General features: G+C 37.1%; 1 protein-coding gene across 1 annotated transcript; it reads left to right on the top strand.

Annotated features, from left to right (window-relative positions):
* The first annotated feature begins 22,546 nt into the window (after positions 1 to 22,546).
* Positions 22,547 to 58,711, top strand: LOC122804368 (C-C motif chemokine 28-like). The gene is made up of 3 exons (XM_044074188.1): positions 22,547 to 22,680; positions 36,770 to 36,893; positions 54,489 to 58,711. The coding sequence occupies exons 1-3, from the start codon at positions 22,617 to 22,619 to the stop codon at positions 54,649 to 54,651; spliced, it is 351 nt and encodes a 116-aa protein (XP_043930123.1). The 5' UTR covers positions 22,547 to 22,616; the 3' UTR covers positions 54,652 to 58,711.
* Positions 58,712 to 72,089: the final 13,378 nt, after the last annotated feature.

Genomic DNA, 72,089 nt, shown 5'->3' with positions numbered 1-72,089 from the left:
AGGTCTCTTATTACATTTTTGCTTTTTAGTGGTCTCTTGTCTATACAGTATGATGAAGGAAGGAGTTGTCTAGCAAAAATGACAGTATTACATCTTTTAGCATTTAGTATGTGCCAGTTTTTAGTACACCAAGAGATTACTAAGGGGAGTTCATTCTGGAGAGTGTGGCTGTCAGAGGGTTTCTTAGCAACAATCAGTCTAAAGTTATCTGCATACTTTCTTAACCAAAGGTCTTGCTTGTTTGCTTGGAGAACTAAGAAGTAAATGCTGAAGAAGACAGGTTTCATCACTGAGCCCTGAAGGTCACTGCTGATCATGTCATACTTTCTGGTGAGGTACCTGCAACTTACTCTGTGTGAGTTTTGTCTTTCAGCCAGAAATGAAGATATGAAGTTAATCATATGAAAAGTGCAAAAGAAGTTTGTTTACCTGTATTGACAGTATGGTTGTGAGTTCTATTCCCATATTAAGCTCTTTTCATACCTCTAGTCACTGCTTCTGAAGGAGAGCCCAGAGAAAATGTCAGGGGGCATCTAGAGGACACCAGAAATTATGACTGTCACCAGACTTCAGACTAGCAATGCCAATATTGCAGCAGTGCAAAGTATTCCACCAACTTAAAAAAGGACAGGATGATATGGTGAGATTGACTAACATGTTTTCTGGCTAAGATATGGTTCAGAGGATCCTGGAAGATTAAGGACCTTGAGAAGAATGTGCTTTAGAGGCATCAGCCATAGTAGGAGGTGCAGTTATAGACTCACATAAGTATGAAGGCAATGAACAAGTCCTAGCTTAATAGCCAGAGTTCTACATAGTCCAACAATTCTCTATTTTTGCTGATTTACTCCTTTATTGCTGACTAAATACCTTTGTTACTTACCATGTTTGGCATTTTGCTCTTTGATTATAAAGGAATGAATCTCCAGTTTGGCTTCATATAATAAATAAAATATTCATAAAATGCAACTTGGATGCAGATCATTGGTAAGTCAGTACATATATTATCAGATGGCATACTGCATTTTTTCACATCTATGGTATCTTGTATATACATGAATCAAAGATTAAGGCGCTTTGTATAATATATACATATATAAGCTAGCTGATATTTCACAGTAACACTTTTAGGGAATTATACTTTGGAGACGTACAAACTTTGAGGTTCCTGGTCCAAGGGCTTAGAAGATTCATTATGTTGAAATAGTATGGGTCACTTTGTCCATGAAAATTCTGGAATTTTTGCATTATTATGTTTTCAGTGGCAGAAAATGCCACTTCTAATAATACATTTTTATGATATTTTTGTCACATTATGCCAGCTCATACAGATACAGAGTGGGAATATATTGCATTTCCCAACCTGAGGAGAAATATGTTCATATAGTCATGATAAATTATTATTATTATGATTATGATTTTTTTTTTATTTTTGAAGATTGTAAAATTATTGTTCTTAAAATGTTTTGTAATAATTTGGAGCTTTTCTCCCCTGGCCTCCACTGAAAATTGACTTTTACCTAGTCGGACTTTGCCAGTAATCAAATGTCAATAAATAAATAAAATTATGAAAGTTTACAGACTGTCACACTGTCAGGTCCATGCAAGCCTGCATTTGGTGTAGACATATATAAGGCAACATCTCAATCACTGTTTGACATTTCCAAGTAAATCTCATACATGGACAGCTATATTTTGAAGTTGTGGGGGGGGGGGTTTGCTTTGTTAGTAATAAGCTTTATGATGTGGCATATTTAGATGATAAAAAATGCCACTGCTATGGGCATTTTTCAAAAAGCAACAATTATACATTGCATCTAGTTATAATGTTATATCATCTCAGTGCAGTTGTGTTCTACATTTATACTGCATTTGCTGCCATGAACACAAAATGAATAATCTCCTGTTACAAAATAACCAACATTATACAACTCTGTAGATGGTTACGTTGTATTATCTTCAGGCTTGCTTTTGGTGCATCCATACATAAGGGAGTATCTCAGACACAATTTGACATTTCTCAGAAATATTTTAGGGAATTATGTCTGGATACATTGGTCTTGTCTACAATTTTATTTATTTATTGACATTTGATTACTGGGAAAGTCCGACTGGGTAGCAATCCATTTTCAGTGGAGGCCTGAGGAGAAAAGCTCCAAATTACTGCAAAACATTTTAATAACAATAATTTTACAATCTTCAAAAATAAAACAAAAACATCTACAGTTTAAATAATTATAACAAATTAGACATAATGTAATTAAGAACTGATACAAGCTATATGACAATTATTTAATATTTAGAGAAATTGTGGACAGTTTGTAGAAAAATGTCTAATACAAATAGGACTTGCAATATGAAGTGAGGGAAAAAACAGGTTTATTGTTTATTTAGAGAGAAAGTCAGGGAAATAATTTGATAAAATTAAGGAAGTAAGCGAAGAGGGGAGTGTAAGGAGTTGTAAGGAAAGAAAAGGTACTTGTTTAAATTTGGGATACAGTTTACCCTGGTTTTGGGAAAGAACAGAGCCAGATTTTAGATAGGAAGTCTTTCAGAGGGGTTTTGAAAGATGGGAGGGAGGGTATTGACCTGATGGATACAGGTAAGGAGTTCCAGGCCTTAGCAACTTTGTACAAGTACAGACAATGCCCAGCAAAATTGATAGGTTTGTAGACAGACAGAAATTTTTGGTCAAAGGATCGCAATGACTGACTGGGAGCATAGTTGTGTAAAATGTTTTTCAGTGGTGGATAGGCAGATGGATGCTGGATAATTTTGTAGGAGGAAAGAAGCTGTGCTTATGTTAGTTGATGAGGCAGTTCTAACCAGTTTAGTCATTTTAGTGTTATACAGTGGTGGGTTCTGAAAGGGGAATTTGCTGCAAATTTTGCAGCTTTGCTATAGTATCATTTAAGTGATGATATAAGGTAGTGCCACATGTGCCAGAAAGAGTAGGACAGTGCATGTGTGACATATGCCTGCATAGCTTGTTGGAGTTTTGTAAAGAATTTTATATCATTTGACTATCACACTTATTTGTACAGATGCTTGTGTTAAAAATGCATCAACAGTGGGTCCTGCTGGACAGAAAAGATATCTACATGTATGTCAGACAGTATTATTATAACTGATTAAATATATATGTTTTAACTGAGAATTATGGAAGAGAAGATTTTAATCCCAGTCCAGCTAATCTGAAAAAATAAGTTGAACATTAAACAGGTTGGTTTCAGCCATAAAGATTTTATCTTACAGGTCTGATTGCAGCCAGAGAAAGATGTCTGGGAAAACCAGGATTAGGAATCTTACTGTATTGTCCTTAGGGGTGAACTAATTGCTACCCTGGAAGGGTGAAAGTTTTTGAAATTGTTTTATAACTTTCAGATGCTGCAACAGATCTTAGCACATCTCTGGGTGTGTATTGTACCAGAGTCAGGTAACCAGATGTGATGTCATTCTATAACCAACACTGAATTTTTTTTTCTTTTTTTAGATATTAGTGACAGATATTCAGGAACACTTGCAGAAAAACTTTGGTACCTGACAGAAAAGATCTCTCACAGATATCTCACACAACAACACACTTCATCTTGCCTTGCTGTAGTAAGCAACTCAGCACTCATCATCTTGCCTTGCTTTAGTAAGTAACCAAGGAACAGTATTTTTTTAGACAGTCAGGAAAATATAGTGAAATTAGTTAAGTATTGTTTTTCTGCATCTGTGTGAATCTATCCAACTATGATTTTTTTCATATGTCCTGTGGCGGAAACTCTGGTGTTTATTGTAACTAGATATTCAGCATCCTCATGTTTTCTATTTTATTATTTATTATTAAATATTTCTATACCTTTCATCATGGCTGTTCCTTTAGAGAATACTTTTAACATCCTGACAGTAATTATGATTATTTTACTGACGCCATGGCCACTCCTGAAAGCCTTACTGCATTGGTCAAACTCTACCATAATTTGTATTAGTATTAATTTTCCTCAGTATAATTGGGTACCCTTGTAAGAGCCTTAGAGTAGCTGACTGGTGGCAGCATAATTACCTCATAGTATAGGCAGAGGGGCACAGATGGTAAATCTGTACCAGCCTTTCCCGGGTTTGTGTGTGTGTGAAAATAAAATATCCAAGAGTGTGTGTGTCAGCTACTAGAAATAGGAACACACTACTTCAAAGTGGTCAGTGTGGAGTCTTGTTTGGGACCTGGAGAGAGAGAGCCCAACCCCAGGTCAAGAATGTGTTTCCTGTGTGGTCTTAAGGAAAATTCTGCTTGGTGCAGAGAGCTGTATCTGAAAATACTGTGTGTATCTATTTTTTGCTCCTTGTGGCCATCCCTCACCTGTGTCAGTGGTGAGGATTGAGGCTCCTTGATTACTGGCCTGGAGTATGGGCTGTCACATGGGTATTTGCTGAAAATTTAGCAGCTTTGCTATAGCATCATTTAAGTTTTAATTTTTGTGAAGCCTGGAGGTTAGTGGGGGGGGGGGCACCATAAAGATGTGTGGGAGGAGATAAGTAAATAAGGTTATGATTACAATTAGATTGTGGTTTCAAGTAAAAATGTTTAAAGGAGCTTTATATTGAAATTGTGTTATTTCCAGTGGCAGAAATTCGAGCTCTGTTAATATGCACATTGACATGCTTAGTTCTGAAGTTATGCCAACTCAGTATGTAGGCATTTTACCAACTCATTGTTTATATTTTTGGAATACAGCTTACTTTTCATACTCAAAAAGATATCAAGCATGCATTACATAAACCAGATATTATGCATCTTGTAGACTGTCATACTATAAGACCTGCAAATATCAGCCATCATCTCCAAAAGTCCTTTCCAGTTTTGCTAATATGTTCAGTGAATTATATTTGAATACTCAGGTATGCATTGTATTAGATAATTATTCCAGACAAAAAATCTAGAAAGCAGTTCTCTCTTGAAGTTGTAAGGACTTTTACTATTGTCAGTACTGGGAGATTTGTGCTGGTATATTTACAGTGGCAGAAAATAAAAGTAGAACAATTTGTCAAATACACTTTATGGGTTCATACATAAGTACTAGACAATCAGTCTGCAGACCATTTCAAGCCTAGCCAAAATACCCTATTCAAAATTTCCCTCTAGCCTCAAGGAAGTCAAGACAAAATATAGTTTCAAGATAATTTGAGGCTGCCCATTCAATTATCTAGGTTTACTTTGAAGGTGGCAAGGGTGCCACTTTGCTTGACATGTAGTTGAAGTTTGTTCCAGAGGAGATGGATATGTTGGGATATGAAGCTATCACACCAACATGTCTTATGTATCTGCTGCTGATGGCTTAGTTCCTTTAACAAAGCACTTGATGAACCATTAGTTCTGCAAAGGAATATGATATCAACTAGGGTTGGATCTTTCATTGCACAAAAGGCTAGACAGATCTCCACGGAGGAGTCTGTAAGAGACTAAGTAAAGAGAAAGGGCTGCTAGTCTCTCCTCACACCTAAGATTTTTGAGGGCACTGATCTTTTTAGTTATGAATGTCTGAGGTCTCTCAAGTTGTGTGATGTGTTTAGACAGATAAATGTCAAAAGGAACATTATATTCAGTAATGAGTCTGATAAGATATGAGTAAATGGGAATTAAGACTTCTGTGGATCTGGTGGAGATGTGTTTGGAAATTAGATGGGCCAGATAAAAGGCTTTCTGAACTATTGTAGAGACATGATGGTCAAATGATAAGGAATTATTATGAGGAATGCCCAGATCCCTTACAACAGTTTCTGACTAGACTGGTGCATCTCCTATATGATAAGTGAAACTGTTTTATTTACAAAAATGAACTATGCTACATTTTTTACATTTAATTTGACACCACTGTCCTTGGCCCAGTTATTAACATGGCTTAAGCCATATTGGAGGAATTATGAGTCAGCTGAAGATTGAATAACAACACCCAATTTGCAGTAATCTGTAAACTTGCTTAACTATAGGCCAGACGTGCTGGCCTGAAGATCTCAGAAATATATGCTAAGTAGTAGAAGGCCAAAAACTGAACCTTTTGGTACACCACTGGTAGCTTTTTTTTCTGCTTTCAGAACTGGCATCTGCTACTCCAACCACATGAATTCTGTCAGGCAACCAGTTAGCTATCCATCACACAATATAAGGATTTATATTCAGATTTACAAGTCTATCAATAATGTCTGTATGGGGGAATAGTGTCAAAGGTCTTGGCCAGGTCTAGCTATGCTTTATGCAGCACATAAGCCCTATCCACTGCTTCAGTTACTTTTTAAAAGAAGTTAATGAAGTCAAAGAGGGAAGACCTTCCCTTGATAAAGCCAAATTGATGAAGGTCCAGGGTTAAGAGATTTTCAATGTCCAGATTAGTGAAATGTGAGATAATGCTTTTCATTAACTTTACATATGAGGCTAGCAAGCGTAATGGGCTTATAGTTACCAGAGTCCATGACTGGGGCACCCTTGTATAAAGGCATTACAATGGCCATTTTCCATGCTTCAGGGATGTAACCAGTGGAGATGCTTAGATTAAAGGTTAAGTAGGGGTTCAGAAAGGCCATATTTGGCACTGATATTTAGGCAACCTGGTATATTGTCAGGGCCTATGGATGAAGTATTCTTAGTTTTGAAAGGGCTAATAGAACTTGTTCCATAGTAATTAAAGTGGCTGGCTGGGATTGTGGAACCCATGGGATAGCTATAACTGTGGGTGGAGCAAAATTAGCACTACATTTGTTAGTTTGGATATTAGCTATTTCCTTTGAATCAGAGTGTAGTATTATTGTGGACTAGCTCCAAACATTTTTAGGTGTCACCACTTAACTTTTTGATATAGTTAAATAATAATTTTCAGTTATTTTTAGTTTTAGTGGCTATTTTAAGTTCATACTCAACTTCAAGCTTCCTAATGATTCCCTTAAACTCCTTGTTATTTTGCTTAAGTGTGCTCTTACTATTTGGTTGGATGCATGATATCTGAACAGGGGTCACTGCATGGGAAGTTTCTGATTATATCTGTAAGCAAAGGTGGGATTCCCTGCACTGGAGTTGCACTGGATTTCTGTAATGAGAAAACATAATTTTATTACTTGGTCATACAGTACTTTGATCACATTTTATACGCTTATAATTCTATGTGACCATTTATTCTTTATATATAGGTAGAGATACATAAAAATATTATATATGCTTTTCAACCCACTGCATCAGAGTTGTTGGGGTTTACCTCCATCGGAAAAGCTAATAAAAAATGTAAATAGTTGTTTTTTAATGTTTGTTTTTGGAATTGTTTCTCCATTTTAAGCTTTGACTATGTAAATATTTCTTTGATATGCGTACTGTATATATGTTTATGTTTCTGAAAATCAATAAAAATTAATTTAGTAAAAGAAACGCTAATAAACTGGTCATTCAGATCTTTGTTCATATTTATGGATTTATAACTTGCTTGGCTGACGTTATAAAAGATAGGTATACACAAAAAATTTCACTTTGTGGACAAATCTACATGATTTTTGTTCTGATGATGTTATCAGTACAGATATTCTCAAGCTATGAACTAGGTTTTCCACCCTGGTTAAATTTCATAGTCACCCACCCCTTGTGATATCAACTATTATGCATGTAAAACCAGGTATTATGCATATTGCAAACTGTAACACTTTATGGACTGTGCAGGTCTGTATTGGGTGCAATTTCCCAAGCAGCTAAATCTCATCATGGCTCTAAAGCGTTTAAGCTTATACAGCACCATAAGAACAACAAGGTAGACATAGTGACTGCTCCTGCCTGGCACTCTTACCCTGCAGAGACCACATTTAATTTTAAATACTAGTGAAGTCGCTTTCTCAGGACATGAGTTAGCAGTCTGTACCTCAGATATTAGAATCTCTCAAACCTTTCTCACTGATGGCAAGCTCTTCTCAGTCACTTAACTAACACTTTGTAATGGAGACACTTTAAAAAATGTCTAACCTACCCTGCTTTTTGTTTCTCTTTTGTACTTCTGTACTTATTTGCCTTTCAGTTGCTATTTCACTTTCACAAATTTGCATCTAGGATTTCATCCCCTGTTATTTTTATAATATGCATCGCCATGTTTGATCACTGCTTATTTGCAAAATGTTATTAAGCTGGCAATTTGCAATGTTTGAAATGTGTTTCTTATGCAGATTTACTTCCCTTATTTAATCTGTAAATTAGGTAAATATTATTTTGGAATACAGTTTGAATGATTTTTTTGTTGTTTTCATCTATTGAAAGCATATTTCTTCCTCAATCCAGGTGTTGGCTGAAAATGTTCAAAAATCTAGACTGACCAACTCTGCTGATTAAATAAATAAACATAAATAGTGTCAAAGTAGCACTGCAACTGCAAATGATTTTGGATCTTCTAGACTTTTTTTCTTGGCACAGATTTTAAATTATTAATCAGACCCCTCCCCTATGGTACTAGTATAACAATTGGGATAAATTGTCATTTTGCATCATGATATATACATTTAGTGACCTAGATGTGAAAAGAAAAATGTTTCACTCAAATAATTTCTTTAAGAGCAAGTAATAGCATATTACAGGTGTATAGATGACCTTTTGTATGCAGTGAAGTATATAAAGTCTTGACTAGGGACACATTGGGCATGCAGTTTACATTTTCATATAGTAAACTATTAAAGATTTATAACTTTAAGGAAATTTTACTTAAATTGACTTTTCATCTAAAACCAAAGAGCAGAAGGCAAATGCTTTGCTCCTTTGCTCATTCTCCCATCCCAAATGCATCATACAAACACACACACACACACACACACACACACACACACACACACATACTGCGCCATGTTCTCTATAATTAGATGAACTGATATAAAGCTTTATTTTATATGTCTGTGATTAACATATTTGTTTGCAAGTTTATAGTTTATGAACTTTGGAAATTATTAATATAATATATAAACATCCTGTGTTGTTTGTAATTTGGCCAGGCAACAGCTACATAGATCCAACAGGATGAGATCACACACACACACACACACACACACACACACACACACACACACACACACACGAAAATTTGATCATCAGTTGCAGCACTTGTATGACCGTACATCTCAGATATCTGGTTGTGATCAAGTAAATGAAAAAATACATAAACATTGTCCCAGTAAAAAAAAAAAAAAAAAAAAGAAAACATTAAACAAACAAATAAATAATATTTTAATAATTGATAGATAATGTGATCAAAAGTCCTTTTGGAGCAAAGTGAAAAGAGAAACAATGTAGTGCAAAGTAAATTGTATAGTGCTATGTAACAGTTGTATAGGTAAATATCTGTGAGGAGCTCACTATATAAAAGGGGTGGTACCAAGTAAAAACATTTTCTTTGGGAGAGAAAGTATAGAATATGTTATAAGACATGTTTGTGGCATGTGCTGTACTGGGGAGATAAGAACAGTTAACAGATTCAAAATACGAGATGATTTGCAAACATAAAAATAAAAAATAAATAACTGCAATACATATTGATGTTACATATAGTAGATGTTATGAAGGCTTGAATTCAGTAGGTATAAACCTGCTCACTCCTGTCCTCCATTCTTAAAGGTGATTTGTCCTCCTTTTAGTTTATCTATAATATGAAACATGGAGCTTTGTTACTTAAAAATGCTATTTATTGAATCATGCACAAAGTTCAGAAAACAGAATCATTTTTATCAAACACATAAGTTAACAGTCCATTGTAACTTCACCTCTCAAGCAAGAGCTTTTCAAAGTACAGCAGATGTTTACACTTAAATACAATGTTCTTTTCTAAGAAGGACTCTGTCAGAGTAGCTTAAAAAATAGCAGCTACAAAGAACTCTAGGCAACAAAGTAGCTCTCTTCCCAGGTCTAGGAAAAGGAAACCACGAAGCAGTCTCACCTTTTATCCAGCAAGCATTAAATTCAGCTGACTTCTCCTGTTAAGGGCCAGGACACTCACACACACACACACACACACACACACACACACACACACACACACACACACACACACACACACACACACACTTGCTCACACTCATGATCACAAGAGCAGATATGAGCACATACCTGCACACACAAACACACATACACACACACACACACACACACACACACACACACACACACACACACACACACACACACACACACACACAAAGATTTGATCATCAGTTGCAGCACTTGTATGACTGTACATCTTAAATATCTGCTTGAGATAAAGTGAGAAAATAAATTCATAAACAATGACCCAGGCATCTATCTTAGCTGACTGCAGATAGAACCATACAGTGCAACCCAATGTGACTCCCATTTACCATGTCAAATTAAGACAAAGACCTCAAATAAAGAGCCGATTTTAGATATTTCTCTCATATACTTAGAAAGTTGCTAGAACAACCCACTTTGCATTAGCAAGCGTTTTCTGAATGACATTGTCTGATACAAAGTCTGAAACTCACAAGGCTGTTATTGTTTAGTGACTGTAATCCACAACAATTTGACAGAAAGCATTTTGCTCAAGAATACTGGAGAAAGCCAAAATTAATGAAGAAGCAAAGCCCCCAAATGTGAACATTTTTAGATATTATTTTTTTATTTTATTTTATTGTATGTTTATTAACTGGGTGAACCCATTGTTCTGGAGTATTGTCTGGTTAAATGACTTGATGAAGGTAAACAGAGGTAGAAGGACTCCAAGCTTGTACTTCTGACTACAGGGAACAGTTTGTTAACAGCTCAAACACTTACATAATTATTTACATCATGTGCTAGACAACTTTAATTCACTTTAATCTTTAACAGAACAACAGGTACTGCATCAACATGAATTTTCTTTAAAATAAAAACTATAAAATATTAATGACTGATATTTCTGACTGTAATACTTAGTGATTGATAAGAAAAGAAGAATCTAACAAGGGATAGGATAAAATATAGGGCAAAAATGAAAGCCATTCTCTGCAATATCTGGAACAAATGAGAGACAGACAACCCTAGTTCACTTGAAAAGTTAACAGAATAAGAAATGTTGCATCTACTACATGTTAATGGTTTAAGAATATGGTTCCAACAGGAGTGGCTCTAACAGGGGGACTGTTAAGATAGGGAGAATCAGTGGGTTACAAACACACACACACACACACACACACACACACACACACACACACTGCTCAGTTTTACCATATCAACATGTAGCAACAACCTCTTCAGCACTGCACGGTACAATTTTTTTTTTACCTGAAGGACAGTGGTTATGCACACTTGTCCACTATTGGCCCATTTTGGGCTGCTAAAAGCTCTCTTTCTCTTTCTCTGTCTCTCTCTCTTTGTCTTTCATTGATTCTACATTTGATTCAATGAAAGAGAAGAAGTCAAAGATGTCTCACAGCAAAGTGGAGCAAACCCAGACTGAAAAGTTAGAATCAGAGTAATTTTTTTGTAAACCTAGGTATCCGGCCATGGTTCCATTCTTTAAATAACCCTTGGTGCAGCTACCCCCATTACCTCTATCATTCCTTAAACAGTCCTTCCACCACTATGCTATATGATCCTTTTAGCTTAGTACACTTAAAGGGACCAACCACCATTATACTACATGGCCCTTCCCAGAGTAGAGCCATCTGCTCAACCATCAGTGGTGACTCAGTATGCTTGGTCTAGATTATCTGCATTCAGACTATGTGGACCAGTTGATATGTTATCTTAAGACTAAAAGGATGAAAGATCAATGCACACAGGGCGAAAGTTGGGTTAAGTGTCCTTGTGCTGGAATAGCCATTGAAGGGTGTCTGTGATCTATGAGCATCAAACACTCTCCAAAAGGCATAACATTTCAGGGTAGTAGGGGCACACTTTATAGCTAAACACTTCTTTGTATCAATGAGTAGCATTTTCCAGCATTACTAATCTTCCAACTAACATGGCAAATGGAATATTCCTCCCCTTTCTACAGCATAAGACAATACTGCATATATGCCTACCTATAAGGCATTTGTATGTATGAGGAACTGTTTTTAAAATGAAAGGATTATCAAGTATAGGCTATAAGTGCTGCATATTCCTTAGCTGTCTAAAAGCTTGCTCCATTGCATTAGTCTGCTTTGCCTTTGTTGGAGCCTTACATCTAGTCAGGTCAGTTGAAGGCAAACAATGCTGGCAAAATCACAAACAGATGTCTGATAATAGATACACAGGCCTCAGAATGCTTTCGCTTGCTTTTTAGTAGATGGTATGCATTACTTTTGCACCTCTTCCACTTGTGTACCCTGTGGATTAACAGCTCCTTTCCTTAGTACATAGTCCTGATAGTAGGCTTCTGCCATCCCTAACTTGCACTTAGCTGGTTAAGCCATCAATCCACCCTGGCAAAGAGTTTTTAAAAATGGCTTGAACTTTGAAGAAATGGGTCTCCCACTCTTCAATGCATATTATACAATGTCGTCTGGGTAGGCTGCTCCATATCAGATGTGGAATCTAATAACTTTGTCCATCAGCCTCTGGAATGTTGCAGTTGTTCCATAGAAACCAAAAGGCAAAACTTTATAATAAAAGAGTCCATCCTGTGTAGAAAAGTATGATTTCCACATAGCATCTGTGGCAAGGGGAATTTCCCAATAGCTTTTGGTTAATACAGATGTAGCTAGAAACCTGTCCTTGCCCAATGTATTAGTCACTTTTTACATTTAGAACATGGGATACTGATCAAATTTAAAAATGCTGTTTAACTTGCTGAAGACACTGCAAATTGTACAGATCAACTTGGCCTGGCTACCAGTACAACAAAACGATTCCACCTTAGCTACCACTACAATGGTGCAATTAAACCTTGCCTATCAATGGGACTATTCTACTCACCCTGGGACTCCCATGTTTAAGCATCTTTCTTAGTTTGTCACTAACTGCTTGGCTTTGGGTCTCTGGTATTTGAAGTACACTTTCTCACCATGTACAGTTTCTATGCTATGCTGAATTAAACTGGTTTTTCCCATACAAGTATGAGAATATGTCCTTATTTCTAAACACAAATCATTTTGTTTCCTGTTTCTGAGACACTATTAATGTTTCTCCTAGTCTAACTTCAGGACATGCTGTGAGAACCTAAGTTCCCCTGCAAACATACTTAACTACAGAAACTTCAATCAAGTGTTGTAGTTTCCTTTGTCATAGTCATCTCATCTTAATTCACTTCACTTATTTTCTATGTTACTTAAAAAGGACTTGCCATTTGGCAAGGAACTTGTTTCTGCAGTGGGTACTAATACAAGTATCTTATTTCCTGCTTTGAACTCTCATATATGAACATTTCTGTTACACATTCTTTGATATGTCTTCTGTGCCCTCATTCTCAGTACTGACAAAGTATCACTGTTCATAACATATCCTACAGGTTCAGAAAATGCCTTATTGCATTTACAAAGGAGTGTTTTCTTCTGTCTCAGGGATTTATAGTATATACCAATTCAAATGGCTTTATAGGGTTGAGGCCTAGAGTAGTTCTCTTAAAGCAAATAAGATATGGCAGTGGTTGGTCTCAGTTTTTTCCCATCTATACCTATAGTCTTCTGCAACATGGACTTGCCCTCTGTGTGAGGATAGCATGAGAGGACCTTAGCTGTTTTAATTTAAAGCACTGTGAGATTTATGCATAATTCTGCACATGAATGGGATGCTTTGGTCATTAAGAAGTCCACAGTGAATTCCTACTCTACTGAAGGATACTACCAGTCCTTTCACTATGGACTTTGTCTTGACTCTTTACAGGCATACTTTCTCGGGAAAGTTTGTTGCACAGTTATTACCAGAATATATTGATGGTCATTGTTTTATTTCCCAAGTGAACCCACAATATCCATTACTATACATTAAAAATGTACTTCTGTAATGGGCAATGGGATCAGGTGGATTCTTAAATCCTGATATGAGTGCTGTCCTTTGGAACTCAGGGTATGGATCACAAACATTCTTTATGTCCTTCATAATACCTGGTTAACAAAATCTATCTAAAATTCTAACCATGGTTATGTCCATTCCTAAATGACCGCACAAAATCTGGCTGTGTGTTTATTTTATTACAAGCATTCCAAAATGTTTTGGTATTAATAATTGAGACAGTGTGTGTTCTTCCTCTATGACTATTCTATATAGCAGGTTATTCTTTTGTTCAAAGAAAGGGTATGCAGTGGGCTTGTTCTGTTCTTTTGGTTCCCATCTACTCTTTGTAATATCTTCCTTCCACTGAGCTTTCTTAAAATAGACATGGCTTATTTAAAGGTCAGCCAATTAATTTTTCCCGGTACCCTAATGTGGACTGCAGGCCATGGCTTCTTATTTCACAAATACAGACACAGGCCTTTCTCCTTCATCTAGTTCCTCCCCCATGAAAGGCAATCCTGGAAATTATTTTCTTCCATCAGAGGTACTCTCTTAGGGTCTTGCTTCTCTTTCTGGTTGGTCTTCTGCTTTTGTAGAAAAGAGAGAAGCTTACGATTCAATTCAGCTTTACTTTTTTAATTTTGTTCAGCATGAGGCCCATTTGCCCTTTCCTCATTTTCTCACCCTTTTTCCCAGTCTTCTTAACTATGAGATTTTCTCTGTTACTATCTACACTATCTTCTGTTATCTCATTAACTGCTGGAGTCCACACTCGTCTTCAACATTTGAAGTGATGTTCTTTTAGTATTTTAGCAGGGATATTTTGAACAACACTGAGAACTGATTTTATTTAAGACTTTCACTACACTCAAATGTTGATTTCTTTTGTGTCTTCTAGCTTTGCAATTTTTATTTACTTCTGGCAGTTCATATGGCTGAACTCTCCTCAGAACTTCCACAGTTCTTTAAACAGAGGAAAATCTTTTTTCAAATTATTACATTTTGAGACAAACAAATATAACAGGATATAAAGCTTTACCTGAGAGAGTCCATATTTCTACTTATGCTACATGGTATTCCATCTTGTTTGCATGTATATGTGGCTGCACTGCCTGCATCATGACTTATGTGCAAATAATATATTAGCATGATATATTAATATCCCGTATTGAGCAGGGTTGATGGTTGTTGATTTTGGTTAAATAAGTTATGTATCTACAACCCATGATTTAATACATTTTTGCTTTGTTTAACTTAACATGTTTTAACCAAAAATTAATTTTATTTTGATGGGAATTGTTACCTGCAGCTAAAGGGTACAGTTATGGGGGCTTCCTTTGCCCCCATTTATGCTGACCTTTTTATGGGATATGTTGAAGAAAACTAACTTATGATTCTAGCCACAATATTTATATAGATGAGATGGATATTTGGCGTCATTATCTTGGCAATTGTTGGCTTGTATGGAACTCTGTCACATATTTAAAATATTTTTTGCAATATTTAAATTATAACAAATGGGGTATACAGTTCACTATTTCTTTTGATATCAAACAGATCTTTTTGGATGTAAAAATTATGAAAAATGATGATGGTACACTTGATACTTCCCTTTATCGGAAAGATTTTCGTTATAATTGTTTTTTGGATGTGAACATTTGTCAGCCATCACATATCAGTAGAAATATCCCAAAATCACAATTTATGCAGGTTAAGAGGATTTGTTTTTCTAAATCAGAGTTAGAAAAACATAATGATGAACTTGTCAACAGGGTCTTAGCGAGGGGCTACAATATGTCTGCTATACGTAAAGCTCAAAATTTGGTTTATTCAATAGATAGAAATTCATTGCTACAATATAAAAGTAAAGAAAAATCTGACACTTGTGTTCATTTTGTTATCAGTTTTGGTAGTGATACCCAATTTTTTGTGATTTAATTAATAAACACTGGGGAATCCTTCAGGGCTGATCATAAGCTAGCTAAACTTTTGCCAGCATGTTGTTACTTTACTTACAGATGAGGCAAAACCATTGGAAATTATATAAATCATTTAAAAAAAACATCTTATGTGGGTCTCAGTAAACAATTTTCTTTGGAAAGTACACTAATATTTGGATGTTTTCCATGTGTTCATTGTACATCTTGTAAACACGCCTTGAAAATTAAACAATTTTTATCTTGCAATACATCTAAGGTGTTTGATATCTTATCTTATAATAATTGTTCTTCTGAATGGGTTATTTATTTGGTGCAATGCAGTTGTTCTGCTTTTTACATTGAATAGACCTCTAGGCAGTTTAAGGCACATATTTAAGAACATTTAAGTGATATTAGAAACAAAAAAGTTGTCTAATGCTTTGTATAAATATACTTTGGAACATTTTACATTGTTTTTAGGTTTACTGCTATACACCATATAGTTTTTAAAGGTCCAAACAAGTTAGGCTGGCATGAATTGCTTAATAAAATGGAGCGTATGTGAATTGTTAAATTAGGTGCACTTTTTTCCTCTGGGTTAAATGCAGTTTTTCAATTGCATTGGTAGAGGGAGGGGGTGTGTGTCTTTATTTATTTTATTTATTTTACATTTGTTTAACAGGAAAGTCCGACTTGGAACAAATCCAATTTTCAGTGGAGGCCCGGGGAGAAACACTCCATAAAACAGGCACAATACAAAAAGATATATTGTTGTGCCTTGTCTACAAAAAGAAAAGGAAGAAAGATAGCAGTAACTAGACACAGTCAGCCCAACATCAAAGGTAAAAAAAAAAAAAAGTTTGTATTCCTTCCTTAAAAAACAGTTAAAAATAGGATAACTTAAACAGGCTTTCAAAGAGCCGGTATTAACTTTTCAACACTGAAGTTTGCATTAGTTGTCATTTCTCTTTTTTACTAAGAAATACTGTATTTAACAACACCTCTACATATGTGTGCGGTGTGTGTATGTATGCATGCATATATATAAAAGTCCCATATGCATATTTGTGTGTATATGTATATGAGTGTGTGTGAGTGTGTATTTATACAGTGTGTTTAATTGTTTTCCTTATATATTGTGATTCATTTTTCTGTTTTTTATGAGGCACTGATGAAGGCATAAGCCTATGTGCAAACTATTTTGATACATTTTGTTATTATTTTATATATTAAATATATTAAACATATTTTAATCACTGGTTGAGTGCTTGCTGTTGTTTTTTTATTTGACTTTATGTGTAAAGGAACCAGGGCCAGATCAAGCACAAGGCCCAGTAGCCAGCTGCCAAGGGCCCAGTGCTAGCTGAGGGGGGCTCATAAACATTGCCATTATGAAAAAAAATGGACTGCAATTCTGCCTTTTCAATCTGTGTCATCCATTCCATTTTGCTGTGTCACATCTTTGGTTTCTTCTTTGGTTTAAAGTAAGAGACAGTGAAAGAGAGTCTTCCAGGAGCTTGTAGCAGTCAAAACAGAGCAGAAGTGGACAAGCCTGAAATATTACGGTTTGTTTAGGAAAAAAAATCATACTGAGTAGTGCTGAAGATGTTTCAACAACATTAATGTGGTAAGTAACTGTGGAGAGCATTTGTTATGTGTGTGCAAATGTGAGTGTATTTAAACCTGTGAGTATGCGGGTCTGTATGTGTGTTTGTGTGTGTGGCTGAAAGCATGAGGGCAAAGCTCTGCTACTCAAATGTCCCTGATTTTGCAGAAATTCTCAGATTTTTGCCTTCCCTCATAAAATGGTAAGTCAATGGAAATTACAAGCAGATAGTCAATGATACCAGTCATTAGAATTCTTTAGCACTAAGTCTTCTTGTGTTATTTCTCCATTTATAGCTGTTTTGCAATGCTATGCATATTTTGGCAAATTGTTTCATTCAGTATGATGCCTTTGTTTAGGACTTTTTATGATTGCCTTTTATTTTTTGCTACAGTTTTTTTCCTACTAAATGTCTATCATCAGTTCATATTTTGTCCTGAATTTTAATACTGAAATGTCTAACTATCCTTTATGTCTGACCCTAAAATATTAAATATGTTTTGGCTCTCCCTGTGATTTCTACAATTTTCTTTAACTTAGGTCTCATGTATTTTAGAGTTGCACTAAACAGTCTGAGGGCCTCAGTAACTTATTTTAGAGGGTGTTTTGCTGTTTTCCTACCTCATTCTAATGCACTAGTACTAGAAAACATTACTATATACTTCTTTCAGACTTCATTTTATTTTGTGACAATATGAACATATGATGTTAAACTATGCACTTAAGCTTTTACTTTGTTTTAATGAATTACTTTGCGGTATGTTGTTCTATGCTACAGAATGGATATTTGAAACAGTTTTCAAGTTAAGTTACTAAAATCTCAAATGTTTTTACCTAACATCAGCTGAATTTTTACTATGACTATATACTCAATTCGTTTAAGAAATACTTGACATTAGCTGTACCCCTAGCAATTTGTTTTGAAATAGCATGTGCACAAATGTTTAGATATGACTAACATGTATGTAGTGTAGACAACCAGGGTACATGTACAGAAAAAGAGCCAGATTGTCATGAAATCAGACAGCTGGTTAGGAAGAGCATGTGAAAACAAGATAAACAGAAATATCTCAGTTTCATCTATAAAGCGGTACCCCTGAAAATAACTCATGAGGACCCAAATCCCAAAGACTGTAGGTGCCATTAGAACCCCAGACAGTGATGATTAGAAGGTATGCTGGAGTGAGTTCCCATCTCCCAGGCCATGCTTCATAGTTTTGCTGCCCCTTGTATAATGTTTGTTTTTCTGGTAAACCATTGAGGATTATGATTTGTGCCGGTCAGTATATTTTCATAGTTATTTTTCAGAAAATGCATGTTGATGCAACACCTGTTCTGTTAATCATTTATGTGAATTAGAGCAGCTTTTGACTACAATGTGGCTTTGAGCAAGTCATTTAAACAGACAGTGCTCAAGAGCCCCCCCTAAGAAAAGACAACTTGACCAGTGGGTTTACCTAGTTAAACAGATAAAATAAGGAAAATAATTGTCCCTTTTTGGTTCACCCTCCAACTTGTATATACTGACTCTAAGACTGTTTTTCCTCAGAGCAAAGTGAATGCTTTGAGGTATCCATACCTCTCAACTATACAGATTTTCGCAGAATCTCCAGATTTTTTTCCTCATATTTTTGGTCTGCTCTTCATAAAATCTGTGGTTTTCCGGTAAAACATTCAAGATTGAAGTCAGTAAATAATATTAAATAATGATAGACATTTGAGTTTCAGACTTTACATCCTTCAGAAAATTCATAATAATGCAAAACCTGTTATTCTAGCTACCTTCTAAGTTTATAGGTGCAGTATTTAAGTTCTGTCCCTATTTGTGCACTTTTGTACCCCCATTCTTTCTGGCTTTGTCCAGATTTCTTGCCCTGAGAGGCTGAGAGAGATGTTGATGTCTCTAAATTAAAAATATCTCAAAAGACTTATTCTGTTTTACAGTTAACACTTATGAGTACAGGCATCATCTGCCTTGTTCCCATCTATTTATTGGGTCTATATTATTTCTTCAACAGTTTAGGTTGTCGAATCGTCAATGATCGACACCTAAGAGTCGAAGTGTCAAAATCGCGAACGGCCATATACATGAATTCTTTCCTCAGGAAAGAATTTGCTTGGCTGTTATTGGGGATTTGCCCTTTCCCCAATGTAGAGCAATCTCGGAGTTGGTATATTTAGTTGGGGGGATACAGCTCCGCACATCAGGGTGTGTGGGGGGTGAAGCCCCCCACTATATTTAGGTTAAAAAGTAATTTTTTTTCCGGACAGCCTAGCAAATTCTTTCCCAAGGAAAGAATTTGCATATATGGCCATTCGCGATTTTGAAACTTCGACAATTAGGTGTCGATCATTAAGCATTCTACAACCTAAGCTGTCAAAGAAATAATCTAGTCCCTATTTATTTATGTTAGTGAAGCAAGCAAGAAGACATAACAAGATAGACTCAGTCTATCATATGAGCATACCCGTGTGTGCTTTAAGAAAAACATAAGAGCCAATCTGCAAACAGAATCAAAAGAAGTATGTTTCATAAACGTAATTCTTACCCACTGCTAATTCTAAATGTCCGTGTTCATTGGTTCATAGTTGGTTAATAGGCTATTGGCCCAAGTGTCATTTTAAGCCTAGTCAAGTTTACCTCACATTTACCAAAATATTGCTATCATGTCAGTAACCCAATGAATTTACAATATAATTTAAAAATGTACACATCTGGCAGTTGAAAAAAATGTAAAGTCAAAAGCAGCATGTGTTGATAGTGTTAAAAACAAAAACAAAATAATTATTAAAGCAATAGTCCCTAGAGGTCTGAAAATGTGGAAAAATCACTAAAGCTTACTCAAGCTATGCTAAAGTCTTCAGTTAGTTATGTGTTACGTATGCAGCTTTATTTTACATTTCTTTGAACCTTTTAGATAGTCATCACTATGCCTGATATAGATGCATTTTTGTTTTCAGTAAGTATCAGGCAGTCCCTGAAGAGCAACCAGAACAGCAAAATGTGCCAAATGTTATTGTTTCTCAGATGGTGTGTTAAGATCCTGCCACTGTTCCATCTCTGCGTAGCTCTGACAGAACTATGTTCACATGGCAGCACTTAGACTCAGTTAGTTTATATATGTGCACTTAGACTCAGTTAGTTTATATATGTGCACTTAGACTCAGTTAGTTTATATACGTGCCATGTGTAATCATTCATTCTATCTGGGGAGTATCTCTTGCACTAACTCTGGCCTGCTCTTCCAGACAGAGAGGGTGTAGACTTACAGACACAAAGTGCAAAACTTGCACACTGTGCTATGGCCTGAACAAACAGAAGGAATGAGTAGTATAAATCCACACGTGACTTTGTCATAAATAGAGCTACTGAATTCACAGTTTAATGTACTGCAGGCTTTGAATGTTTATGGTTTTCTAGTGTGACATTTAAAAAGTAGTATCTGCCTGTAAATATTATATATACAGGGCCTGCCTCAACTATATCTTATGCAAGCTGCCTACCTTTTCAGCTCTAAGTGGCGGATTCTGATGGAGCACATTAGAAGAAAAGAAGATTGCAACAAGCTAATCAAATCGGTTCCCTTTAAAACCAAGTAAGAAGGAAAAACAAATGATTTTATTATTTCCAGCTCTCTGTTTACATTTTCACCAGTGGAACATGCTTTCTACTTGAACACTTTAAGGTAAAGAGTCAGATTTTAAAAGGTGGCTCTCACCACAGTACATGCCCCCCTGAAAATGCCGACTTAGGGTGTATCAGTAACATTCTGAAGGAACCTGCAAAAGCGAATGCAGGCATACTGACAGAACCAGCATTAGAACTTCTCTAATAAGAATTTATATTATGGTAATGGATCCAAGGAACTTTCCCAGCTGGTAGTGACTCTGAAGAAGTTTATTTATTTAACATTTGTTTACCAGGAAAGTCCAACTTGGAACAAAGCCAATTTTCAGCAGAGGTCCAGGGAGAAACACTCCAGATGAATGTCTTTGTAAAGTGGGAGGAAACCAGAATACCCAGAGAAAATCCACACGAACTCAGGGAGGACATGCAGACTCCACACAGAAGGCACTCCAGCCGAGAATCGAGCCAGGGAACCTCTTGTTGTGAGGCAACAATGTTACTGCTGCACCAATGTGCCATCCAAGTGATCCAAATCATCATGGATGTGAAAAAGGTGCAGAATGGAGGGGGTTAAATGATGGGGGACAGCAGTACAGGAACTAGCTGCTTGATCAGTAGGACATGGTGGGCTTTGTAATCTCATGACCTCAGCAACATTGTATGTTCATTTTCTGGAAAAGATTTGCATGAATGTAAGCTGTTAACCTGCATTATAGGCTACTGTGACATCTGACATTCTACCTTGAAATTGCTAACAACACAAGACTACCTCATAAGTTACACAAGTCATTTCAGACAAGGCACCATTGCACTATTGCTTCTACACCCTGCCCTGTCATAAAGTAAGACCCACTCACTAACTAATTCTTCAACTAGATACCATGCTTAACCCCCAAGTAAAAATTGGTGGCTCATGTTTGGAATAAAAAGAGGGGAAGCTAGCAGTAAGGCAGGGACTGTAGCAGGAGGACATTTGCTGCAGATAAACCCATCACATGATTTCCAAAACTCCTTCTCAGAGGAATGCTGTAAATAGAGATTGCATCCAGTGTTATGTCTCAGATGTATTAGTGTCCTACTTATCAGGTCTTGTATCGTGTGCTACAGAAAAAGTTTAAAGAAATTCACAAAAGGAATCAGCTCTTAAAACTACACAGTGTAGGGTATGCAAAGCATAGCTTTTCCAGTTGTAGTCTGCCATTATTGTACACTGACATATTGCCTTGAGTTACTGTTACCCACAGAATGGAAACTTACAAGCTCACACGAGTCAATCAACCATGTTGTTTTACTTGTATAACAAGTTTCTCCAAGAAAGTTTTTTTTTTCACTTTTTGGTAAATAAAAAAAAAATTATCTTAACTATTTTTGAATGATGTCCAAGGTGGAAGGAGGCAGGTTATATCATCTGGAAACTTAGAAGCTTTGCTTGTCCTTAGTAAAATATAAAATACTTCCTTTTGTTTCACCTGTGCAAAAATTAGCCTGGGAGGAGTTTTCCCAGGCTATATATCAGTGCATTTCTTGCATCAAATTACAGAAGCAGAAGCTTTGCCTAAGACAATGGATCTGAAGATGTTATCTCTCCTTACAGCTGCTACAGTTATTCTTGTTTGCAGTGCTGATGGTGAGTTATACTTTTTTCTCTTTATCTTCTGTATTCTGATTTGCATTTTGCTCTGGCATTTCCAGTATTTAATCTTCTTTGATATGTGCTTCATTTCAGTGTGCAACGTCATATGCTTGTAAAGGGTCATAGATAGTTTAGGCAGAGTATGAGCTAGGAGCTTATTTTAAAAGCCAGTGGTGGTCAAAATTTGCATTTTCTTCTCCTTCGGTCCATTGCTGTTTAAGATATTATGCTTAAAATTGTTAGACACACTGTAGCCTACCAGGCAGGGCTACGTGTAAGTGAAGTAGATGAGACTAAAAGCCATGTCTTCAAGTTTGCATTTCAATACCTTAACCAATATACTACAGTAGTACTTTGTCATGAAATCAATTCCAATATAGTTTTTGCACTGAGCAGCTAAGTGGCAAAAACAAATTGGTTTTAGTTTAGCTCACTGTAGCACATGGAAACATTGTACCTGTGCTGTAATGCATTTGGGATTGTACAATGGACCAGTTATGAAATATGTAGCCAGGAAATGAAGTCTGGAAAGCCTATAAGCCATAGGTATGCTGTTTTCTTCTTATCAATGAGTAGGGTACAAAATAAAAGTCCTAAAGTTTGCAATGAGTAGGGTACAAAATAAAAGTCCTAAAGTTTGCAATGAGTAGGGTACAAAATAAAAGTCCTACAGGTTGGGCATCTCTGAGGCTGGCCATGGATCCAGTGTTACATGACTGGGCATTTCTGAAAGCAAGTGCATCTCTCTGCAACAATGATGGATGTTTATAGTATAGAAATGGTCTAATAAACACACATCTTCAGTATCCAAATTGTGATTTACTCCCATTACCACTGAATCACCTCTTTACTCTTGAATGCTTCAGTTAGTTTGAAGAACACTCACTTGAAGACTATCTACCCTGAAAGGGAATGATTCACTGTGTGAGGGAGTTATGCTGAGAGTAGCTGAGTACTGGTGTATATTTGTTATTGTTGGGAGGGGAGGGGGGCAGAACAGACCACAGTGAAGCCTGTGGCTAAGAAAACTTGTGGGTAATAAAAGCATAATTCAGACACAGCATGATGTCAATAGACACTGAGTATCAAGACAGACCTGTTTAACACCACAACTAGCTTATTTTATTTAATGTTCTGATATCTAATAAACCATGTCATGTTACACACATGAAAATAAAAAAAATCCAACAGGATGTTCAACCACCTCCATTTATTCCAGGTAAATCTGGTACCTCGGCCATTTGCCTTTATCCAAGTAGAAGGCGAATGGCTGAAGTACTAGAATTACTTGGAAAATACGGAGGTGGCTAAACAGTCTGATGGACTTTTTTTTAATTTTTTCTTTTGGTGTAATGTGCTGTTGTTTCATCATGTTACACACATGCACAGATAGTGCACACTGTGAACAGTTTTGATAATAGCCCCTGGGGCACTCAATACTTTCATTCATTTGCTCATTCTCCAATTACGTAACCTGGAACTTAACCAATGCTCCCTGATACCTCCTGGCCTACTGCACTCCATTTGGAATCTCCCTGTCCCTCATTTCAGTGCCAGAAGTCAGTAGAGGATTTTCAATGAAAAAAGACAAGAAAAGAAAGAGAGAAGGAAAGGCAGGTTTTTTTATGAACTCCCACAGATGGCATTTACAGTCTTCCATTGGGTTAATGTGTACATACAGTAGGAATAGTCACAACAAATCAGTAAAACATCTTAACATATTTGTGAACACACATATAGATGACATGCAGATTCATAGCTCATATATTTCATTGTCTAAATGACTGATAACATAAATAAAAAATGTGTCAATATTAGCAGCAGGAATTCTGTTGTATATGAGCTTTCTTGCACTATAGCTAAATTTCTTATTAATGAGTATTTAAGAGACATAATAAAGAAGTATGCTGTAAGTGGGTGGAATACCTCCCAGATTCATGAAATAATGTTTTGATAGCACTCCTTAAATGTTTCTTTCTTTCTTTTGTTTTTTCATTTGTTGGTATATTAATGGCTGAAAAAATCTATCTGTATATTAGGCATCTTTTGAGGAGCGACACAAAAGCAGATTTCCAAGCATGCTAACACTGTGGTGATTATACATTGTGGAAGAATGCAGTTTTAGGCATGCCACGGTGCACACAGTTCTGATAATTCAAATCATCATTTTATTGATATAATAAGCAGAACCTTGAACTCATGAATTAATGTAATCAGACAAAAATCTGAATTACAAAGTTCCTCTTCTATGTCTGCCACTAATGCTGTTTTCTTACAGTCCATAGTTAATCCTGTTTGACATGTATCACTTATGATTATAGCTGTGCTTACACATATGTTATAGTGCATGTAACTGTGCTTACTCATATGTTAGAGATAGTGCATGTAACTGTGCTTACATGTATGTTAGATATAGTGCATGTAACTGTGCTTACACATATGTTAGATATAGTGTATGTAACTCTGCTTACATGTATGTTAGATATAGTGCATGTAACTCTGCTTACACATATGTTAGATATAGTGCGTGTAACTGTGCTTACAAGTATGTTAGATATATTGCATGTAACTGCTTACACATATGGTAGATACAGTGCATGTAACTGTGCTTGCATGTATGTTAGATATAGTGCATGTAACTGTGCTTGCATGTATGTTAGATATAGTGCATGTAACTGTGCTTACACGTATGTTAGATACAGTGCATGTAACTGTGGTTACACGTATGTTAGATATAGTGCATGTAACTGTGCTTACACATATGTTAGATATAGTGCATGTAACTATGCTTACATGTATGTTAAATATAGTGCATGTAACTGTACTTACATGTATGTTAAAAACAGTGCATGTAACTGTGCTTACACATATGTTAGATATAGTGCATGTAACCTAAAGAGTAAATGTAGTGAAGCAGTCAGAAGACTTACACATGCACTTCACAAAATAGTGAAACTAAATACACCTTCTGTCTGGCAAATGGAAATAAAACAGACACGATTGCTATCTTACTCCTCAGTGCTTCAGCTTTAGCCTTCTTGAGAAGATATAGTCTTTATTGCCACACAATAAACTATATAAATTGTATTAGAACTCATTGGTAACTAGCTTCTTAAAGACACATATACTTGTATGGTCTTTTGAAACAACGCGTTATATGACAAAAGAGACAGAGCAGCTGTTACTACCTTTTTCAGCAGAAGATATCATAGTGTTGTAATCATATGAAAAATATAAAGACAGATTGTCTACATTCATATCACATGATTTTCTCCCTGTAATTCTGTAGCAAGAAAAAATCTTTGTATCTTATTGTCCTACCTATCTCTATTTAGCTTTTGATAATTGCTTATTCTGCCTTTAAACATTGCTGGTTAATATTAGGAGAAATGTTGTTCTATAAGGTAAATGTTATCAAAGATACCTGTGTGCACTTATGTAGGTATGCAAAAAAATACAGAAAATGCAGTGTGTGTTTTTAGGTTTTGAAAACTTGTACAGTTAATATAAAAGGTAAAAATGTTAAGTTGAACAAGACATATATTTGTAAAAGAATTAGAAGTGTATAGCGTTGTTGCCTCACAGCAAGAGGTTCTCCTGTTCGATTTTCGGCTGGAGTGCAGGGAGTGCCTTCTGTGTAGAGCCTGCATGTCCTCCCCGTGGTTGGGTGGCATTTGAAAGACATGCATAAATGGGTCGTGCCTTCATTGAAGGTTGGACGTCGAGCTGGCACCTCAGCGTTTGTGAAAATCTACTGCCAATCATTAGCAGACCAGAGTTCCGCTGTGGTGACCCCTAACCGGGAAAAGTCAAAAGACAAACAACAACAACATGCTATTAAATGTGCCTGTAATCTGTTTAAATGTTACATAGGGCAAACTAAACAAATGACAAAGGTAAAAATACAAGAGCTTGCTGGAGATGTGAGAATAACATTTTGTGAAGTTTGTATCTTTAAGAATCTAGCTTACCAATGGGTTCTGACAGTATTTATATGGCGTACTGTATGTCACCCTGTGAAGGCAGAAGCCAGAGCATTAAGAGTAAACTATCCATTTTTCTTGTTTCATTTCTAGTTGCATAACAAAAATGTGTATACAAGCTGCAGACTTAAACTGGTTGTTTTTCCTGTCTTATAAGGTTTCTTAATTTATCTGACATCTGGATAGACTGGACATTTTTTGAATGGTAATAATTATTAAAGGAGAACTGTACCCACAGACTCAAAAATCATGTTTATTTCATCATGGTTTGGTGTTTCCTACATTTTAACAACACTCTGGGACTATTTACAGGTTTTTAAATATTTCTATACATAGTTTCTGAGTCTGACCACATGGGGTCTGGCATCTTGAAGTAATTCTGATTGTATAGTCTGCCTCTAGGTATCCCACAATGCAGTGCTTGTCTGTAAAAAAATACATCACGCAGGCCTCTTTCTTCCTAAAACTTCTGTCACTGCATTGATTTTATATGCATACACTGTTGTCTTTCAGTCAGTTTTAAGTAACATTTCACGCTGTTCAGTGACTGTTTAACACAAACAGTGCAAATGCCACAGAACAGGCTTTCAAAGTGCCTTTAACTGCTGCTTCTTTTTAGAATGGCTAAACTGCAGTCTTTTGTGAAGCCTGAATTGTACTGCTTTGACTCATATCCCATCCCTCTTCACACCTAACTTCCACAGCTGTCAAAGTGCTAAGGGTAATTTGAGCTGTTACCTGTTGTGATTTACAGTTCAGAGACTTGACTCATGTACTGTTTCTTTGTTCTAGCCTTTACTTTCTGTATGGGTAGGGGAAGGACCAGGGAGCTGTGACATCACAGCATGGGTGGGTGTTTAGGACAGTAGTGGTGATGTCAGTTTGGGGAGGGAAACTACCAAAAAACTACCTGCATTCTGTGACCTTGATGACATCATTAAATTGGAGACTGGGACAGGGTGGGACAAAAAATTTTAGAAAGTGAAACCACCACAGTACAGTAAGGTACTGTTCTAGTTGTGGGAAACAGTCAATTTAAAATATTTTAAATGCTGTATTGTTTGTTATTCATAGCAGTGACAGTAAACAGGGAGAAAAAAGACAGAGAAGTTGAGCATTTAGTAATAGAACCCCATTGTTGTCCTTTAAGTTGCTTTTCTTCAAAGTGCTGCAAATCTGACAGTTGTGAATGTAGTCTCTTGCAGGCCTCTCCATAGATGGGTATGCACCATGAAATGTTGCATCATTTGTTACCTCATTAATTTTCAATACTATAACTTACTGATGCAACAATGTATGTTCCTGATTGTGTCATATCAGTCTTTTACAGATAATGATCCCTGTAAGGCTTTTTACAGAACTGCTTTCTTGGCTGCACACTATTGAAGAATCTGTCCTTAGTATTTCAGCAGGGGCCACTACAAGATAATTGCCCATGGATGAGCAGAGATGTAGAGGTCAGTACTTCTCATGGCTGTCTTGGTATGCACACAGCCTTCATCCTTGCAATCACATTTTAAAACAGGGAAGTATGAACAATTCTCCCATACTTACTTATGCTAGGACTGCTGCCTTTGCAACTTGTAAAGTGCTTGCTGGATTAGACAGTGACCCAGCCGAAAGAGAAACCTTCACCTTTTCTTCATCCCCATAGCAGTATCACCTTCATGGTAACAGAACACATTTTGCTACCTTTGTAATACACAAAAGACTTTAAATAGGAAGCAACCTAAAAAGGTCTTTACAACAACATAATATTGTTGATAAGGAATGATCATTTTAATTTAATTTGTTGCCATCATCTATCTGTCATAGTACAAAGCAACCATTGTGCAAAACAGTAAATTTAAAGACTGCATATACTGCAGGAAAGAAATTAAATATTGCCTCACAAAAGAAATTAAATCTTGCTTTAATGTTTTTTGTCTGATGTTTGAAAGCATATTGATTAACCAAATAGCTGACAAGAGCTCAAACTCAGATTGCATTCAAAGTAAAGATAAATGCAAGGTACAGTGTCTTATACTAGAGTTAAACACTGTATAAAAAGGCTATGAAGAGGATCATAGGATCATAGGAAGTTACTAGGCTATTGGCCCTGAGGCCCTTGCAAGCCTAGCTAATAATTAAGCCCATGTTAAGACAAGTCAGCACCCGATGTCCCTGTACAGCAGGGACACAGGAGGAATCCTAGGGGTGTATTTTCTTTCCCCATCCAGTTATCCAGGTTGAACTTAAAAAGGGTTAATGAAGTACTCTGCTTGACATGGAGAAGGAGTCTATTCCACAGAAGGGGAGTCTCTGGGACACAAATCTGTCACAACCAAGTCCTATTGATGTCACTGAGGTCACGCATGCAGGTTACTCGAGTGGAGCTTGACTTTCAGATATGCAGCAGTCCCATCAAGGTGGGGCTGAGATAGCTTTGTATGCCAGACAGAGGTCACCTCTGAGGAGTCTATATGAGACTGAGTAGAGGGACAGGCCTTTTAGCCTATCTGTGTAGTGCAGATGTTTGAGGCCCTGAATTCTCCTGGTGAGGAACCTCTGTAGTCTCTTCAGCTGCTACATGTGCTTTGTAATGGTACATGCCAAAAGGGGCATTGTATTCAATAATGGGTCTTATAAGGGATGAATACAGGAATGTTATGACCTCCTTGTCCCTGGATGAGATACACTTCCTAATGAGGTGGGCCACGTAGAAAGCATTCCATACAATGGAGGCAATGCGGTGGTCAAAAGTCAGTTTGCTATCAATCTTGGTGCAGAAGTCCCTCATGACTGATTGCATGCTTATGACTTTGTTATTAATGTAATAATTTGTGGGGATGTCACTCTCAGCAAAGGGGATGATGATGCATTTTTTGGCATTCAGTTTGAGGCCATGTTTCTGGCACCAATCATTTGTCTGGGTAAGACCCTCTTGGAGGATGACCACATCACTAGGGGAATTAATGACAGCACCCAGCTTGCAGTTATCTGCAAACTTCATCAGCCATAGACCACTGGTTTTGGCCTGCACCTCAGAAAAATATATCCCAAACAACAGAGGCTCCAAAACAGACCCTTGGGATACACAACTCATTACAGGTCTACTGCTTGAGGTGGCTTCCCCTATTTTAACTAGGTGGGTTCTATCAGTTAGCCAGTTTTCTACCCATCTGATAACATAAGGATTGATGCCTAGTTCAGAGAGTTTATCTGTTATACCCGAGTGGAGAATAGTATTGAAGGCTTTGGCCAGGTTAATGTAGGTGGTGTGTCTTCCCCTCACCCATGGCTTTGGTGACTGTTTCAAAGAATTCAACCAAATTTAGCAGGCATGATCTCCCCTTCATGAAACCAAACTGTGTGGGATCAAGTGTTGGAGGTTGCTAATGTCTTTGTTAATGAGATCCATGATAATCTGTTCAATGGGCTTGCAGATCATACTAGTTAGGCTGATGGGTCTATAATTTCCTGGATCGGTGAACACTTCACCTTTGTGCAAAGGGATGACAGTGGCTGTCCTCCACTCGACTGGGATGAAGCTGGTACTTAGACTTTGGTCGAATACGGTGCCTAATGATGGTGCAAGTTACTGCCAAAGTTCATGTAGGATGCAGCCTGGGATGTTATCAGGTCCCATGAAGGCTGTATTTTTTGCCTTTGAAAGGGCAGTGAAGGCTTGCTCCTTGGAGATAAGAGGAGGGGGCAGGTGATGGAGATGTCCTGATTTACTGATGGGGGGACAGAGGCAAACTTTGCTACTGATTCTGTTTCTACAAAACCTTGGACTTCTTATTAAAACTGTTTAATCATTTAAGGTGTTTTGGACATTATCTGCAGCATAGAACAGCAATCCTTAACTAAGAGCTGTTGGACATGCTCCACTTAAAGAAATCCCAATCCCTCAGAGCTACATGCTCTAGGGACCTAAACCTTGTCACTACAATAAACAGAACATGCTGGAGGGATAGATTCCTGTCCCAGAGACTTCCCATACTCTGGAACAGACTACCTATCTATGTCAAACAGAGCTCCTCATTAGCACTCTTCAAGAAAAATCTTGATGATTGGATGGGAAATGGGAAATTCACCCTGGGGATCACTTCTGTGGCTCTGCTCAACAGGGGCACAGGAAAATAATTTTCTTGGGTGGCGAAAGTCAGGGTACATTTTTTGGCTAGGCTTGTATGGGCCCTAGGGCCGATAGCCTAGTACCTACCTATGAAACTATGAACCTATATCCTGGCTTAAGAAAATCCAACTAGACAACAAACCACATGTGTTCATACCATAGCAAATGACATTCCACAACAAACTACAAGAAGCTTTTTATGATTTTCTACCTATTAGTTTTTGATGAATATACAGAGTGATAAGATACAACAATACTTTTTAAAATGTGTGTGTGTGTGTGTGTGTGTGTGTGTGTGGTGTGCATGACACTGCCACCCTTCCTAAACCATGGTAGGCTTGAGTAGCAAATTTACACCCCTTACCTTGTAAACATCCATTTTTGCGCTGTCGGTTAATTCAGTTGTCGGTGGAGTCAGTTTCGTTATTTTAAGTTGTCAATGGTTTGATAGGTACCCATATATATATATATATATATATATATATATATATATATATATATACATATACGTATGTATAAAACAAAGGGAAAAAAAGGTACAGAGACAAACCATTCAGTTAGAACTGTTAGAAAAACCCAGCCAAGGTAGAGTGTTCACTGTGCGATACCTTAAACCTCCTGTAATGGAAGCCTATGGGATATATGCAAATGACCCCTTAAAACATCAAGTGTTTCAGCTATACATATAAACATATCTATAACTAATCTGTCTCTTTCTCCATATATATATATATATATATATATATATATATATATATATATATATATATGTAGATAGCTAGACAGATATATCTTTTTTAAGGATACAGTATAGGGATTAAAGCGTAAAACATATATTTACTATGGGTAGAGCAAGTTCTTCATACCTGTCCCCTTTCCAGTTTATTTAATCAATGACAAGTTCACAACTCAATCATACAAGTATGTCTCCTGAGTTCCTGCAAAACATTGGAATGTAAATGTGATTTATGCAATTGATATTTTGGTGGTATCCAGTGATGATTGTATTGTGACAAACTACTTTTACTTCTGCAAAACTCACTTTAATCGTATACCCTATAACTTTTTAATGTCATGAGTGTGTAAGCGAATACAGACAATAGAGAATCACAGAAGGCAGGCAGTTATACAGGTAAATGATTGCAAGACCTTTTTACAGATGCAATAAAACAGACGAGATTACTACAGTGACGGCATCACTTCACCTGCTAAAGGTGGTAATATGTATTACATTCCTCAGCAGTCAAAAGGAAGGAGGCACGTCAAACTGTAATATCATTATTAAAATATTTCATCATTGCATCAAGAAGTAGAGTTTAAAGATGTACAAATAAGCAAAAATAGAATAAAGGAATTTAAGTCATCAGAACATATACCGAAAGGATGATAAAAATCCTAATTAAACTGAAATAAGACTAGTGGAATATATATTGACCAATCATATATATCTCTGTACTCCTTTCACAACCATTGAAATGTATTCTCTTAAAAAAGTCACAAAGAAACTTTCCATTCTATTGACAGTAGTTGAAAATGAACAACAGTCATATATTCAATATTACACACACGCTAGGAAAGTGATTTACTAATGGCATAAAAACTTGCTGCAATAGTAAGTCTCATCAAATACCTGTGTCCCATGCAAATGCAAAATATTGTACACCATGGATCACCATTTAAAGTTCACCATACAGTGATGTCAATTTCTCTGTCTGCCCGTACAGATGATTTTGTTGTGTTTTTTTCTTTTTTTAATATCAAATTCCCCTAGTGTTTATTAAAATAACTGGATTGAGGCATGATTTTCCCATGACCTGACATGGTTATAATGCCTCACGTTTAGCACAATACATCAGTTTTGCTTGTTGTAAGAGTGCAAATGAAACAGTGAATATAAAATGAGCTATAACTGAAGTATAGGATGTTCATCTACAGATAAATATTTAGTGGGATAAGGTATGTTCCCACTTTGGATGTTTTTACAAGTGAGCATTAATCAGTAATATCAGCATATATATGACTTGAGGTATAATATATCCCAGACTCAGAGTAATATTAATGAAAAGAAGGAACTTCATTGCCACCTTTTATATCAGCATTCTTTTAGTCACTATCCAAAGCCTGTGAACAAAGGTTAGGATGGGGGCATTGATCAGTAAGTCAGTGTTTACTAAATGATAACTTCATCCTATTAAACACACAGTCTGGCACAAGATGTGCAGTATGGCCACTGCTGCACCCATCTAATAGTCAGTCCCCTGATCCCTTTGACCCTCACTCATGGTGAACACTACAAGATACTTAGACTCCTCTATTGGGGGTAGCTGCTGCTTTGCCACTTACACACAGGAATCTGGTCTTTTGCAGGAAAGAACCATGACCTCTATCTGATTTGGAGGTTGTGATACTCCACACACTTTGCACTCATTACAAACTGCCTCTACTTGACACCAACAGGACAGCAATATCTGAAAACAAAAAAAAAAGATTCAAGCTTTACTTCACACATGATGCTCTCCAAAGTTTAGCTGCAACTTAATGTCCTGCAAATTAAACTCATGGAGGACAGAAACTGAGGCAAGACCAACCCTCTGTGGAACCCTTAATGCAGCTTAAACATATTTTACTTAAAAGTGAAAACTTCCCTACAAGTGCAAACAGCCATCGTCATGACCCATTATTCCTGGGACTGACTACTATTGTAGCTCTTCATACAAGATATTTCAGAGCGCACTGCCTTATGAATTCTGCAGGTCCACCGAAAGCATGATAACCATACTGATGGACTCCCACAGCTCCTCCAAGTAAATCACTGCTTCTTGGCCAGGTCAGAATCTAGCATGTTTCTCATTAATAAGAGCTTTAATTATTGGGCAAAGTTTCTTTTCCAGCACCCTATCAAAGAATATTCCAGAGAAATCCATCCATCCAACCACTACCTTTCTTTCCACTCCACTAACTACCTTGATTATAGCAAGATCAGATGCTCATAAGCCTAGTAAATATTATACAGCAGGAACTTCTTATTGTAACATTTGTTAATGTCTGTTATGTACTTCACAGATAAAGATTTTAGTTGTCTACTGATGTACTATGTTCTTCATCTGTAAATATGTTGTAAGTAATTGCTATGTTAAATTGTTAATCGTTATGTAATCCAATGTAACTACTGTATGTTTATTTTAACTGTGGAGCTTTTCTCCCCGGGCCTTTGCTGAAAATGGACCTACGTCCAGTCGGACACTCCCGGTCAACAAATATAAATAAATAAATAAATAAATAAATTGATGAGCTTGATCCCTCTGTACCTGAAACACACTCTTTCATCATCTTGTTTTTTTTTTTTTTTTTTTAAATTGGGATCCCCATGCCATTTTGTGGAGATAGTGCCCCTGCCCTTCAGATGGATCTATATTAATGAAGACATTCCAACAATACTCAGTGTCTTCAGAACCTATGACTGGATTTCATACATTGCCACAGTCTTGCTACCTCTATTTTGGTTATTTCTTGCAGTGACCCTATCTATAAAATGAATACAATCCCACTAGTTGCTTGTTGTCATACATGCTCAAAACAGTCCATGTCCACTGGGTTCAGGAGTTCCTCAGATTGATCATTCCACCATTCTGCAATGTCACCAAATGAGGGATCATTTCTCTTATCTTGTTGAAAACAGCATGGGCAGTGTTTCAACTCTACCCTTCCTGAGTCTCAAGATGGTTTTCCAGAATCAGTTTTAAGCTATTTGATAGCCATTCTCCATGGCATTTCCAAACTCTTCACACATCTAGGTCTTCACTTCAGCGACAGTTGCAGCTGTTGATTTCCTGGCCTATTGGCAGATATCAGGTAAATCTGAAACCCTCCTCCCACTAGAATTGTATAGAAGACCTCTAACTTGAACAGAGTCCATCTGGACTCTGTGTCCATGACTTGCCAAGTTTTTTTTGGAAACACTCTTAAAGAAGGCTTAGCTGAACTAATCTCCTGTATAAACATCTGTTAGGCATCCCTAGGCCATCCTCTTGGTCTTGGTCTTCCAGGCAATCCAAATGGTGAGTAGATGACAGCCAAGTATCTCTCTTGACCTAAGTGCCCAGAACATATAGCCTCTTGTCTGAAAACAGAACTACAAAAGCATTTGTCAACCTTTGGCCAAGGTACCATGGTAACAAATACCATACTTTTGGGCATCCTTGTTTTTGAACATGGTGTTCATTATAAATAATGCATGACTAGCACAGAGGTCCAGTAACAATTAAACAGTCTCCCGATAATGCTACCCTAGATATCACGATCATTTCCCATATCAGCAATGGAGTCTCTCACAGAATTAATGTCTGTAGGTGGCACTCTATCAAGCATGACTCCCACAGTCTTCAAGGCTAACCATTCTCCATAAATAGACACAAATAGACAAAAGTTTTCTTGCTGTAAATCATAAGCCCACAGAGGCAACCACCTAATATATTGTCACAAACTCCAGCTTTAAGTCACCCAGCTGGGGGGGGGGGGGTTGCAGTATCCCCACATCTCTCTTGAGGGGCACCTCCAGGGAAATAGAGAGACCACTGGTGACTGAGAAGCCTGGTTAAAGAATCAATGCTCTCCATAAAGGTATAACCAGCTATATCTAATAAATGTTATAAAACATGGAAATGTACTTAATTAAATCAGATATACTGACAGCAAAAGTAAATAATAGCAGTGCTTGTATAATTCATTTATTTAACATTTTCTAACTAGGGAAGTGAATTGGACCAGGGACACATTTCAGCCACAAACCAATCTATAGAGGTAGAGACAACATACAGGCAAGCAAGAGCAATGAAACAACCAAATATATACTTTACAAATCTCATAACAGAAGAAAATGGAATTCAAGTTTAGTAGTAGATTTTATCATAAAGGGAGAAGGAAGTACACATTTGAGAGATCACGCAACAAACAATTGGAGGTCTTAAAATATAATGACAATGGTAAGAATATGTCATTACTTTGTTACAGGTAGATATTGAACATTTAGAGGTAAAGCTATTTAACTATTTACAGGAAAGGGTATATGCAGCAGTAAAAGCAGACTAAATGAAAAAGATGTATAAATAATCCTACTTCTCATCCTATTATCAGAAATAAATCAATAGAGAGCAGATTTGGCACTGACGGTTAAAAAGAATAGGTAGCTGTATGAGAGTCGATTGGTATGGATGTGTCTGCCAGTGTCCCTAAACAATTACATTTGTTTTCACCAATAACATGTGATCTGAGATTATATAAGATGATCTAAAGGTGAGCTTTCAGCATGAGAAAATAGTAATGGTGCTAAGGGAAATCTCTGCGATTCATAAAGGGGGCATCAGCAGAAATATAGAAATGTTACCTTTCAATTGTTTATATAGCTGGTGAGACTAAATCCAATGTATTGCATGCACTTCTGGAGACTGTACATCAGTAAGAACACCAACAGAATGGAAACTGTGTACAGATGGTCAACTAAAATGGTTTAGGAACTGTACCTCAAGAGGCAAGACTTACAAATTGTGACTAAGGAAAGGATGTTTACAGCTTTGAAAAAAGGTAAGCAGAAACACACTGAATTTAATAAAGTCCAAGAGAGTAACTTACTTTAGAGTAAAATGAAGACATACTACTCAAGAAAGACAATCAGAATTGGGCACAGAGATTATGTTAGGAAGAATTGTTTCAGATATATATTTGTAGATGAAGAGAACAGCCTTTCTGAGGAATATGTGAAACCATATCCAGCAGTGCAATTCAAAAATGCAGGAGGCACACATAAAACAGCTGTAATAGAATACAGGAAAAGGTAAGACAATTGGTTAACAAGTCAGTTAGGAGGAAGACTAGGCAAACTAGTTTCCTTACCTTCCAGCACTTTCTGTAATCCTGGGTAAGTCTGCATAACTGAATAAACACGTGATACAAACATCACTTATGCTTCTCTGTTTCCTTCTAGCTGTGAGTGTCAGCACTAACTGTTGTACAGAAGTGTCCAAAGATGCCCCAAAGAAGTTGCTGAGACATGTGAAAGAATATCAGATACAGAAACAAGATGGCATCTGTGAAATAAAAGCTGTTGTGTAAGTGTCTGGATAATGTTGTCTAACCACATTTGAGTTTTGATCATCTAGACATTTTTATAGACAAGAGAATGCTTAAGCAACAGACCATAGGTAGGGCAGGTTATGATGGGTTTTACTCTCAGTGGGCAAACATTGGTCTAAAGTGATGCCCAAGAGTCAAATACTGTTGCTGGGAGGGAATAAATCCCACCACGAGCCCTACACTTACATCATACATTATTGCAATCATTCTATTTGATGTCACAAGTTTCTTTTTACAAAGCATGGAATTAATAAAGACTATGGCTGAAGTTCGACCCACTCATACAAACTCACATACAGCTGAACTTAAATTTTGCTTATTTTTGCCATTATGCATACTTTGTGTTTTTATACACTGTTGGAAACTGCTGGTGTTCTAGTTGGTGTGATTCTCAAACAATCTGGAAATATATTGCTGATTGATAAGTATATTTCTTGGCATTTTAACCTTTCAGAGTTCTGCATTGTCTTAATTTTGCCTGACTGAATTATTGCTTGCCTAACTGAATTATTTTATATATTTTTCTGGCATTGTTTTATGTTTCTCATCTGTCCTGAAACATTTTTCCTCCTATTTCTGAGGTTGAGTTTATAAAACTGGTCTAACAGCTTTTGTATTATCTGATTGCTTCAAGGCTTGCTGATTTAAAAATAGTTTCTGTTTGTAAATTCTTGCATACACTGTTGGAATCTTCTGGCGTTCCAGCTGGTGTGATTCTCCAACAATCTGAAAATATATCACTGATTAATAAGTATATTTCTTGGCATTTTAACCTTTCATCATTCTACATTGTCTTAATTTTGCCCGACTGAATTATTGTTTGCCTGACTGAATTATTTTATATATTTTCTGGCATTGTTTTATGTTTCTCATCTGTCCTGTAACTAGTTTCCCCCCTCCCCCCACCCTATTCTTGTGGTGTTGTTGTAGTTGGTGACTTTGCAGTTGCCCGATCCTACTGTAAATTTGATCTGGGACACCCCTCCCAGTCTGGTGTTCACTCTACTTAATACAGAGAGAACATTTGAGAAGGCCAATCCCTTGAACTTTTTTCTTCTGCTCCTCCTTCCTCTCTCCTTGCACTTTACTAAAAAATAAAAATTGCACTTTATTTTGCTTTTGCCTCTTCTTAAAAGTACTCAATTGTATTTATTCTGCTGCATTTATTACTGCTTGGTAGTAGCCTGATTAAATTGTAACTGTTATTCTAAGCCTTTTGGTTGAAGCACTTAGGCTTCAGACCAGTTGTTTTACGTTAAGGTTTGTGGTCTGCACTGTTGTGGCAGGACAGGTAGCCTACATCCTTCTAAGTTGGGAGTTGCTGATTGAAGGCTTAGCGTCTGTTATTCTAAAAGTGTATTAGTTCTGGTTTAAGCACTTGGGCTTTGGGCCAGTTATTTTACATTAAGAAGGTGTGGTCTGCACTCTTGTGGGAGGAGAGGGTAGATTCTGCCCTTCTGAGCTGGGAGTTTCTGGTTAAAGGCTTATTGTGCCTGTTTATTTGAACTGTTTCTTTCTGAAATTGGTACACCTTGTTTGCTGTAGCATAGACTAAATTCAGACCTGCTGAATCTAGCTTTGCTTGTATAATTTGAGCACTAATCCAGACCATCTTTTTTTGGAGAAGGTTTCCCCTGCACCCTAGTGGCAGGATTGTGCAGTTAGAACTTGTCTGATCGAAGACTGCTGGAACGGGGCTCAGTTTTTAGCTTTTTATTGGTTAATTTGTTTAAATCAGTTTGCTCATTTGCTACTGTTTTATTAAAAAAAATACACTTTATGAATCACTGCTTAGCTAGTGTTAAACTATTCCCGGTGCCATAAAGTCTTCTTTTCAAATTTTCCCTTAAAACTAGCCAGTTTTAGTTTTAGCACTCAAATCTGTTTCTTTGAGCTCAGCACTTGTTCAGAACTCGTTGTAAGCACTAAATAAGCTACAAATTACTACAACACTCAACTTTCCTCACTTGTCTAGAGGAAAACAGTTTTTAGTACTTAATAAATAAGCACCTATCCAGGCATGTCTAAGGGTCAGCCCCCAGTGTTTTCTCCTGTCTACCTGATGAATCTGAGCATCTTGGGGCAATGCAGCAATTGTCTCATGTACACAGACAACCCTCTCCTCCTACCACCCAACACTACAACCTGTGAGAGATGCACTTATATAGCCAAACTGGAAGCAAAGCTCTCTTCACCCAAGACTGGACTAGATAGTCAATAGGAAAAGGTAAACTTGCACCACACCACACTCATCACATAGTCCCTCAAAACCTACACCACCAAAACACACACATAGCAACACAAAACACACACCTACATTCATGGAGGCTCTCAATAAAAATCTGCTGAAGCAACAGAGATCTCCAAAGCAGAAACATATGCAACTTCCACCCCCAAACACAACCCAAATGACACATAGCCCACAAACTCAGTGTGCCACTCAACCACAGCCCATAAGGCATAACAACGTACCCAACACTCTAGTCATAGGTGACTTTATAGTCAGGCACACTGATGTTCCACTCACCAGGCTAAACAAGGAGAAAGTTACTGTCAGCTGCCTGTCGGGTGCCAGGATCTGCCACATAACACACGCAATCAGGTCACGCCACAAGTACAAATATGACTCTGTCATTGTCCATGTTGGTGTGAATGACGTGAGACGTACCTCCCTGGACTACATGAAAAGAGATATGGAGGAGCTCTCTAATCTTATAGTCCAGGCAGGTATGACCCTAGCCCTGAGTAGCATCCTGCCATCACCCAGATTGATACCACAGTACAAGGACAAAATGATCAACTTCAACAATTGGCTAAGCTTCTGGTGTCATTCTAAGGGGATCCAGTATCTGTCTGCCTGGGATGACATGATCGACAAACCACGATGCTTTACCAGAGATGGCCTGCACTAGTCAACCTTGGGATTCCCGATACTGGCTAAGGCTCTTGCCACCCCTATAGTGCCTTTTTTAGGCAAGGTTCAAATGACAAATTCTCCACCATAACAGGTACAAGCAAGCAAAATCTGAGGGTAATGCTACTCAATGATAGAAGTCTAAACTTCAAAATCCATTCACTCAAGGCACTCCTTAAAATGGAGAACATCGACATCTGTGCAGTGACAGAGACATGGTTCAAGGCTCCAGAGAACACTCCTGCATTACCAGGCTATAATTCATACCACACCTTTCGGTCACCTAACCTGGACCGAAACACTAAATGTGGAGGTGTGTCCATATTCATTAAGGATATCCACACCTCCAGGCTATTTGCTCAGCATAATACATCTGAGATTATCCAAGTGCAATTAACTCTGGGCAAGACCGCAATCCAAATTGTAACTTGCTACAGATCCCCCACCATGTCCCAGGTTTTGCACTCCTAATTTCTTGATACACTGGAAAATATTAGGGTACAACCCAACACCCTAATAATGGGCGATTTCAACTACCCCACCATTAACTGGGAAAACTACTCATGTACCAACTCTTTTGCTCAACGTTTTCTGGAATTAATAAATTCCAACGCCTTGGAACAACTTATCCACACCCCCACCAGGGGAAGCAATATCCTAGACCTGATCATTACCAGCATGGGCGACCGGTGTTCCACACCAGAGGTCAATTCCTTTTTGGTCAGAGCTGACCATAAGCTAATCAGCCTAGACATCCACATCCTGCCCTCACCCCCCATTAGGGAAACCACTGTAAAAAATTTCTCCAAAGCCAACTTCATGCTTCTTAAGACAGAAGACAGAAGTGGCAAACTTCACAACACCCATGCAGATGGACAATAGAGATACAACTGCTGAATCCTACACAAATGCACTTTATAAGCACTTACATGAGTGCCTGGATCGTGCTATCCCTAACAGAACCAAGATGCTATCCTCCAAAAAAAGGAAGCCAATCTGGTGGTCCTCTGCCATAAACAAACTCTACAACAAAAGAAAGAAACTGTTGCTAAAAAGAGTAAAATCCCATGACTGGAAGAACTCCCTGGTCAGTAAGAAGCTGAGATCCCTCATAAAATCCTCTGCAGAAATACCTCACAAAGAGGATTACTGGTCTCAAACAGATGCCCTACGCAGGCCGTCTAAAATAACTCCAGCTTTACTCCATCGCATATCACCTACTCAGAGGTGATCTCTGTCTAACATACAAAGCTATGTCAAACCCAGAGCTGGTGGACATGCTTCACTTAAAGAAATCCCAATCCCTCCAGGCTACATGCTCTAGGGACCTAAACATTGTCACCACAATAAACAGAACATGCTGGAGGGATAGATTCCTGCCCTAGATATTTCCCATGCTCTGGAACAAACTACCTATCTATATCAAACAAAGCTCCTCATTAGCACTCTTCAAGATAAATCTTGATGACTGGATGGGAAATAGGAAATTCACCCCTGGGGATCACCTCTGTGGCTTTGCTTGACAGGGGCACAGGAAAATAATTTTCTTGGGTGGCAAAAGCCAGGGTACCTTTTTGGCTAGGCTTGTATTGACCCTAGGACCGATAGCCTAGTACCTACCTATGAACCTATGAACCTAATATTATGTTGTGGGTGGCTAAAGAACATGATGACAGAAAACAATTTTTCAAAACCAAAGCATGATTTCATATTAAATTGTACAACTTCAATTTCACCTATTATTGTACAGAATGAGAAGCGCAAAAAATGATACAGTAAATTTTTTGTCCAAGAATCTGTTATTAGGCAAAGCAAAAGTTTCAGTCATACAGCTTTATGTGAGAGATACTGACTTGTTGCCAGTAAGTATATGAGCACGTGGGCTTTTGACAGCTCCTTCATGAGTCATTGCAATGCTGGCTTTTTTCTTTTCTTTTTATAAGGGATTATTGGGATTTGGGGTAAATGTAATAGTGTGAATTATTACAGAATTTATTTCCAAAGAAGCACACTGTTACTTGATCAGAACTCTTAATTTTTAGTCTGTTACACATTCCATGTTATGGTAACTAAGTTTAATAGTTTAATCTTTGCAATCTACAAGCTGTCTAGACAATCAGCACTGAATTCAAACAGGATATATTTTAAGTTACTTTGTCTGATGTTTCTCACAGGCAGTCTTCAATACTTAGTGATAAATTTGTTTCTGTAATTTGCCCTCTGGCTTGTTGCAATGATGTATAGAGCTAATCATGTTATAACAGAAAAAACAGCATCTTGTGTTCTGTTAGGTGCTAACACATCTATATTGCTGAAATGTTATTTTTATTTACTTTGCACTGTCTTATTCTCTTAAACAGACAAACGAGGCATGACACTTTTTACAAGTCCATCACAAACAGACATAATTTAATTTTAATTTTATCTTGTACATCAGGCATTTCTACCTTCGTAATGAATAGTAGTCATCATTGTTAAGAACAAGAAGCCACCATTTATAAGAAAAGAGAATTGAAGTATTACTGACAGGCTTCTTTATTTTATTCATTTAACCGAGTAAGCCTAATGGCAACAAGTGCCCATTTTCTGACCATACCTCTCAAACTTTTAGTGCAAGAAATGTGGACAAAGCTTAAAATAATCACTTAGAGTCCAACTAGAAAAAATGGGCTATGAAAAAATAACTTGATCCTGGAAACTAGCTCGCCTTCACATCATCCCCGCTGGCCTATCTAAATCACAAATACATACATTAGTAACACTTGTCTCACCATAGCTCTCAACCAGTCAGGGACAAATTTCAACAGAATCAGGGACAAATCCAGAAGAAATCAGGGACACTTTTAAAATATTAGTGCTATTAGCTTGAGACATTGACAGAATCAGAGCATATGAATTAATATACACTTTCTGAAGTAAAAAAAATAACTCTTAATTATTGTCATTATTCATTAAATATAATTCACCACCTTTCCTCCAAAAGTCACTAGTTTTAGGGGGGATTAAGAGGGACAGAGCCAAAATTCAAGTCAAAATCAGGGACGTCTCTGAAAATCAGCTACAGTTAAGAGGTATGAGTCTCATTACTTAAATATTACATTACACTACATTGGAAGGATAGAGCATCACTTACCTTGGAGGGTTTCAAAACATATAGCTACCAAACACCTACTTGCACATAAATACTTAACTTTCACACAGAAATCACACACCCACTTTGCAGAATTCTGGAAATCCCTTTTTGATCACATTCTAGTATTAGGTTGGTATATTGTATTAATGATGGACATTTGGCATATTTGTAAATAATTGTAAATAATTTTGTTCAGTTATAGTACTCCATTCTGTTATTACTGTTCACAATGACACTGTTTCATTATTGTTGTTATGTTTACTGTAATTTTGATAAAAAAAGAAATAAAAGATTTTTCACAAAATATAATAATGGGGAATCAAAATTCAAGGGCCCAAAAATAGGGACAAATTATAAATATTGCTCTTAGAAAGTTTCTAGAATAACAGGATTTGTGTTAGCATGAATTTTGTAAAAGACATGAATTCTGAGCCTCAAATATATGTCACTATTGACTTCAGTCTTAAGTGATCCCCCCACCCAAAAAAAACCCATAAATTACATAAGGAAAAGACCAAAATTCTGGAGCAAAAATCTGGACATTAACTGAAAATCTGTACAGTTGAGAGGTATGTTTCTAAGGCAACCTAGCATGCTCGGCATCACACAGTAATACTTGAGAAGGAATCAAACCCTGTATCTTTGCTACAGGCAAATGTATGTTTCTTTAATCCTCAGTGCTAACTACCAGAGAGAGACCACCATCAACATTTTGTGATCTGATGAATGTTACATTGCTCTGTGCACCCCATCACTTCTTTTTTTTCTTCTGAATATAATGGGCATTGATATACTACCCCAACAAGCTAGCCTATTGACATGAATGATATGAAAACACACCACCTGGCCATTCTAATGAATTACTGAAATCTTTCATTTCTGTGCATTTGCACCTGGGTCATGTCTGAAAAGGTTCCTGAGACCAGTTCACCCACCTGGTTACAAAGTAAAAATAAAAACAATATTTATGAATAGTTAATCATATACTAGTTATCCAATGGGGAAATAAATGAATAAAGTGGGTAAAATCTGTTGCCATAGATTACATTTCTGTGACTCACTATAGCAGTATATATAAACAGAATATAATTCCAAATGTTTATGTCTAAAGTTGTTGATCTGGTAGCATTTCCATTAACAGGAAACAAATTGTATTTTTTTTTAAAGTTTGCTACTTTAGCATTTTAATAGCCAAACTATGGAGGATGCAGTCATACTGGTAACTTAGACAAAGTACAAGAACACTGTAAATCTAGCACATTACAATGGTCAAGGATACAGTGGCCATTCTGAAAAGTCATACATTTGTACCATTGAAAAAGGTCTACAGGTACATTACTCTGCTGTGTCTCTTCTAAGGTCTTGTGATAAGTAGACCTGTATTGTTTTAATTTCTCCAAGTCCTTTGGGTTTCTAATACCATGATGGGAATGGAAGCTATTCCTATGTCAAAGTATAAAGTTCATGAAATTAGTATTGTTTCAGTCTTTGAGACTAGCCAAAAGTGCTCTTCACAACGCCTGCAATGTACCCAGAGTTGACTCCTTCAGCAATTCATATGGAGTTACATGTATCAGTAGCATATCTAACTACACCTGTAAATTCTTTTTTATGAGATCCATTCCTCCTAAGGTTTACTCTCATTATGTCGAGTGCACATTGCTCAACACTGCATATGAGCAACACTAATCAGTGAATCCCGTAATGCCGAACGATCAAAATGTCGCAAAAACACAAAATTCAACATTTCCGACCACTGTACACCCAAAACAAGTGCTAACATGGGTCAAAAAGTGGGCAGGAATTTCCTATTCACAACACTGGCATTCAGCATTTTCAGCAATCACAGATCAGGGTTTGCATTTGCAGTGTTGAGCAATGTGTGCTCGACATAATGATAGTAAACCTTCCTCCTACTACTATTGGAAGTGTCTGGGTATCCTTCTTCCACATTGCCCTCATTTCTGCCTGTAAATCCTGGTATTTTATGACTTTGTGTCTTTCTGTACGTAGGACACTGTAATCACTGGGTGTAGCAGTTTCAGTAATCAATGCTACTTTTGTCTTCTTTTAATGGAATACTATATCTAGTTTTCTCGCATCTATTTTTTGAATTGTTGGTAATAGGTGATCCCATGTGATATAAACATCATCATTTTCTATAATGTTTTGTGGCTAATGTTTCCAATGCTTCTCATCAACTTCAGTATTGTAATGTTTGCACAATCCCCAGTGCAAAGTCTTGCCACATTATTATGCCTTTCAGTATACAGGCCCTCTGCCATTAATATGTCAAACACAGCAAGAAGATGAATGACTGTTTCTGTTTTATAAAATCTGTGTTTATTTGTTTCTCCTGCATGTTGAATGGACTTTGTAAACCAACGTGTACATAGTCCACTACCCTGGGCCACCAATATTAACCTTTCGTCTTGTGGTTTAAATTCACCTCTCTTTAACCATTCCTGCATCAGATCCTGATCAACATGAGGTTGTTCCAGGAGTTTTCTGTACTTGCAACTATATTTTTGCTTTTTCCACATTTCTTGCCTTCTCATCTGATCCTTCACTTTATATTCTTTCGTTTTTGTCGCATATACAGTTGCTGCCTGATTTTTGCCTACTTCTGGTTTGATTTCCATTTCCGTATGCTTTTGCTAAACTAAGCAGGGAAGTCATCTTTGACTTGTTCTCCTCATGTTTAAAAACATTCACTGTGTTTGCATCTTGTGAAGTCAGCAGATATATATACAGTCCTATGATTGTAGATTTATACATGTAATCAGTTTTGAGGAGGCTCGTACCTCCCTCAGAATGAGGAATATATAATCTTGGTATACACTGATTTTTATAAATAATTTGATAAGTGTGAAGCATTTTTCTGTTTTCCTGTCCAGATGATGCAATACCTTTTGGGATGAGCCAGTTCAAAGTTAGAACAGGAAGAGCAAATTGGTTTATACCTTGGATTTTGTTCCTAGAGATCAGGGCTGTTTTCAGTATTAATTTTAGTCTTCTAAAATGTTCCTTACTAAGTTTTATTTGCATTTGCTCATGTTTTATTGTCGATCCTTCATCAATTCTGATATATATATATATATATATATATATATATATATATATATATATATATATATATATATATATATATACTCCCTATGGCTCAATTTCCTGTATATCATATTTCTGTCCCAGACTGATATTTCTTGGTGCTGCAGTTTTCCTGCTTTAATGTTTGCTTTTGCACATTTATCAAGAACCAAATGACATTCTTGCATTGTCTGAGAAAGATTTGACCTCTTGCAGTTGTGCTTTCAGTTCCTCATCTGATGAACTATGCAGTTTTAAATCATCCACAAAAAGAAGATGAGAAATCTTTGCACTTTGTTGTTATCTGGAAACCAAATTGTAACCATGACCTAACCTGTTAAGTAGACAGCTTAATGGGTCAAGGACAAGACAAAAAAGTAGAGGTGACAAACAGTCACCTTTGACCTTTGAATTTTTATCTCTGGGATAATAATTTGTCCCTTATCATGGCTTACCTGCAAAGTGGTTTGCCACTTTTTCATAGTCACTGTAATGTAATTGATCAGTGTAGGGTGCATCTTACACATTTGTAAGCACTCTTTTATCCATGAATGTGGGATACTATCAAATGCTTTTTTGTAGTCTAACCATACCATACTTAGATTCTTCACCTTTTTACAATTCTCCTTTATTTAACAACAAATGATCCTTTGTTTCATATGACTTTCTTTTGTGACCCTTTTATTCTACTGCCATGATTGAGTTTTCTTCTGATTATAAACTCTGTTGGCATCAGTTCCAGTGTATAGTTTATATATCGTCGGAAGGCAAGTTACTGGTCTATGTTTTTTAAGATATCTTGCAGGTTCACTCTTAAGGTGCATTATAATTTTTCTTGTTGTTAACCAGGCTTGTGTCTGTGGAGTGCATATAAATAGTTCTTACTCACAGCTAAATCTTTGTGTAAAGATGTTAATACTTTTGGCCAAAAGTTAGGCACTGCATCTGGGCCTGGGGTTTTCCATTTAGGAACTTTTTTTAATTTTGTTTCAATTTTGTCTGGCCATTACCTCATCCCATTTCATATCCTGTACATTTCAACTTCTTATTGTTCTTCTTGTTATGTTCCACAGGATCTTATAGGTTCATAGGTTCATAGGTTAGTACTAACTAACTGCCCCCTGCCCTTTTTTTTAGCCTAGGCAGTTATCCCTTGTGAGATTCAAACTCTGTACCTTGTGTTTGTAAGGCAAACACCTTAACCATTAGGCCACCCTCCCAACCCACTGATATTCTTCACTGATATTTCTCCATAATGCGTCTATTTCTGCTTTTTTTTTTTTTTTTTGTGGCATTTTGTTCCTTATGCCTTGTTTCCCATTTCTCTATAAAACGTTTTTGGATCATCAATGAATTGCTTATTTTGTACTTTTTCTTTATATTTATCTGGATATCTTCTAAGTTTTTCTGCTGTGCTGACATCTTTAGTTTATTATTTGCAATAGAGTATGCTAGATCTTGGTCTGTTCTGATACTGCATATTGCTTTTATCATGTCTCTCTTTCTAAGTACTTTTGTTAATCTGTTCCCTCTTTTGTACTGTTTTAACTGTGCCACTTCTTGTCGTAATTACTTTAAAGTTTTCTCTATTCAATACTTCCATGATGGCATTTGATTTCTTTCCTTCCTTTCCCTTACTGCCCTGTGTTTTTGTGGTAAGACTTTATCTGTTATCAATTTAACTGCACAATAATATATCCTATTTACTTCTGTTATATCGCATGAATTTCTGTGAACAGTCTTGATTACTGTGTTCATTTGTTTTATCAGACTTCTAACATTTTTGGATTTTGGGTCTTATTGACTTTCTGTAATCTCTTTCATTGATCTTATATATATATATATATATATATATATATATATATATATATATATATATATATATATATATATATACACACACACACACACACACACACACACACACACATATATATATATATATATATATATATATATATATATATATACACATACACACATATACACACACACACACACACATATATATATATATATATATATATATATATATATATATATATATATATATATATATATATGGGTCTACTTTAGTAGACCAAAATACCAAAACGCCGACAATCACAACACCAAGACTAAATAAACAAACTGCCACTATAATGAACATTCACTATACCAACAGCTACATGAACGAAAATCAAAACACAGACACATTCAAAGCAACCCCACACCGAGTGATGTGGTATACTCTGTCGCAGTTTAAGAAACTTGTCCTTCCATACTCATGTACTTCCCAAATCGTGACTGAAGTGCCTTCAAATGTAAGCAACAAACTATCAAGTGAGCAGACAAATATATTGTGAAATAAAACAGTATCCACATAGATATCTCCAAGTCCCAAATATACAGTGTTGTAGTGATATAAACACATAATGAACATAAGTAGCAAAGTTTGAAATCAAATGTATGCACATTTCCCTTAGAAATTGACTGCAGAAGTTCCCAACATCCAAAACAAATGTTAGAAATGAAGTATATATTCCCATGACAGTGTAGAACTTTGATAACCCATCTTTTGCAGTTGTACTTTAAGAGAGTTCCAAAGTTTATATATACGCATTTAGACATAAACAGAGACAAGAGAATATGAGATACTGATTGATCTGGACAATTTGGAAATCCTAGGGTTAAATTCCTGTAATTAATGTGTATGTAGAAAATATATGTGTATCCATCATCAATTAATACATCAGTTTTTGAAAAGAAACTGATTTCCTAGAAAAGCTAATTATTTTTACAATATTTATTTTCTTATTTACTGTTACTTTTTTTTTTTTACTCTTTTAAAAGCAAAGCAAAAAATTGAAAATTTCAAATCCTTCCTTAATTAATTGCAGTTGCTATATTATTGTGTTGTTTAATTGTGTACAATTCAGACACACTAGGCCACTGTCAATGGAATTTATGATTCTATCTACACATTCTCCAAGAGAGCTCAGATGCCAAGAATTGATATTATTGTATGAATATTTTGCTGATGAAACTCTATATACTCTATATAGCCACAAATAGAACCACATAAGACACAGGAATAATTTTTTATTTGCTGCTTATTATAAAGCAGCATATATACATTAATTACTTACTAACAAAAAAAAAAAAAAAAAAATAATAACCCAAAATATGGGAAAAGGTCTTCAATATTATATTAGCATGATTTTTTATTTAGGAATATATTAAATAGGAAGAGCATTTTTGTGTAGATATTGTATAAATGGTTTGTAGTAGTTATGTGTGTTATGTTGTGTGTTTTTTTTGTTTTTTTAATGTTTTTGGAAAATATATTTCAATAAAAATTTATTATGGAAAAAAAAAAAGAAATGAAGTATATAGCTCCATAGCTGTAGCTGCTGCAGTCCGCTACACAATGTCTAATGTCTTGGAACTGTCTATCCCAGAAATCCTCGCAGCACCCATGTGATACAATGAAATTTAAAGTAACACTGTTTACATTTTAAGAAGTTTCGCAATAGCTAATACAAATTCCAAAGGGGAATAAGCGTCTCTGTTTGCCAGGACAGTTTGAAATTGCTGATGTCTTATGATTAGCTTCATCTTTTTAGGTGAAGGAGGATACTCTGTTGCCATTCTGACACATAGTTCATCAACACGGTCTTGCTCCCTCACTAGAGCAGCTATTAGCATAGATAGGTCTGTATCCCTTGCACCTAGCAAGCATTTGAGTCTCCTATGCCATGCTTCTGTAGAGTTTTGTGTTTGTGGCAGAAATAAATCATTCAGTTCGCTAATGTTCCAGAAAGAAATTGGAAACAGTGGGGGAGACTGTACACTGGAACAGGTGTGAGTGTTAAGCTTCCCAAGCACATACCAGTCTGAAAATATTTTAAAATATCTCTCCCTTCTATAGGGAATGATTCCTTCAATAAGTGAAAAGTACCATGAACATCAGACTCCTTCAGAAATTCTAGGGCAGCCAAGCTTTTGATAGCCAGTTTGAAAGGACTGTTTAGTGTTATACAGTGATAATAAGCCTAATGACTGCACCTTCCTCCATACATTCTGCCCAAAATGAAACAAGCAACCTTTTGACTGGGCTCCTGGTACATTCAACCTAATACTTTTCAGAATGGCAATTTCAAAATTGCACAAAACACAATGGACTTCAGCCTCAAAAACATTTTCAGATAACAAATGGAATATACAGTGCCAAAAATAATTGTACGATTTTAGTGACTTTTTAGACATATGTGAATACAACAAAGGTACAGTACCATACTTCACTAGACCGTGAACACTGTATAGCTGTCTTACAGTTACACCTTTGCTGAAGAATGTTCTATCCATTAGCCAGATAGATGCATGGCTCAAGTCATATAGGTTGTTTAATGTTGTGAATACCAGTACTGTAGTATTGGTTGACATATCTGACATTATCTTACTTAAGAACATTCCATACCGGATAGTCAGCGAAGTCAATGTTATATAAAGTTAACTCTTCACTGCTACCCCTTATACCTGTTTTCCTTCCTGTGCGGTATACTGAGAATTGTATCAAGAGAAGTAGATGCTAGAGCATCTTCTACCAGTAGACAAGGTATATCCCTACTATATGCAGCTCTCACCTTCAAGTCATGGCACATGTATCTCTCCACTTCTCCAGGATCCCCTGAATGCTGATGTCCAACTGATTTGTCTAACCTCTCACCATCGGACATAATGGTTGTTACAGCTCTCCCTTTACAACCCTGAGATATTTTATATTTACATCTCCAATAACATCTACAACCTCTGGCTCTCTCCACGTGATATAAGTGACCTTCTATTACAGATAGGTGTTTGCCTTTTTGGGATGCTACAGTGTGGTATATATTACCAATCATTCCCAGAGCTGCTACAATTACTTCTGCCATCTTTTCTTTGGTCTGGGGTACAACTACTGATGGTTAGATGGCTGATTTTATTACCTCTACTCACGTATAAATAGTTAACATGCTCTGAAATACTGGTCTCACTGCTTATACTGCGGTGGTGATAGGAATTGGTAATTAGACTTTCAACAGCTGAGCGAAGATGTCTTATTAGCTGTGTAAGCTAGTTTACAAGCTAACTGATGGTATTATGGGGTTTCACTGTAGTGACTGCTCGTTATAGTGGCAGTTCGTTTATTTGGTCTCAGTGTTGTGATTGTCTGCATTTTGGTATTTTGGTCTACTGAAGTAGACCCATATATATATATATATATATATATATATATATATATATATATATATATATATATATATATATATATATATATATATATATATATATATATCCATCTGTATAAATCAAGCAACTCTTCCCTTAGATCATTTTCTTCTAAACTAAGGGTTTTGTCTAAACTAAGGGTGCATTCTTTGTTGTCTGTTTCCTGTGGGCATTCTACAGAAAGTTCCAGAACATCTTCCTTTGACATATTCTCTTCAGCTTCATCTTGTATCATCCTTTACCCTTTCATATGGGAACTTGCTGGCCTGTCACTCCACAACATTGACTGCTTTAGAGTTGCCACCATTTCCTGTTCCTTCCTTTGCTCTGCAGCTTCATATGAACTTTAGTATTGGTTTCCTACTGAAGGCTCCAGAGTATCTTCATATGGGAACTGATTAGATGCTTCATGCTCCACTGGTTTCTCCTTAATTTGGGGGCGCATAGTTCTATTATGCTCTGATGTTACCAGAGTTAGATTTTCTGCACTAAATCCTTCACTTCACAGGTAATCCATAACTTAAATTTCTATTAGATTAGCTTCTCCTTTGCTAATCCTCTTTTCTACTTCCCCCTTTCTTTTCTTATTTTTTGTGTGGTAAAAGTTTCCATACCCAGATGCCTTTGCCTGTATTTCTCTTCAAATATCTTTGATGCTGCTTTTTTGTATTGATTAATTTTGCTTTTTCCTTTGCATAAATATTGCACCATTTTAAATCTCTTTTTCTTTCTCATTTTCATATTTCTTCTTCAGATGTCTCCTGCTCCTCCTGGTTCTTACTTGGGGGACTCATTGTTCCATCATGCTGTGGTATATCCTGTGTTAGACTTTCTACACTCCATCCTTCACTTCACAGGTATTCCATATCTACAGCTTCTATTTGTTTAATTTCTACATTACTAATCTTCTATTCTGTGTTCCCCCTTTGTGATCTTATTTTTGTTTTGTGAAACTTTCCATATCTGAGTGCATTTGCATGTATTGCTCTTCAAATATCTTGTGAAGATGCTTTTTTGTATTGATTAGTTTGGCTTTCTCCTTTGCATAAATATTGCACCATGTCAGATCTCTCTCTTTCTTTCCCAAGTGTGTTTCTTTTTTTATAACTTTTAAAAATCTCTAGATTTTGTTCTTTATATTTTCACACTTCCTTAGTTGCTTCTTCTTCCAAATGTCTTAAGATTTCTTGGTCTATATATATTTTTCATGAATCTGTTATATTAATGAACACAAATTTGACTTTGAAGCTTTTGACAGTTTTGCTTGTGCAAGTTTTTTTTTCTTTTTTTCTAATTTCTCTCTTAATCCTTTTGTATATATGCTATCTGGAAAGTCTGGGCTTTTTGCATAAGAGTAAGAATACATAATTGCTTTCTTATTATCAGTAGTCAAGTCTGTCATCAATATGTCTCTTTTTTGGCCTATCAGTGTTTTTATTTTTAACCTACCTCTGTTCATTATGTATGCTGTACAAAATGCAGTCTATATATATCTGTTGTCTTGGTGAGAGTTAGTAAAAAGAGGGCGTGATGCCCGTGCACTGGCCCAGCAATCAAGGAGCCTCAATCCTCACCACTAACAACAGTGAGGGGAATCCACATAGGGAAAGAATAATAAATACATGCACATAAAAGTACAATTTCACATAAGAGCACACAGAGATCACAATCAGTCTGGGGCTGGTTTCTCCCTTTCTCTCCAGGTCCCCAATAAGACTCCCCACTGGCGCAGCTATAGGATCCAGATCTCAGCCTAGTGGGCAAGCTAAAACCTCCAGCGCCCTCTCTGTTCAACCAGTGCTTCATGTCCCTGCCCAAGTAGCTGACACACACACTTTGAGATAACAGTTTATACAACAACACAGACACTCCTGGGGAAGGCTGCCACAAGTTTTCCAGCTGTGCCCCTTTTACCCAGACTATACAGACTAAACCACTGCCCCCACCCAGCTAATATTTATCAGTTACTCAAAGGCCCTTATTAAAGGGTGTCTAATTATACTGTGCAATATTATCCAAATGGTAAGTGCAACCAGTCAAGACTTATTTGGAGGGACTTGGTACAGTATCACTATATACATGCAATGTACTCTTAGAGCTTACATTATCTCTACACAAAACAGCCACAGTTGAAAGGTTAAACATATTTAATAATAAATAAAAAACACAAGACAATACTTCTTACTACACAGTGCTAGTCAAGAGTTCAGAGAGCACAGAGAAATACTTAAAATAATACAGTAGAAAAGTTCTGACATCAACACAGAAAAACACTTAGTCTAATCTTCCTAATTCCTAGTGATTTCTAAGAGAAAACACAGTTCTAAAACCCTACTTACATACAGACACAGGCAGAGTGATGAGTTGGATGTTCTCAAGACAAATGCTCCAAATGCTCTCATTCTTTCTGTCCTTAAATTGATAACACAGTACCACTGATTCATTTCAGATTACATCATCTCTTTCTGGTTCCCAGGCTAACAGATTCTCAGAGGTTAATAGCCCTTTTGATTTTGCAGCTGGTCAGAAACCAGAGCAATAAAAGAAATTGTACATGCAAATTCTAGTCATTAACTCTGGCCTCAAAACAATAGGCAGAATGCCTTTATCTAGACATCTTGGTTCTGAGTTTTGAGATCAAAGAATTGACTTATCAGCTTTGTTACAGCAGAATGCATGGTTATGTTTTTGCAGTTCCACATTTAACACCATTTTTTCCATTTAAGAGAACAAGCCTGTGGCTTATATCAATGTTTACAAATGACAAAATGATCTACAAAATTCTGTCTAGCTAGGCTGGCAGCCTTCACCTATCTACACAGAGGATCTACCTCATGAAGGTACTCTTCAAGACTTGAGGATGAATTCAGTTCCAACAATATTACTCTCCTTTGCATGCTGATTTTTGTCATCTCTTTATTCGGACCCCTCTCTGAGGTCTTGTGATAAGCACATGTATCGCCTATGCAATAAAGTAGATGTCATTATAATTTGCTAAATATCAGATGTGTTGTCTAACTTCTGTATAACAGTGGCACAATAGCATGTTTATGTTTTTTTGTATTCAGTCATAGCTAATGTTTTATTATTGCTTCTCGTATCAATCCTGTAATAACATTCTGATTTTGAAATGCTCTCCGCTTTCTTTTTCATTTTAATAAAGACAATGCTTCCTTTCAACAGGCTTCATCACAAGACTAAGCTGTACTGTGTGGATCTTGAGGGCAAAAATGTTAAGAAATGGCTAAAAAGGAAGCAAAGAGGTAGAAAGAACAATGGTAGGAGCAAGAAAAATAACAAAAAAAACAACAGTAAGAGCAAGAAAAATAACAAAAGACGAGTTTAAGGATTTGGTACTGCCATAGCCACAAATGCTAAAGGAGAATGTACAACAACTTTATATTATGCGTTTCACACCTGCAGGCCTAACATCACACCATCAGACATCATGGTTTGCCAGAATCTTGTCAGAATCTTAATTCACATGGTCTCACTACAGTGAGGAAGGCAACATGGCACAGTTCAACCTTAAAACAATTGTTTTATTTACCACTTTCACGGTTTTATCAAGTTTGAATTACCATTCATTAATGGTAAAAATTAATTCTCCCTGTTAAGTGCAAACAGAATGTGAAGTGTGTAATTATTTTCATTTTTTTGTATTTACTTCATTCAATGACCGTGTAAGATCATGACAAGAAGTAATTGTTTCTGGTTGGCTGTTGTACAGCATATTATTGTAAAGGCATTTGCCTGTGTAGACTGAACATGTTCTTGTTTTATAACTGAGTGTTTTTCTATTTAAGCATCTGTCAAGGACCCAAATCTCTATAGATTGTTCATTTACTACTTATCATTTAAAGGTGATTTTTTTTTTTTTCATTTCTGATGTTCAACAGGGAAAAAGCAATATCAGCATGAAAATGCTCCCCATTAATTTGATCTGCCTGGGTCATGATGTCCACAAAATGTTAACACACTTAATTAGTTGTCTCTGTTTGGGTCATAATGCCCACAGACTGTAAACAAGCTTAATTAGTTTTGTCTGGCTGGCTCAAAATGTCCACAGACTGTAAAGAACTCAATTAGTTTTGCCTATTGGAATCATGAAGTCAACAAAATGATAATGAACAAATTACATAGCAAATTTGATCAAACCACTGTGTAAGTTAAACAATAATGCTTTTGAAAGTGCTTCTGTGATGTAAGTATAAAAGCCTGGATTAGAAGTTTATTTCAACACACAGTACTTGCTGACTGACTTATGATTGCAATGGAGTTATATTAGCTTTGCTTACATGTTATATTTCAAATAAAGTTTGAAGGTATTGCCAGTGTTCTAGAATTTGCAGGCTGTACAGTGCAAGTCCCAAAATTCTGAAAAATCAAGCAAGATTTTTACAGCTGCAACAGTAAGCTGCCAAACTATTATGCATTTGATGCATTTATTTGCAATGGCAAGTCATCCTGATCCCGCCTCTTAATATGGGGGACTGTGCCCTCCTACTCCCACTGCTTATATATACTAACTCTTAAGATCACTGTACTTCAGAGAAGGGGGAATTCCCTGAGATACAGCATGTCTGGACTTAATTTATATTTCCCCCAGCTGTACTTAATTTTGTGCTATTCTGGGTCTTGCAATATTGGGTCTCAAACCCACAACAGGAACCCTCCTGGGATCTGTTGGACTATCCTTTCAGTTTATAACAGGAGCAGCAAAACTGCTGTGGTGCATTCTGCGTTATATATTTTTTGAAGAAAGCAAACCAAATTATTTATTGTTGTGAGGGATGAAGCCCTCATTGTGGTACATTCCATGTTCAACTAGTAAATGTTGCATATAAAGTTTTGGAGAAGAAGATTTTTATACTAGCACATGATACCATGCACAGCATGGGAGAGGTCAACTAGTAAATGTTACACACAAAGTTTAGGAGAAGAAGATTTTTATACTAGCACATGGTAGACTCACAGCATGGGAGAGGTCAACTAATAAATTTTACATACAAAGTTTAGGAGAAGAATATTTTTCTACTAGCACATGATAGACTCACAGCATGGGAGAAGTCAACTAGTAAATGTTGCACACAAAGTTTAAGAGAAGATTTTTATACTAGCGCATGGTATACTCACAGCATGGGAGAAGGCAGTCCAGTAGACTGCTGGAACATTTAAAATCTGGCATAAATGAATGCAGAGGTGAATACCACCAAGGAAGGTAGCTACAGCTGCATAACTAGAAAAGGACCCAGAGCACTGTAGTTTCAATGCTGTAATGCACAGCATATGTTACACAAAGAATAGCACAAATGTAAGCTTAATGTTTAAATACAACTCATCAAAAACCTGCAATGGTCTCACACAGACCAAGTGAGGAAAAGCTCATGACACAGAAGTGATACCTATTGTTTAAATAATGAGTTAAGTCCATATTCAGGCTAATGTATTTAGACATAAGTCAAAGACAGACAGAAAAGAGATAGAAATTGAAGGATTGTGTATGAGGGGGGTCTTTCCTGTTCAAACAGTGAGGTTAACAAGATGCATTCATACCCCTCAACTGTCCAGATTTTTGCAGAATGACCAGATTTTTGCCTCATATTTTTGGTCTGTTCCTCATAGAATTTGTGATTTTCAGGCAAATCACTGGGATGACCCCAGGGTTGAAGTCAGTAAATAATGACGAACATTTGACTTTCAGACTTCAAATCCTTCATACAATGTATGTTAAAGCAAACCCTGTCAGTCTAGCAACTAAGTTTGTACGAGTAGTATTTAAAATATGTCCCTATTTTTGGGCCTTTGTCCCACCATTTTGTTAGGCTTTGTCCAGATTTATTGCACTAAGAGGTTGAGAGATATGGATCCATTTCAAGTGCAGAAATAGCTAATAACCATATAGTAATAGTCAACTTAAGTTTAAGGTTATTAAAAACATATTTTGAAGGTACTAAATTTCCTCGAACAGCAAAGTGTACATTGAATTGTAATCACTTTATAAATAGGGGAAAGTCTGTCATCTAGGAAGTTGAAATGAAGTGTGGTACAAGTGTCTATCATGACTCAATGAAGAACCAAAAAAAGCCAGTATGCAGGGAAAAAACTATTAATAGAATACAGGAAATACAGCCCTAGGTGTGTTACTAATGGGTTCTTAAAACCTTTACCTCTTACATGTTTAATCAGTCTCAATTATCTCAAAATACTACCATGCACTGTAATCATTGTATAAATACAAATATAACATATTTCAAAATAATGCAAAGTTAACAGTCATAGTTGTCAAGATCTTTATGTGTTTGTTAATGTGGTATGTTAAATCTTGCAAAGATGCTGGTCTATAAAGTGCATGTAATGTACCCCTGACAAGCAATAACAGGCTGGTAAATATTATTACTCAAGTGGGTATACAACATCAGATTTCATTACTGGAATGTTTGGAAATTTATAGAGTTTTCATACTGATAATGCAATAGAACATTTTTATACAGGTACTGAAGAAAGGCTATGCAAAATTATTCAGAAATATGTACAAAATGGCCAATAAATGTGTCATTTTGACCAAACAATGTGTGTTATTGTAAAATAACAAAAGCAAAACTGACTTGTGGAATACAAGGAATAAGCATAAGTCATTATGTACCTTGTGCTAAATTATGTGCTCTTAAAGTGTTACTAAGTGCCTTTAAGCTTATATATATGAAGAATAGTCTAGAGTTTTATATATGTTTGTATACTTCTGAATGGTAAATTTCAAAACTGTTTAGAGCTTTATATATGTTTGTATACTTCTGAATGGTAAATTTCAAAACTGCTGTAAACAGATCTGAGATATTCCAAGAAATTATATGTGCTTTCAACAGAGGGAGAAATGCATTGCAACCTTTGTAACAAGGAGTAATTTTGCTGCTTTGCATATTGCAAAATCTTGTAATTCGTATGAATAAAATAGTCCATAAACATAAGCTTGTAAACTAAAGATTTCAATCATACTGAATTTATTCTGTAGTTTTATTTAAGTATGTCTACTTTATAGTTTATCAAGAAAAGGAAATAGCTGAGTTTCATAAAAGTCTTGTACGGCATGGGGCAGAACTGTACTAAGCTTTATAGTTGCACTGTGCGCACCTACTACAATCTGAATATTTTAACAGCTCAGCCTGCTCTAATTTATGAAGATTTATGAAGTACTATGGTCTAACAGTACACCTGGTGTATTACAATAACCACCAAATCTTAACGTCAGACATCAAGGCTATCCATGTATGAATCATAAAACCATATGCTTATGGAGTTGATTTGCATGCTCTTGGGTTTTAATGGTGTCACATAGCCTGCATGTCATGGTGCAGACACAATAGTATGTTAATAGTGACAAAGTGGTAAAAGCCATAACTTAAAAATGTAAAAACTAAATAAAAAAAGCTTTTGTATAAAACCAAACAGCACTTTATTCCATAATAAAATAACAAAATTCAGTAAGCGCTTTCATCCTGTTCCACAAGACTACTTCAGACTGAATAAACTCACAATTCAGTTCTAATAAATACTGGTAAAATCACATCAATAAACTGTCTAATTAGTTAATTAATTTTTTAACCCCTTCCTTCTTAGATATGCTGTGAACTCTTCTTTATTGTTCAAGCCAGGTGGATAGCAGGCATTTAACTTAACTTGCCATGGATACTCTTTCCAATGTAGCTCTTCCTCAGCATCAAATATCCTTTCATAATTTAATATTTGACCCAAAATTGTGAAGTTAAAATCAACTTTACACTTGCTACTCTTATACTGCTTGCTAAGTGCATTTTTTTCATCACATTTTGATATTGCATACTTGTGCTCATACACACTTCTATACAATTCTCTAGTGATGCGGCCTACGTAAAATGAAGTGCAAGAGTTGCATGTAGCTAAATAAACCACATACTTTGATTTGTACATGTATTTGCCCCTAATCATGACTTTAATATTATTCATAACAATTGAATCCACCCTGTATGTAAATATGGACAAGATTTGCAGTTACACCATTTATACAGGCCAGGCTTTTTACATTCTGTTTTTGGTAGGCTTAACTTAGATTGAAAATAATTTTGAAAGCTTTTACATCTTTTTTGAAGAAATAATGGATGGTCTCTGACTACTTCCTTTACTTCAGGGAAACGTTTTAAAAATGTTCCAGTTGTTTATTATCAGATTTTTTTATAGCTTTTTCATCAACACTATTACTAATTTGCATTGATATGCTGTAATCTACATTCTTCGGGGTTTTGGGGTTGTCTTGCCACACTTACTATGATCACAAACTTCTGAGAACTTATCTTTGACAGCCCTGACTGGACAGCCCCTACTAATAAATTTATTGCACAAGATAGCGCCTTCTTCCATGAAACCTTGATCTTTGTTGGTAAACCTATTAACTCTCATCAACTGGCTTTTCACCACATTGTCTTTAGTTATTTTAGAGTGCAGTCTGTTATACTTCAAATATTAATTATTTTGAACTTCTTTTTAAAAATCCTAGTCAACAATTTTCCATTTTCTTTGAACACAGAAACATCCAAAAAGTTGATTTTGTGATTACTTACTTCTGACATAAATTTACAGAAGGAGCTAACATTGTTCACATAAGCCAAAACGTCATTTAACAATTTGATGTCCCCTTTCCCGACCAAAAACACATCATCTATAAAATGTTTGCACAGTAACATTTTGCAGTGGTACATGCCTTCAAACAGACTGGCTTTTTCCCAACTGTGCATAAAAATATTGGCATAACTTGGGGCCATTGCAGCCCCCATTGCCACTCCATTGGTTTCACAATATAAACCTGAATTATACTCAAAATAATTGTGACTGAGAATGATGTCTAACATTTCCATCAACAACTGCACAGTATTCAAAGAGAAAAGTTTTGAAATCATCGATTCCAGTCTGATCACTTCCATTTCCTCATTATTTTGGAGCACAGTGTAAAATGACTTAATATCTAAAGTGACCAATATATCTGATTCACTTATACGTACATTCTTAATTTTGGTCATAAAATCAAACATATCTTTGATATATGAGTCAATTAGTTCTACAACTTTTTGTAGATGCTTGTCCAAAAAGATTGCCATAGCCTCCATTTTACTTTTGCTGTTGGCAAAAATAGGTCTGAGAGGAGGGTTGTCTAGATTTTTGTGTATTTTTGGCAAGCCAAAGATCCTACTGATTTTCAGATTCGCCACTCTTAAAAATGTATTTATTTCATGAGTGATCCTACCACTACATAACCAGTCCTCTATAAAATAGTCATTCTGTGAATGCTTTTTTATTTCAGAAAAGGGAACTGATTTATAGAAATGAACTTGGGGCTGTCTCTCTACAGAGTACTTTTTAGAATTTCTGTGTCGCCATTGATAGCAGTGGGGGGTAGTTTCACCTCTTTACTGACATTGTGTCTTACCTTATATAAGTGGTACCTTTTGAGTTATCTGCTTAATATCAGAGCTTTGGCTGGCTAACATCTACCTGAAATCAACTGGACGCATAAGTGAATTTAAGTGCACTTTTATCTGCTCATTTGCATATAGTACTGTATTTAACTTATTTATTTCTGTTTTTTCACTGAATATTAACTCAGCTGAAGTTGTGGCTGTCTCTCTACAGAGTACTTTTTAGAATTTCTGTGTAGCCATTGATAGCAGTGGGGGGTAGTTTCACCTCATCACTGACATTCTGTCTTGCCTTATGTAAGTGGTACATTTTGAGTTATCTCTGCTTAATATCAGAGCTTTGGCCGGCTAACATCTACCTGAAATCAACTGGACGTATAAGTGAATTTAAGTACATTTTATCTGCTCTTTTGCATATAGTACTGTATTTAATTTATTTGTGTTTTTCACTGAATATTAACTCAGCTGAATTTGTGGCTGTCTCTCTACAGTTAGTTTCCCACCCACCTTCCCTGTTCTTGTTTTGGTGTTAATGTTTTGATGGCTTTGAAATTGCCCATCCCTCTTGTAGATTTGTATTTGGATACTCCTTCTGGGCCCATCTCATTTGCTCACTCAACTGAGTGCAGTGAGATCATATTCTGATTTCAGGCACTCCTACTGTGTACAAAGTGAGCATTTGAGAAGGACAACCCCTGTAGCCTCTTAATCCTGCTCTGTTCCCTCCCTCAAAAAAATAAAATAAAATAAAAAAAAAAAAAAAAAAAATATATATATATATATATATATATATATATATATATATATTATTCGCTGCTCTTACTGTAACTGTTTTAGTGGCTCTTCTGGGTGCAGTTATCTGTTCAGTCGATCGTACTCTGCACTTATTGGTTGTTAGTAGCCTTCTAATTTACTGCCTTCTGCACTAGTTTTTTAGTCATTTGTTAATTTAATTGCATTTATTTGAACTGTATTTGCCATAGTGTTGCTACACACTCGGGTGTGATGGCCTGCACTACAATCTGAATTGTATTTACTGCTGTTTTAGCTGCTTTTCTGTAAAAAAAAAATATTTCTAAGCTTGTTTCCTGCCTTTCCTGTAACTAGTCAAGTTCAGATACAGACTTGCTGTATTCAGGACTGTTGGTAAGCTTCTGAGCCCCACAAGCCTTTCTGTGTTGGAGGGAAGCCTTCTAGCTTATCAGTGGGAGTGGTAAGCCTATCTATCACGGGAAGAGTGGGTTTTGGCCCTGAAATTGTAGTTCATTGGCCATTTGGGCAGTTTTTCCATCTCTTTCTACTTTCTGGTTAAAAGCCCATTTTGCATTTAGTCCCCGCCTTTCCTATAACTAGTGTAGTCCAGGTATATATAGATTTTCTGTATGCAGGACTGTTGGTAAGCTTCTGAGCCCCCCAAGCCCTTCTGTGTTGGAGAAAAGCCTTCTAGCTTATCAGTGGGAGTGGTAATCACTAGGTAACCTATCTACCACAGGAGGAGTGGTTTCTGACCCAGACATTATAGTTTATTGGCCATTTGGGAAGATTTTCCATCTCTTGCAACCTTCTGATTTAAAAGCATGTATTTGCACTTGTTCCCTGCCTTTCCTGTTACTAGTCTAGTCCAGGTACAGATTTGTTGTATCCAGGACTCTTTGTAAGCTTCTGAGCCCCCCAAGCCTTTCCGTCTTGGAGGGAAGCCTTCTAGCTTATCAGTGGGAGTGGTAAACATCAGGTAGCCTATCTATCACAAGAGGAGTAGTCCCTAGCCCAGAAATTGTAGCTATTGGCTGTTTGAGCAGTTTCTTTCCATCTCTTTCAACTTTCTGGTTTGAAAGCCACACGTTTGCCTGTTTCCTGCCTTTCCTATAACTAGCCTAGTCCGGTTGCAGGGTTGCTGTATCCAGGATTGCTAGTAAGTTTCTGAGCCCCCCCCAAGCCTTTCTGTGTTGGAGGGAAGCCTTCTAGCCTATCAGTGGGAGTGGTAAGCACTAGGTAGCCTATCCTCCATGGGAAGAGTGAGTTTTGGCCCGTAAATTGTAGTTTATTTGGCCGTTTGTGCAGTTTTCCATCACTTTCGACTTACTGGCTTAAAAGCCTACGTTTGTACTTGTTCCCCACCTTTCCTGTAACTAGTCTAGTCCAGGTACAGATTTGCTATATCCAGGACTCTTTGTAAGCTTCTGAGCCCCCCAAGTCTTTCTGTGTTGGATGGAAGCCTTCTAGCTTATCAGTGGGAGTGGTAAGCATTAGGTAGCCTATCTATCACAAGAGGAGTGGTTTCTGGCCCAGAAATTGTAGCTATTAACCGTTTGGGCAGTTTTTTTCCATCTCTTTCAATGTTCTGGTTTAAAAGCCGCACTTGCACTTGTTTCCCACCTTTCCTGTAACTAGCCTAGTCCAGATACAAAGTTGCTGTATCCAGGACTGTTGGTAAGCTTCTGAGCCCTGCAAGCCTTTCTGTGTTGGAGGAAAGCCTTCTAGCTTATCAGTGGGAGTGGTAAGCACTAGGTAGCCTACTAGGTAGCACTAGAAAGCCTTAAACTGATACAAGTCTTCTAGCTTAGAAGAGAGACTTTGGAGTGATTAAGTATCAGTTTTCTGTACTTTCTTGCTGTACGTAACTGTTTTCCACCTGAACCCAGATTTTCCAGCATTTATGGTGATTTAAAAGCTTGTTTTTTTCACATATTCTACTTATTTGACTGCCTGCACTTTTAAAAAGTTGTTTTTGTTTAAATAATTTGTTTTAACTGTTGTAGGCTACACACTAAAGTGTGATAGCCTTTTCTGATTGTTTGTAGTTGTTTAAAGCTGTTTTAAGTGTATTTTTTACTGTTTTTGCCTTATCTTTAAAAAATTCCTTGTTTTCCACCTTTCTAAGCTAGTCTAGTCCAGTTTTCTGGTTAGTGCTGAATTCAGGGCTGTGATACAAGTTTCTGAGTTGCCCATAACTTACTTGGATAGAAGGAAGTTTCGCTGTTCACCTGTGAGAGAGGGAAGCTTTGAGCAATCTCTCTGTCCCTGGAGGAGTGGTTCCAGCCCAGAGGTTAGTAGTTTATTGGCCATTTTGGGCTAATTTCTGTCTCTTTCATTTCCCTACTATAAAATCCGCATTTGCATGGTTTTGTGCACCAGGCAGTGCCGGTTAGCTACGGTTAAATTATTCCTGGCTCCAATAAGTCTCCTCTTTCAGTTTTTCCCTTGAAACTAGTCTAACTCTCAACCTTAGCACTCAAAAAGCATCTTACAGCCCAACATTTGCTCAGACCTAATAGCAAGCCCTAATATACCCTGACACTGATTGCCCAGCAAGGCAAGGCTCTTTATTCACCCCCCACCAACCAAGCGACTAAGCAGCTCACCCTACTATTCAGGCATGACCAAAGGACAACTTCAGGTGCACTCTCCAGTCCAGCTGGTGAAACTGGGTATCCTGAGGCAATGTTACAACTGCTTCATGTACACAGACAACCCTCTCCTCCTACCACAAAATGCTAACATATGCAAGAGATGCAATTATAAAGCCAAACTGGAAGCTAAGCTGTCTCCACCCAAGACTGGAACAGACAGTCAAGAGGAGAATGTTAACACTTGCACCACACCTCCAGCTGCACACAGACCTACTAAAACAGCACTGGCAAAAAATACACATAAATACACAAAATCATACTCGGAGGCTCAAAATAAAAACCTGCAAAAGCATCAGAGACCTCCAAAGCAGACAGCATCAGAGACCTCCAAAGCAGACACCCAAACAACCTGCACCTCCCATCACAAACCAGACAACACATAAAACACCAAATCAGTGTACTGCATAATCATAGCCCTTAAGGTGAAATAACATACCTAACACACTAGTAATAGGTGACTCTATAGTCAGGCACACTGATGTCCCACTCACTAGGCTGGACAAGCAGAAGGTTACTAATAGCTGCCTGTCGGGAGCCAGAATCTGCCACATAACACAAGCACTCAGGTCACTCCAGAACAAATACAAATATGACTCTGTCATTGTTCATGTTGGTGTGAATGACCTGAGATGTACCTCCCTGGACTACATGAAAAGAGACATGGAAGCACTCTCTGATCATGTAACCCAGGCTGGTATGACCCTGACCCTGAGTAGCATGCTGCCCTCACCAAGACTAGTCCCTCAGTATAAAGAAAAAAAATGATCAATTTCAACAATTGGCTAAGTTTCTGGTGTCATTCAAAGGGGATCCAGTGTCTGTCAGCCTGGGATGACATGCTCAACAAGCCACATTGCTTCATAAGAGACAGCTTACACCTGTCACCCCTAGGCTTTCGAATACTGGCCAAGGCTCTTGCTGCTCCCATAGTGCCTTTTTTAGGCAAGGCTGAAAAGTCAAACCCACCTCCGTAAACAGCACAATTAACAAAAAACTGAGGATTATGCTACTCAATGCCAGGAGTTTAAATATCAAAATGCATGTGCTCGAAGCACTCCTCAGTATGGAGAACGTTAACATCTGTGCAGTAACTGAAACCTGGTTCAAGGCTCCAGAGAGCACCCCAGCACTAATGGGCTACAACTTATACCACACATTTCGGCCACAGAACATGGACTGAAACACATTTCGGCCACAGAACATGGACCAAAACACAAAAGGAGGGGGTGTATACATATTACTCAAGGATACCTACACTTCCAGGTTAGTGGTGCAGCATGATACCTCTGAGATCATCCATGTGCAACTAACATCGAGCAAATCTGCAATGCAAATTGTGGCCTGCTACAGATCACCCTCTGTGACCCAGGACCACCACTCCACCTTTCTGGAGACACTGGAAAACATGAAGGTCCTACCGAACACCCTGATATTGGGTGATTTCAATTACTCTACCATTCACTGGGAAAACTACTCGAGTACAAATTCCCAGGCCCAGCGCTTCCTGGAATTCATCAACTCAAATGCCCTGGATCAGCTTGTAAACTCCCCTACCACAGGTGAAAACATATTGGACCTGGTCATCACCAACATGGGCGACAGGTGTTCCACACCGGAGGTCAACCCATCACTGGTTAGATCAGACCATAATCTAATCACTCTGAATGTCCACACCCCACCACCACACCCAAATAAGGAAACCACAGTAAAAAACTTTTCGAAAGCAAACTTCACCTTACTTACGACAGAGGTGGTAAGTTTCACAGCCCCCATGCTAAAGGATAACGCTGCCCAAGATGCTGAAACCTTTACAAATGCACTCTATGAGCACCTAGAAGGATGCATGGATCATGCCATCCATAGCAAAACCAAGACTCACTCCTCTAAGAGAAGGAAAACAGTTTGGTGGACCCCTGCAATAAACAGGCTATACAATAGAAGAAGGAAACTAGTTCAGAAAAAAAGCAAATCCCAAGAAGGAAAGACATCTCTGATCAGTATCAGTAAGAAACTAAGGTCCCTCATGAAATCATCCATAGCTAACTTCGAAAGAAAAATAGCAAAGGATTTGCAAGATAACCACAAAGCCTTCCTTAGCTATGTTAAGAATCTAAGTGGCAACTTGCAGATAGGCACTGAACTAGTGCAAAATAGCACAAAATATACTGAACCTACTGATATTGCCAACATCCTGGCAGATAGATTCAGTGCAAACTTCAACCCCCTCTCACCTCCAAAAGGGACCACAGCAATACCGGAAAAGTGTAGTGTCCCAAAAATCACAGAGATGCACAAGTGAAAACAGCCCTTTCAAAAGCAAAAAACACAGCGTCAATGGGACCAGATGGTGTCCCAGGCTGCGTCTTGCAAGAACTACAGAATGAACTAACCCCCCACCTAAACACGCTGTTTGACCTCAGCCTCTCCACAGGCTACGTGCCCATAGAATGGCGCACAGCAATGGTTATTCCTCTCCACAAAGGAGGGGCCACAACTGACCCTGGTAACTATCGCCCCATAAGCCTGACTAGCCTGGTCTGCAAGGCTATGGAGCGCATCATCATGGAACTCATTAACAAAGACATTGGAAACCTCCAAACACTTGACCCAACCCAGTTCAGCTTTGTTAAGGGCAGATCATGCCTACTAAACCTGGTTGACGTCTTTGAGACAGTCACCAAGGCCATAGATAAGGGAAAGGTGGTTCACACAGCCTACCTTGACCTCACCAAGGCTTTCGTCACCTTTCCCCACTCAGGTATTACAGAAAAACTCACAAGCCTGAACATAAACCCCTACGTCAAAAGATGGGTTGCCAACTGGCTTACAGACAGAACTCACACGGTAAGAATAGCGGGCTCCAGGTCCGACTCTAAACCAGTCAGAAGTGGTGTCCTGCAAGGCTCAATCCAGGGACCCTTACTGTTCGGCATATACTTCTCAGAAGTGCAGGCAAACACAGGAAGACTATGGCTAACCAAGTTTGCTGATGACTGCAAACTGGGAGCCATAATTGACTCTCCAGCTGACACAGACTTCCTCCAAAAGGGCCTTACTGAGATGGACACTTGGTGTCAAAGTCATGGCCTCAAGTTAAATGCCAAAAAATGCATAGTCATCCCATTTGGGAAAAACAAAACACCCACAAATTACCACATAGGTGGCAGTCCCCTTAATACAGAAGAGGTAATTAGAGATCTGGGGACCCAGGTAGATAGTAATCTCTCTTTTGACAATCATATTGCCAGAGTAGTTAGGAAATCCTTCTATATGGCCCATCTAATTACTAAAGGGTTCGCATCTAGAAATAAAGAGGTTATAGTGCCTCTCTACTCGTCACTCATTAGACCCATCATAGAGTACAATGCCCCATTTGGGATGTACCTCACAATACACTTCCTACAGCTGGAAAGACCACAAAAGTACCTCACCAAGAGGATTACTGGCCTCAAACATATGTTCTATGCAGCCCAACTGAAAAAACTCCGGCTGTACCCAGTGGCATATCGCTTACTCAGAGGTGATCTCTGCCTGACTTACAAAGCCATGTCCAACTCAGAATTGATGGACATGCTGCACCTAAAGAAATCCAAGTCACTGCAAGCCATGCACTGTAGTGAGTTAAACCTCACCACAACAATAAATAGAACATGCTGGAGGGATAGATTCCTATCACAGAGACTCCCCATGCTTTGGAACAAAATTCCAAATTACATCAGGCAGAGCCCCTCACTAACACTCTTCAAGGGAAACCTTGACGAACATATGGGTAACAGAAAATACACCCCTGGGATCACTTCATTGGCTCTTCTTGACAGAGGATCAGTTAATTAATCAATGGGGCAGTGAAAGCTGACACACTCTGGCTAGGCTTATAAATGCCCTTGGGCAGATAGCCTAGTACCTACCTATGAACCTATGAACATCTTTAAGGAGCTCTGACATTTTTATATCATACACTTCTCTGTCTAACACCACAATGGCATTACCTTTGTCTGCTTTTGTGATAACAATATTTTGTTCTTCACTAAACTATAAAATACACATCTTTCTTTACAGGGGAGAGTGTAATATTTATATGCAGGCTTGTTTATAAGCAATTCAATTATTTGTATTTCTGTTACAGTTAAAAACATTTCTAACTCAGCCCTTAAAGGTGGGTTGAAAGAACTAGCTTTGTGAAAATTATTTTCAGGTTTAGAAACAGTTTTATACAGAAAATTAAAATTAAGCTTTCTTACATAGTTTCTTAGGCAATTGATAATGTAACATTTATCAGCTCTTTTTACTGGAATGAAATTCCGGCCTTTTCTAAGCACATTACATGCCTCATTGTCTAAAATTATAGAGGATAAGTTAACAATTTTGAAACAATTGCCATACATACATATTGCCTTTTCCAATTGTTTGTCGGGCCATTCCAAGTTTTCTTCCTGGTTGGTGGTTTGTTTATTGGTGCCAGCTGAGAAACCTGTGTTCCTTTGGTGTTGTTCCCATTAACAGTTCTTTCAATGTTGTTTGGTTGGAAACCACTTGTTCCTTTTTACTGAGCTATCCACTGAGATCTGCACACACCACTTTTTTCTCCATTCTCAAACACCATCTTGTCACTTCCTCTTCCCAGTTCTTCTTTGCCACCTTCATATAACCTCGGCTTGAATTCAGGTTTTGGATAGGCCATGCCCCCTTCGTATTCAGTGCAGTCCCTTTGAAACTTTTTAATTTTCTTTTTTTAAGGACTTCATTTTCTTTAATTAGTTTGTCCTGAATGATACAAAACTTGGTGTCAAAATTTTCACTAGCGGTGTTGTCCTTTAGGATAAAGTATGTTGAGAAGATTTTTTCATTTAGACATTCTATCTTCTGTTTATTCAGGTTCACCAAGATTACTACATATTGGAAGCCTATTTTTTTGAGTAAGCTCAAACCATTTGTTGATAATTTTTTAGGAAGGTCATCTCCTATGGGCATTTTTTGTGACCCTGAGACCTTTCAGCATCTTTTGCACAGACAAGCAGCTCTCAAAGTATAAATTGTCACACTGCAGCCATTTGAGCTTGACCAAATCCTTTTCAAGCTCACAGAAAGCTTCAGTCATATTAGGGGACAGTATTTCTAACATTTAGTGTTTCAGCAAACCCAAAAGGATCTGTTGGTGCTGGCAAGCAACCAGTTAATACATCATCACTTCTTCAGAAAACCATATTAGTATTATTGTTACCAGTCCTTGGTACATTGGTTCTCCTGACACATCCTTCCTGGTTTGGTATTATTGAAACATTTGGTGTGTCATGCAAGGTAAAACCAGATGGTAATGCCATGAAGCTGGATCCCATCTGACTTTGTTAGACCACTAACAATAAAAATCAGTAGCCACAAAGTGGTAAAAGCCGTAACAGAAATATAAAAACTAAATAAAAAACAGCTTCTGTATAAAAACAAACAGCACTTTATTCCATAATAAAATAAAATTCAGTTCACGGGTTTGAGATTGCTGATGGAATTTTATTCTTGATATTGCTGTATATCTTTTGAACAGAGCATCCTCACTGGAATATTTTGGTGAAGAGGTATTTACGAGTACATTTAGTGATGAATATATTCTGCAAATGGGGTAATAAGCTTATTTTTCACATAAATCAGTGAATAAAAGCAAACCATAGGAGCCCAGGAAAACTTAGAATGTTGTGCCTGTGCTACCCCATGATATCAGGTTATCTGACCAATAATCAGGTGGCATGTTGAAGGGCTGCACAGTAGTATACTCTCAGGGTCAGGTGTTCATGAACAGCCTTTTTAGGAGTACGAAACTGATGGTGAAATGAACAGCAGACCAGTAAGGAGGTCATCTTCATTCACAGACCAAGGAAGTACTAGTCAGGTAAATGTACTGTACATCTCCCCCCGATTAAAGGCAGTAGGATCAGATAACCAACACTGCTCTGGCCTTTCCAATAGGGATGAATAGGATGACATGTAAGGATTTTCTATGATGACAAGGCAGATCTAAGCTATAGTCTCCAGTACCACATCCTGGAGGGACTACTGATTTCCATGGACTTCTAGATGCTGTCTCTAAAGGAGATCCTGAAGTAAATGGAAGGGAATATTTAGAGGACAATGGGAATTATGACTGTCATCAGACTTCTTTTTTATCAATGTCATCGTCTACAGCATCACAAGATATCCCTCCACCCTAACCAGAAAAAACAGAATGGTACAGTAAGACTGAGTAATGGATTTCCTGACCAAGATTCTGTTCAGAGGATCTTAGAAGAAGAAGGACTTGAGAAGTATGTGCACTGCAAGCATCAGCCACAGTAACAGCAGTTGTAGCCTCGCCCAAGGCTGAAAGCAATAAACAAGGGAAAGCCCTGGCTTAATAGCTAGAAGTTTACATAGTTCAGCAATTGTGTAATTTTACTATTTATCTCCTTTACTACTGACAGCTGACCAGAAGTTCATACCCCTATTACGGACCATTTAGGCTATATTGTTCCCTCTCTTTAAAGCAATGTATCTCAGAAATGGTTTCAAATAACTAATAAAATATTTATAAAATTATACTTGGATAGGGAAACCTAGGTACATATTACATACTGATCATTGATAATTCAGTACAGATATTGTTAGGTGACATACTTAATTTTTCAAAGAGAAGAAAACATGTACATATATACATGATCCAACCAAGAACTTTTCAGACTACACATGTATATAATCTAGCTTATATTTCTTAGTAAATATTTTAATGAATTATACTTGAGACAGGTGTAGAGTGCAGTTATATTATTGTTTATGGTTTAAGGATTTAGAAGCAGCGTTATGTTTAAATGGTATGAGATACTTTCCCAGGGATTCAATAAGCTCATTTTTCTGTGCAGGAATAGTGTAGCTGCTCCTGCACGGAATATGGCCGCTGCGTGATCCAGTAAACTACTGTTTTGACGTGCATGAGCCTGCCTACACTATTCCTGCAAGGACACCACTGCATAATGCTAATTACTTCATTTGCTGGTGAAAACCATGCAAATAAGGTAAATTAGTGATTTAGCAAGCAGGCAGGCATCTGTACAAGAATAGTGTTAGTTGCAGAAATGTATTCGGCTACTAGCCAAATACATTTCTGCAAAAATTAAAACGGAGGCATGACAGCTCAAATAAAAGCATGTATTATAATCTTTTGGCATGCCAATGGCCAAATATATGGCCGCTGGCATGAAAATGTGTTTCAATTTTATAGAAATAAATGTTTTTTTTTTGGCCGGTCTCGGCCATTTAAGCATAGGGCAGCAGCAGCGCTCAAACGGGATTGTGCTGAAAATAAAAAAAAATGTGAAAACTTAATTTTATGGGAAATCTGCAATTTGCCATTATAGTCTATGGCATGCAGAATCAAAACAATACTACAGAACAGTGTTTGTCAAGGGGAAAGGCTCTGGAGTAGTGCAGTAACTATGGACTAAGGCAGTGAGGTATGCAAATGAGAGGAAATTTACTGAATCACAGAAATCTTCTAAATGCCAAACTGCACATAACCATGTAGATGCTATAACATGATCATGTAAGTAGGAGGAGCAACAGACATGAAAAGGGGGTGTGTCATGCATGGTGTAAGCAGATTGGAGCCCTATGGTGCCCAGGTAAGCTTAGCTAAGCACGGGTAAGCAAAGGGGTGTGCCTGAGGCTGTATTGTCTTATTCCATGAAATGAAGACCATGTTTTCATCCAGGGAGGGATGGCCATTTCTTTGTGTTTACATTAGCTAAACATGTATACGCAGCGCACACTGGGTCTAAAATAAAACAAAAAAAAATCCTGGAAGTAACAGGACTGTTTACATTTGGGCACCGGGTTTGCGTGGCACACCTCGGGGCTTAAAAGGGTCAAAAATGGGAAGGAAAAAAAGTAAAATAGCAGAATAAAAG

The sequence above is a fragment of the Protopterus annectens genome, chromosome 1.part1, assembly GCF_019279795.1.
Source record: "Protopterus annectens isolate FY-2018-M chromosome 1.part1, PAN1.0, whole genome shotgun sequence".
Classification (NCBI taxonomy): domain Eukaryota; kingdom Metazoa; phylum Chordata; order Ceratodontiformes; family Protopteridae; genus Protopterus; species Protopterus annectens.
Note: the sequence above shows the minus strand (reverse complement) of the source record. Positions and strands in the feature narration are given on the sequence as shown.

What these genes read in the sequence shown, in the direction of transcription:
- LOC122804368 (XM_044074188.1), top strand. Translation starts at nt 22,617, where the DNA reads ATGGATCTGAAGATGTTATCTCTCCTTACAGCTGCTACAGTTATTCTT. An exon ending in TCTTGTTTGCAGTGCTGATG is followed by an intron (nt 22,681 to 36,769) that starts GTGAGTTATACT and finishes GTTTCCTTCTAG; the next exon opens with CTGTGAGTGTCAGCACTAAC. An exon ending in TGTGAAATAAAAGCTGTTGT is followed by an intron (nt 36,894 to 54,488) that starts GTAAGTGTCTGG and finishes TCCTTTCAACAG; the next exon opens with GCTTCATCACAAGACTAAGC.